The sequence below is a fragment of the Molossus molossus genome, unplaced genomic scaffold (assembly GCF_014108415.1).
Source record: "Molossus molossus isolate mMolMol1 unplaced genomic scaffold, mMolMol1.p scaffold_m16_p_8, whole genome shotgun sequence".
Lineage (NCBI taxonomy): Eukaryota > Metazoa > Chordata > Mammalia > Chiroptera > Molossidae > Molossus > Molossus molossus.
Window position 1 is genome coordinate 29,709,812 of NW_023425402.1, and position 62,600 is coordinate 29,772,411.

Here is a 62,600-nt window from a genome sequence, read left to right on the forward strand (position 1 = left end):
CATAGGAAGTAGAGTAAATAATGTACTTCTGTATTGGGGAATGTTTGGAATATTGGATTTTCCAGGGTTAGATTTTATAAAAATGATTTATCAAAATTCTTACCTTACCAGAGCTCCGGTGCTTGTTGCCCTAGCATTAATAGAAGGTGGAATGAAATATGAAGATGCAGTACAGTTCATAAGACAGTGAGTATTTAATGAATTTTTAATTTTTTCATTGTATGTCAGTGAGTTTAAGTATATTACTATGAAAGCATTTTTTTTTCTAACAGCCAATCTCACCATTTAAAAATAGTATTAAAACCACAAAATAAAGATCTTCCTCTTTTTTGCATTCCATTTACACATGTATGCCTGCCCGCATTTCTGCATTAAGTCATGGTGTTATGATCAAAAAATAAAGTGCCACAAGAGTGGTCATAATTGTCTGTGGCACAGTGAATGTTATGGAGAGATTTTGCTTTAATGACTTCCATCATTTGTTTTTTCTTCCAGAAAGCGGCGTGGAGCTTTCAACAGCAAGCAACTTCTGTATTTGGAGAAGTATCGTCCTAAAATGCGGCTGCGCTTCAAAGACTCCAATGGTCATAGAAACAACTGTTGCATTCAATAAAACGGGTGCCTGATGCCATTGCCTTGGAAGTGGAACTTGAGATAGGACCTAATTTGTCATACATGTTAGCCAACATGTTGGCTTGGTGAATAAGTCTAATGAACTTCCACAGGAGTATTGTAAAGCAGTTTTACCAGGCCACAAGCTTGACAGAATTGCAACCTCTAGGTTTGGGTTATGATCAGCCTGTTTTGACAGTTAGCTAAAGATCTGTTCAGCATTTGAAATGTGCTTATCATTTGTACCAATTTATTTCTGAAATCATGCAGTATTGAGTTGTCTTTAAATCTGTTCCCATGCCAGAATCTTATCAATATGAGATTTAGAAAGATTAGGTGCCAAAATACCCAGCACAATACTTGTATATTTTTAGTATCATATAGAACTAAAATCCCAGGAACTATGAACACTCTGGACCTTATGTGGTTTATCCCTTCAGTCATTTCAAACATAGAAAGTAGGGCCTATATGGTTATTTGCCTGCTCACTTTATGTTTACATCTCCCACATTCATACAAGTACACATCAGGTTTGCTCAACTTTTTGATTTTTATACCAAGTCTTAGTTATTTAATGTCTTAATAAATCTCATTTTGTGCTGTTATGGAAAGCCTCCATTTTGAAAATCTACATTGTACAGAAGCACATGTCTTTAATGTCTCCAGACAAAAAGCCTTACAGTTAATTTTAATGTTTGCACTTGGTGTGCAAATTATAGGGAGGGCCTGAGAAAAGAATGGGAGGGGGCTATTAATTATTTTTAGTAAAATGTTGCCTTTGTCTTGTGTGGAACATGTAGAATATGCTCTTTAGTAAATATTTTTTTAAAGGTAGACATGCTTTGTTGTAGCTAAAATTCTTAATCATAAAAATTCTGAAATTGTATTTTTTTCATACATTCTGAAGTTGTTTACCAACTTATTTTTGTTTGAAGTGTGATTTTTTTTTTCCTTCCCACCCTCTCTTGCAAAAAAAAGAAGTTAGTTTCTGCTGATGAACTGAGCAGACATCTAATATTTTATATGCCTTTTGAGCTGTGTAACTTAATATTTGGATACTTGATAATTTGTTTTATTATGTAATTGATAAAATGGTAATGTGTGTTGATGTTAGTTCAGCCATATATTTATACTGTCTGGGAATGTGTGGTTATAGTTCTGTGGGAGAAATAATTTGTCAGTGTTCACCAGCTTGTAAAAATCTAGTGCGAGAGCTTAAACATCTAAATAAATGAGATGCATTTATCATCACTGACATTGTTTTGCTTATAGTTAACTTTAGTAAATGTTAAGACTCAATTGCGTTTCACTTAGTACCTAGTACCATTTGAAATCAAGTGTCTTTTTTTTTTTTTTTTTTTTAACAAATGAAGGATTAAATGAATAGGCACAATTTGTAAGGGTCATGAAAACTGTTTATTATTAAAAGTGCTTTCCATTATAAATTTTGCTTTTTAAAGTTTTAAATAATTTTGAACCATTGTGCACTATTCTGTACTGAGGAGAGGTCCTTGATTTGAAACTTGACTCCACTGAATAATAACTGGTTTGGGTCAACTTCTGAGCCTCAGTTTTCTCGTTTACAAATTAATTGTGTAACTTTATAGGTTTTTAAAATTAATTTGAGCATAAGTATTTGGCACAAGAGGGTTTAATAAATGTTTGTTTCAGTAATCTGAAACATTGTCCTTTGCATACATAGCTCATATTAATCAAAAGGGACTTAAATCAGATGTCCTGGTCTGATTCATTTTTAAACAGCAATTACAACTGAATAAAAGACTCAAGATTTGAGTGAAAAACACACTCTACTTTGTGTTTTAAAGAATTTGTTTCCATCTGTTCATGACAGTTGAGCATTAAATTACTTTGTTCCTGAAACTTAGAGTGGGGCAATAGGATAAGAGGAACCTCTAGGGATCCTTGGTTCTTTAAATCTTAGATATTTTGTGATTGGGACTAAGTTATTTAACTTGGCTGGTGTTTTGTTTTGTTTTTAAATATAGCCTATTCTTGATCATTTTGTGTAGACACAGTGATAGTTACTATATCACTTAGCCCATAAAACAGCATTCGTGTTTACTGAGAGGAGATGCCATCATGGTTAATGAAACATACTGAGTTTGAAACAGCACTGTTGGATTATATATATGGTGCTAAAAATCAATTTACTTCATAAACCTCATCTGTGTAGTATACGATATGATTAATTATAGGAGTACTCACATCCTGGGAGATTCCTTATATCTAATAAGAATTAAATTAGAAATATAAGTTGAGACCTTATATATAGAAAGTTATGTTCTAAAATTTGGTTAATTGATTTTGGATAATTTCCCTTAATAGGATAAATAGTGAGTAGTTGACAAGGTTTATCTATAGGAACCACAATGTTGCTGGCATGTAAGGTGATTACTAAAGCAAAACAAAAATGCAGTCTTTAGTTGAAAGAATAACTTGCGAACAAGTGCCATTGGCCATTTTACAGCACACTGTAACCTTTGTTTATTATTCTTCCTAATGGCCACTTTTTATTCCCACACCTTCACACAGCTCCATGTCTAGAAGCATCCCCTTCCAGTCAGAGCACTTCAAAAGGATATTGTCCCCATCTTGGCTTCAGAATCTCAATTTCTGGGGTCTGTTTTGGCAGAGAATATAGAAGAAGGTGTCTCCAGATTTTGGTCACCAGCTACTAGTACCCCAGCCCTTTTCATAATTAAGAGAGAATGTTTTCTGCTCAAGTTTCAAGGTGAAGTGGAAGGATAAGTAACAAAATGTTCTTACATATAAACAATGAAGTTCTTCTAGTTTTGAAAAATACATGAAGTCATGTTTGCTGTACATGTTTATACTATACATTCCCTGATTCCTTGAATAAATTTTATTTGTATATATAAATAAACATGTACAGCATGTACATTTATATATATGTGTGTGTGTATATATATATATACACACACACACACATATAAATATATATGCTTTCTTACACCTGAATGAAAATGAAAGACTGATTTAAAAGTGACATGTTTTTGCATTATGTTTGGAGTAACTAGCCTAAGCAGAATCTTGGAAGGGAAGATAAATAAAATATATATTTGACTGCAACGAATTAAACCAGTTGTATGCATTAAGTTTTGAATGGCAAAATTAACAATAATTTTATAATTTGATATATATATATTGCCAGAGTAACCAACCAGATAATTAATATAGTATTATCATTGGAGTAGTATTGTCAGGTGATTTTTATAATTTGCCTAGGAATCCTATATTACCCCAATTTTGTACATAAGGGGTTTGAGCCTCACGGTAGATGACTAGCCGGTAAGTGGTAGAACTCAGGGATTTAAACCTGTGTGACTATCCACTATACCACACAGCTGTGACTATATGTGCCTGACCATTTTTTATGAAATCAATAAAACTTTCATGAGTTAACTGCTTTTGTAACTCATACTCATTTTCTGTAACTGTTCATAAAAACCATGTGATGTTATCAATTTCATTTAGATTGAGCCTTTTTCTATTTTTGCAGAAAAACCTTTTTGGAGTAAATCAGGATAGGTTAAGATATGCTACAGAAACACCCAACCTGAAAGTAACTTAGATTTATTTATCATGTCCACTTCATATACATTACAGGGACCCATACTGATGGAACATCTACTCTCAGGAACAGTGTAGTTGTGACCAAAAAAAGGGGGCGGGGACCTTGGAGTTTCTCACAGTTAAGTTCTTGACTTAGAAATCATAACATGTCTATTCAACTCATTGGACAGAACTGGTCACATAACCACCCAGCTCAAGAAGTGCAATCCTATCACCTGCTGGTAACCCAGAAAGACTAATAAGCCATTAATAGCTATCACATCAGAGTTTTTAAAGAGTATCCACAGCAACATCATGTAACTGAAATACCAAGCATAAGGGGACAAAGTTTCCAAGCAATAGGTAAGTTTAAACACTAAATTGTGCTTATTAGGGAATCAGTTGCTTATTTAAGCATATTTAATCTTATTTCCTATATAACTTTAGCTAGCTTTGGTGATTTGGTTTCCTGCCAGACTAGAGGTGGTAAATAAGGCACAGAGCACAGGGGAGAGAAGCACATGGGTAAGATATTGAGAGACCTGGATTATAAAACTAAGCTGAATTCAAAAGGCACAGCTTTTTGGTACATGTCAATGCTATGACTATAGCCTTCGGCTTAGATACATCAATAGACATTCGGCCATCAATGTTTCACACAGCACAGAACAATTACAGGTATTTCTAATGACTACCCTTCAGCAATGATTACCCTTTGCCTATGAACAATTATATTTGGCTTTGCTTATTTTAAGGCAAGGAATATTATAATCTAATGTGTTCAAGGGATGTTTTTGGATATAGTGTGGGAAAAATGGTGCCATGAATAATTAAGTTTGGCAAACACTAGGTTAAACTTGGACATTATTTACTGCTGTTATTTAGAGCCTTTAATATGCTAATGTGAATTTTTAATCTTTCCAAGAAGGAAATATTTAACCATTGTATAAGTCAGCATCCCATAAGGAAATAGATGGTACACTCCGTGAATAATTGAGAAATATTTAATAGAGGGAATGCAGTACTGTTACCATCTCTAGACCTAAAGATGCAAGGGAGACAGCTAAATGGAGAGGACAGTCTCACTGAAGCTGTGATCTTAGTAAGACAGCCAATGAGCTAGTGGCAATCCAGCAAGAAACCAATAAATAAATAAGGTCATTTCCCATCCCCTTTAATGCTTTGCTAGTCTCTTTCTCCCCCCTCAGCCATCCTCCCTTGAGCCAAATCCAAGAGGAAAGCACAGGTCAAAGGAACCTGAGTATATACAAATAGCCCATTGGGCACAGAGCAGAGGGAGACTACTGAAAGAAACAAACTGTCCTGTACAACTGTGAATCCCTTGTTTTAACAAATGACCGGGACTATAGTGTTCTGCAGAACTCCCTTTGGGAAAATTTGACAGTATCCATTTATAAAGATACCCAAACAAAAATAGACCCAGAGACATAGAAAGGAGTATGGTTCAGACTGACAAACCTCAGAGGAAGGGGTGGAGGGGATAGATGAGATAAACCACAGAACTTATGCGTGTATGTGTAACCAGTGGACATAGACAGCAATGCTGCGGGGCGGAGGGATGAGATGGGGAGGAGTGTGTGTAGGAAGGAAAAAGGAGAAACATCTGTAACATAACAATTGAAAAGAAAAAAGATCCAAACTTGAAAAAAAAGAATTCCTACTTAAAAATCCCCATTTCCACCCCAAAACCACTCAAAAGCACTTTGCCCATGTTTCCTGATCATATAGGGAGCAGATCTGCAGCCGCCTTTGCTTACCTTCCCAGGCATGCCATCATGCTGCTTACCTCTGCCCATGTCCTGCAGAGTTAGGGATTCCCATGACTTTTAGCATTGAAAATACATGGAATTAACCAGGAAAATAAAAAATCCAAACAGATACAAACACATTTTTATAAAAGTGACCATGAAAGAATCTACACTAATATGAAATTCCTCATACAATTTCAATTTAATGAATTGTGTTGATTTGGGGTGGGGGGGGCAATGAAGTATAGATTTACCAGCAAAATGGTAAGATAAACAACATAATGTTCATTTCACTTTTGACTTATGCACTATGATCACACAGTTGGTCATTTTTGCACAAATATTCCAAATTCATTTATTAAACAGTTATTCAGATAATTTTGTCTTAAAGCTTATACTATGGCATCCATATAAGTTTTCTTTTTTAAATTGATTTAACTATCAGGTACCTATAATACTTTTGTTGTGATTTAAGCAGTTCTCCAACATCACTTTCACTGACTTCATACAACTCTGAAACTTAAATTTTAGTTGCATATGTTTGCATTGTTTTTTGTTTTAATTGATGAGAAAGAGAAACATCTCTTGGTTGCCTCCCACATGCGCCCCAACCAGGAATTGAACCTGCATCCTGGGTGTGTACCCTAACCAGAGATTGAACCCGCCACCTTTTGGTGTATGGGACAATGCTTTAACCAACTGAGCCATACTAGCCAGGGCTGTTTGCATTGTTTTATCGGCTATGTTGATTGGCAAGAAAACTACTCACAAATGGGTTTGGATATAATACACACCACTAATGTTAATTGAGGGGAAAAACTTATAGACTTATTTTTCTAAGTGGGTGTTCATTAATGAAAATACTATATTTTTGCTTGGCCGGTGTGGCTCAGTGGTTAAGCGTCAACCCATGTACCGGGAGGTCGCTGGTTCGATTCCCGGGGTACACGCCCAGGTTGTGGGCCCGATTCCCAGTGGGGAACATGCAGGAGGTGACCAATCAATGTTCTCTGTCATCGATGTTTCTATCTCGATCTCACCCTTCCTCTCTCTCTAAAATCAATAAAGAAAAACAATTAAAAAAGAAAACACTATACTTTTGTTTCCCTAGCACTTAATTTACATAGGGACTCTTGAGTCTGCAGAAATAAGGAACAGAATTCAGCTCCCATTTAGTTTAATGGGAGCTGGATAGGTGTGGCTCACTAATTATTCCATTCAGTTGTCTGTGTTCATTAAAAACCTGTTCATGATACAAGCCCACCAATACTGTTAATAAGATGACCCCACAGAACTTCACCAACAACTTCCATTTCTTGTCAACCAAGAATCTAGCCTGAGGGTAACAACTCATAATGCAAACTCTGTAACATGATAATACCTGTAACTAGGCTTGCTTCCAGTTTAAACACATAAATACCTGTTTCCTTTGCAAGGAACAGTGTTCTAGGGAAATCTCCGCTAGAGTATTTCCCTAATTTGAATTCAATCAAAAGGAAACCAGACAGCATACTAACAAAATAAACCTGTAAGACCGTCTGTTCTATTTTTACAACTTAACTTAATGTTATCATGTTTTCTAGGATTTATTCAAGTATTAGATGCCGAATTTGATTAATAGATGCTTTTTGTCAATTTAACGTACACATATTCTTCTAGGAAAGAATGACTTTTTTTTTTCTTGGAGATAGTAGAGAGTTTCTGATTTGTTGGTGGGGCTGGGAGCAAAAAGAAAGGCAAAATTCTAGCCCTGACTGAACTATTGAATATTGCAACTGACTAGAATCAGGAAATGTGCATTAATTCCATAGCTGTTCATGGAGTGAACACTATGTACCATGTACTTGGCACTGAACACAAAGTGATAAGGACACACTTGGTCCCTGCCTTCATGAAATTTAGGCCAGCTGATAAAAATTTAAACTTGAACTGCTGGGTATAGCATAACCAAAAAAAAAAAAGTGTATCTAAACATACACAACCTCTCCCTAAAGATTTTGATTGCAAAAGAAGTATATTTAAATGCCTCTGCTGCAAAAGCATATTCAGATCATTTTCATGGGTCACTATAAGCTGAATGCCATTTAAAAACAGATCCAAAGAAAGCAAATATTTGGACATTCATTAAATGATGGTTGTAGTTATGCCTGATACAAATGCTATGCATGGAAATTAGTGCTGCTGGGTTTGACAGGGATCATTGGTGCATCTCAAACAGCAAACACTTGACAGGGTGAACTTCCTAGGATAAGACTTGGCATTGAGTTGCTTGACTGGTTGCAAGCAAATCAGGTTGTTCCTCATGGAGGATCTAAAATTACCAACAATTTCTTCTTGGAAAATGATTCTGCCCACTAATTATAATACTACCTGATGGATTTTTAAAAAGGCAATTATGACATCTCTAACTACCCAGAGAGTATAATCAATATAGGCTGCTTCTCTGACTTCTTTTTTCTTTCTGTGAAAATTTCATCTTTACAATATAGGCAAAACTATTATCAGTAAATTTTCATTTGTTGACAAAATGTAGTCTCATTAATTTCAAGTATTTGTGATGTATTGGTTTCAAATATTGCTTATAAATTTATCACAAGAGCAAATAATTCTTTTTAAAAGATTTTTTTTCTTTTTTTTTTTTTTTAGAGAGAGAATAAGGGAGAAGGAAAGAGAGATAGAAACATTGATGAGAGAGAAACATCAGTTGGCTGCCTCCAGCATGTCCCCTACTGGGGATCGAGCCTGCAACCTGGGTGTGTGCCCTGACCAGGAATAGAACCTGTGACCTCTTGGTGCATTGGATGATGCTCAACCAAGAGCCACATTGGCCAGGAAAGATAATAATTCTTTACTTAGTGACTGACTTGGTTGAAGCTCTCACTACTCTCACTTTTAAATATATATATATTTAAAACATATATATATATATATATGTTTTTATTGATTTCAGAGAGAAGAGAAAGGGAGATAGAGATAGAAACATCGCTGCCTTGCCCTGACTGGTTTGGCTCAGTGATAGAGCTATGGCCCGCGGACCAGTGAGTCGAAGGTTTGATTCTGGCCAAGGGCACGTGCCCCAGCTGTGGTTCGTCCCTGGTCCTGATTGGGTTGTGCCAGTCGATGGGTCTCTCTCTGGTCGATGTTTCTCTCTCTCCCTTTCTCTCTCTCCCTCTCCTTCCCTCTATCTGAAGATAAATAGAAAAATATTCTTGGGTGAGGATTTAAAAAAAGAAACATCACTACCTCCTGCATGTCCCATCCTGGGGATCCAGTCCACAACCCGGGCAAGTGCCCTGACAAGGAATTGAACTAGCACATGGGATGACACTTAACCAACTGAGCCACACCAGCCAGGGCCCACTACTCTCACTTTTGACATTACTTACTTCTCAGTACTTTTCAGCTATTGGGATGTTAAAGAGAGGCCACTTGCTTCACTTACTGCTTTTCACCAATCTAAAGCGAACTCATTTCCCCCATGATGTGGAAGGCACAGGAACACTAACTAACCCAAAACTAAAAACGACCCGGTTCTTTTGAAACCAAACCTTCACAGAGTGGTCTTTTTATTCTATTTGAACTATCCAAAAATAAATTCCCAAACCCAATAATGTATTTTTCGAGCCCTTCCAACATCTTCTTTCTTTTACTTCTTTCCACTGGTTTTTTATGCTTTTAGGTTATGCTCCAAAGAAATGTGATTCCTTTCTGACATCACTTATTTTTATTTTTGAAAGTAAACAATATGAAAAATTTTAAGACATATTGAGACTATAATAGTCAAATGGTTATTCTATCCTACCCTGAGACGTGGATTCTCAATTTTAAGCCTGCATCAAAATCACTGGAGGACTTGTTAAAACACAGAGTGCTGGGCAACTAGCCCCAGAATTTCAGATTTAGTAGGTCTGGAATAAGGCCTGAGAATTTTAATTTCCAGCAAGTTCTCAGGTGCTGCTGCTGATCCTAGGAAAACTCTATCCTAACCACTGCTTTCTTTTCTTTTAAACTCATCTTTATTGTAGAATGTATTACAGATGTTCCTCCTTTTTTCCCCCTTTGACGCCTCCTCCTCATTCCGACCCACTTCTTGCTTTCCCCACACTATTGTCTATGTCTGTTGGTTATGCATATATGCATATAAGTTCTTTAGTTTCTCTCTTCCCACCCCGCCTCTCCCCTTCCCTTTGAGGTTCATCAATCTAACAAATAATTTGTACTTCTTAATCCCTTTAGCTTTTTCACCCAACCCCCCATCCCATCTGGCAACCAACAAAAACTTCTCTGTATCTATGAGTCTGTTTCTGTTCTGCTTATTCATTTTATTTGTAGATTCAATTGTTGATAGGTATGTATTTATTGTCATTTTATTGTTCATATATTTTTTTATCTTCTCTTCAAGAAGACCTATCAACATTTCATATAATACTGGCTTGGTGGTGATGAACTCCTTGAGCTTTTTCTTGTCCGGGAAACTGTTTATATGGCCATCAATTCTTTTTTTTTTTTTTTTTTTATCCTCACCCGAGGACATTTTTCCATTTTTTGTTCAGGTAGAGTGGGAGGGAGAGAGAGGAACAGAGAGAGAGAGAAACATCGATGTGAAAGTAACACATCGAGTGGCTGCCACCCACACAACCGACCAGGGCCGGGGACAAACTGCAACCGAGGTACGCGCCCCTAGCGGGAACCGAACCTGGGTCCCTCAGGACCGCAGGCCGACGCTCTAACCGCTGAGCCAAACCGGCCAGGGCTGGCCATCAATTCTTAATGATAGCTTTGCAGGATAAAGTAATCTTGACTGTAGGTCCTTGCTTTTCATCACTTTCAATATTTCTTGCCATTCCATCCTGGCCTGCAAAGTTTCTTTTGAGAAATCAGCTGACAGTCTTATGGGGAGCTCTGTTGTAGGTAACTATCTGCTTTTCTCTTGCTTTTTTTTTTTTTTTTTTTTTTTTTTTATCCTCAGCCGAGGACATTTTTCCATTTTTTTGTTCAGATAGAGTGGGAGAGAGACAGAGAAATATGGATGTGAAAGGGATACATCGAGTGGTTGCCACCCGCATGACCCAACAAGGGCTGGGGACAAACTGCAACCGAGGAAGGCGCCCTTAGCGGGAACCGAACTCTCTGGACCACAGGCCGACGCTCTAACTGCTGAGCCAAACCAGCCCGGGCTCTTTTGCTGCTTTTAAGATTCTCTCTTTGTCTTTAACCTTTTACATTTTGATGATGATGTGTCTTGGAGTGGACTTCTTTGGGTTCATCTTGTTTTGTTCTTTCTGGACTTGTATGTCTGTTTCCTTCACCAAGTCAGGGACATTTTCTGTCATTATTTTTTCAAGTAGGTTTTCAATTTCTTGCCCTCTCTCTTCTTCTGGCATCCCAATGATGCGAATGTTGGTACACTTGAAGTTGTCCCAGAGGCTTCTTACACTACCCTCATTTATTTTTAATATTTTATTTTTATTTTATTTTATTTCCATTTTTTTGTTCAAATAGAGTGGAAGGGAGAGAGAGGAAGAGAGAGAGAGAAACATCGATGTGAAGGGAACACATCGAGTGGTTGCCAGCCGCACAACCCAACCAGGGCCAGGGACAAACTGCAACCGAGGTATGTGCCCTTAGCGGGAACCGGGAACTGAACATGGATCTTGGGAACCGCAGGTCAACGCTTAACCGCTGAGCCAAACTGGCCAGGGCTACCCTCATTTTTTGGATTCTTTTTTCTTTTTGCTGTTCTGATTCGATGTTTTATGCTTCCTTATATTCCAAGTTGATGGTTTGCTTCTTGGCTTCACCTACTCTACTACTTTTTTTTTTTTTTTTTTTGGTACATGGCCCTAGCCGCTAGGGCCTAGTGGGAACTGAACCCAGGACTCTGTGGTCCACAGGCCGATGCTCCAACCCGACTCTCCAATTGCTGGGCCAAACCGGCCAGGGCACTCTACTATGATTCCCGCTATATTATTCTTTATTTTAGTTAGTGCATCCTTCATTTCTGACTGGTCCTTTATTATGCTCTTGAGATCCTCACAAAGTTCCTTGACGTTCTCATGAAGTTCCTTGAAATTCTCACTAAATTCATTGAGCATCCTTATAACCAGTGTTTTGAACTCTGCATCTGTTAGGTTGCTTATCTCCATTTCATTTAGTTCTTTTCCTGGAGTTTTGTTCTGTTCTTTCATTTGGAACATGTTTCTTTGTCTGCCTCCCTGTGTTTGTTTCTATGTATTAGGTAGAGTTTCTAAGTCTCCTAGGTTTCCTAGGGTGGCATGTTATAGTAGGTGTCCTGTAGGGTCAAGTGGCACAGCCTCCCTGATCACCCAGCTGTTGGGCCTTGAGATGCACCCCTCATGTGGACTTGACACCCTTCTATTGTAATTTAATCTTGATTGCTATTGGCATATTAATGGGAGGGTTTTACTCAGGCTGATCAGCTGCAAGGACTGGTTGTGCCCAGTGACCACTGACCTCTGACTACCTTGGAGGACCAGCTGTGCAGGGGCCCACCACACAGAGCAAGACTTACTTCAGCAGGGCTCTGGTACCCCCTGAGTCCATTCCTTGAGTGTGTCACTTGTGGAGGTCATTCGGTGGTGGTGCTTCAATGTAATCTGAAGCTGTCCACTGGGTGTGCTGGCTCTGGGGCAATCAGAACCACTGCTTTAGAGAAAGATATTTGAATGCTAAAGGAAATGGAATGTCAACATGAATCTGTTATGTATCATCTGAATCATTACCTCTGCAAGGTAATGATCTACAAAGGCATTAAATAGATTGAGGATGATGACACCAATATCCATGATGAGGCTGGCAGTGGTGTCTTCTGATACAAGAAATAATATTGCAGACATCCGGTCAAGGTGGCACATAGGTAACCATGGTCTCTCCTCCTCCTACAATCACATCAAAATTACAGCCAAACTACAGAACAACCATCACTCAGAACCACCTGCAATTGAGTGCATGGAAGTCCTACAACTACAAAATTAAAGAAGAAGCCACATGGAGACCTGTAGGAGGGGTGGAGGCATGGATGGGCTGATCCCACACCCATGTGTGATGGATAAGAATCAAGAGGAATACCTCAGCTGTGAAGGTTTTACCTGAGGAGTTAGGGGTCCCTGTCTCACACTTGGCCCTCATCTCAGGGTTTCAGTGCCAGGAAGAGAAGTCTCCAAACTCCTGGCTGTAAAAACCAGAGGAGCTGAAGCTGAGGGAGGCTGAGGCTACTGGAGCCCCAGGCAGGTACTTACTTGGACTTGTACCTTCAGGCTCCAGCATGGGGGAGGCAGCTTGAAAGGCACCAGAGACATGAGGGGAAGAACTGAGTTGTCTGGCATTGGGGCAAGAGCTGGAGAGGCAGCTTTCTCTGGGACAGACATGATGGTGGAGGCGATTGTTTCTTTGGTGAGCCCTTCCCCCACAGGGTTGGCAGACAGGCACCATATCTGGGACTCCAGTACCTGGCTCACATTGTTTGCCCCCTCCCCCCCTGGTTATTCCCTGAGGCCCTGGCCCACCCAAGCTGTTTCCAGTGGCTTTACCATAGGATAGGCCTGTCCAGGCTCATGCTTCGAATTTTTAAAAAATCTCTCAAACAAGCATCATCTGGCCTCAGTGAGCCTCATACCTCTCACTAAGTGGCCCCAGGCCTAGCACTAGCAGCACCTGGCCTTGGTTCACAGTTTGGTCTTGCCTGGGTACCTCCAAGCTCAGCACAAGAAGCAGCAGCAATCTGCAGATAACTTTTTAGCTCATGCCTGGTGGCCCTGGGCAGAACACAGGCAGTGGGTGACCTTGGCCTGCACCTCCTAGAAGGCCCCAGAACCAACACACCCAGTGGACAGCTTTAGACTATTTTGAAGCACCATGACCCAACCACCTCCACAAGCAACACACTCAAGGGGTAGACTCAATGGGTACCAGAGCCCTGCTAAAGTAAGTCTTGCTCTGTGTGGTGGGCCCCTTGCACTGCTGATCCTCCCACTGGTCGGAGGTCAGTGGTCAGTGGACACAGCCAGTCCTTGCAGCTGATCAGCCTGAATAAATCCCTCCTATTGATGTGACAACAGCAATCAAGACTCAATTGCAACTGAAAGGTGTACAGTCCATCTGGGGGGTGCAACTTGAGGGACCAGCTGGGGTGATCAGAGAGGCTGTGCCACCAAACCTGACAGGATACCTACTAGAGTAGGCCAACCTACCAAGCCTAGGAGACACAGCAGCTCTACCTAATACATAGAAACAAACACAGCCCGACCAGTGTGGCTCAGTGGTTGAGCATCGACCCATGCACCAAGAGGTCACTAGTTTGATTCCCAGCCAGGGCACATGCCTAGGTTGTGGGCCAAACCCCCAATGGGGGGCATGCAGGAGGCAGCCAATCGATGTTCTCTCTCATCGATGGTTCTATCTCTTTCTCCCTCTCCCTTCCTCTCTCTCTAAAAATAAATAAAGAAGAAAATAATAAATAATAAAAAGAAACAAACAGAGGGAGGCAACCAAAATGAGGAAACAAAGAAACATGTCCCAAATAAAAAAAAATAAAAAATAAAAAAAAACAGAACAAAACCCCAGGAAAATAACTAAATAAAATAGAGATAAGCAATCTAACAGATGGAGAGTTCAAAATACTAGTTATAAGGATGCTCAAGGAACTTAGTGAGGACCTAAAGAGCAAAAAAAAGAACCAGTCAAAAATGAAGGATGCACTAACTAAATAAAGAGTAATTTACAGGGAAGCAATAGTAGAGTAGGTGAAGCTGAGAAGCAAACCACCAATTTGGAATATAAAGAAGAAAAAAAAAAAAACCACCTAATCAGAACAGCAAAAAGAAAAAAGATTCCAAAAAAATGAGGATAATGTAAGGAGCCTCTGGGACAACTTCAAGCATACCAACATTTGCATCATTGGAGTGCTGGAAGGAGAAGAGAGAGAACAGATATTAAAAGCTTATTTGAAAAAATAATGACAGAAAACTTCCCTACTCTGGTGAAGGAAGCATACATACACGTCCAAGAAGCACAGAGAGTTCCAGACAAGATGAACCCAAAGAGGTCCACACCAAGACACATTATAATTAAAATGCAAAAGGTTAAAGACAAAGAGAGAATCTTAAAAGCAGCAAGAGAAAAGCAGATAGTTACCTACTAGGGAGCTCCCATAAGACTGTCAGCTGATTTCTCAAAAGAAACTTTGTAGACCAGAGGTGAGTGGCAAGAAATACTGAAAGTGATGAAAAGCAAGGACCCACAACCAAGATTACTCTATCCTGCAAAGCTATCATTTAAAATCGATAGACAGCCCTGGCCAGTTTGGCTCAGCGGTTAGAGCAGCAGCCTGTGGTCCAGAGAGACCCGGGTTTGGTTCCCGCTAAGGGCACGTACTTCGGTTGCAGTTTGTCCCCGGCCCTGGTTGATCGTGCGGGTGGCAGCCACTCGATGTGTCCCTTCACGTCGATGTTTCTCTCTCTCTCTCCCTTCCTCTCTCTCCCTCCCACTCTATCTGTACAAAAAATGGAAAAATATCCTCGGGTGAGGATAAAAAATAAAATAAAATAAATAAATAAAATAAAATCGATAGACAGCCCTGATCGTTTTGGCTCAGCGGTTAGAGCATCAGCCCGCAGACCAGAGAGTCCAGATTTGGTTCCCGCTAAGGGCACGTTTGTCCCTGGCCCAGGTTGGGGTTGTGTGGGTCGCAACCACTCAATATGTCTCTCTTACATTGATGTTTCTCTCTCTCTCTCTCTTCCTCCCTCTCTCCCTCCTGCTCTATATAAAGATAAATGCAAAAATGTGAGGATAAAGATAAATGCAAAAAAATGAGGATAAAAAAATTAAATAAAATCGATAGACACATAAAGAGCTTCCCACTCAAAAAAAAAAAACCTAAAGGAGTTCATCGCCTTTATATGAAATTTTGAAGGGTCTTCTTGAAGAAGAAAAAGGAGGAGGAGGAGGAGGAGGAGGAGGAGGAGGAGGAGGAGGAGGAGGAGGAGAAGGAGAAATAGGAGAAGAAATAGGAGAAGAAGAAAAAATATGAACAATAAAATGGCAATAAATACATATCTATCAACAATTGAATCCACAAACAAAATGAACAAGCAGAACAGAAGCAGATTCATAGATATAGAGAACTTTTTGTTGGTTGCTGGATGGGAGGGGGGTTTGAGGGGATGGGTGAAAAAGGTGAAGAGATTAAGAAGTACAAATTGTTTGTTAAAATGAGGAACCTCAGAAGGAAGTGAGGAGGGGGTGGGAAGAGATAAACCAAAGAACTTATATGCATATGTGCATAACCAATAGACACAAACAATAGTGTGGGGAAGGCAGGGGGGTTGGGAGTGGGAAGGAAGGGGGACAATGGGGGAAAAAGTGGGGACACCTGGAATACTTTCAACAATAAAGATAAATTTTTAAAAAATAAATAATATTGCGGAATATCGCAAAGGAATTAGGTTGCCCAACTCCAGGGTAATAATGAGATCTGTGTTAGAGGTCAGCTGACCGTGCTGGACTGTCAGAGGTAAAATAGATGAAATGACTGCAATAAGCCACAGGGATGCAGTGGTAATTAGAGCACTTTGTACCTGAGATCTGTGATGATGGCTAATTCATCGTGAGATCCCTAGGAATTAAATAGATGGGCAGCTTACTGAGCTGCCATTTGACATACACAGGTGGAGATAATAGGTCTTCTGGTCAGAAAACATTCAAATCGCTGTAGTGGGATTCATGATCTTTTCCAATTCCCAAATCTAAGCTAGGTCAGAGTCTAAGGCAGACGGGCTAGTCTCTTTAAGAAAGGAATCTGCAACTCTTCCACCAGTTTTACACTGAATTTTCCTTCAGTCCATCCCTAGGGTCTTTTTTAATGGTTGACTCTGCTCTGAGGAAAGGAAAGTACCCAGAACTTCTGGAATTAGACTAGTGATTTTCAACCATTTTCATCTCATGGCACATGTAAACTAATTACAAAAAATCTGTGGCACAACAAAAAATATATTTTTGGCCAATCTGACCAAAAAAAAAGTATAATTGTGATTCATTCACACCAGACGACTATTGTTGTGTTGACTGTTGTCATATTTTTAATTTGACACTCTGAGAGAAAGAGGTCAGTGCACCCTGACTAAATAATCAGGTATTGCATGTTTTAAAAATTCTTGCATTGCCCTGGCTGGTGATCCCAGTGGTTAGAGCACCACTGAAGGGTCTTGGGTTGGATTCCTAATCAAGGGCATGAACCTGAAAGGTGTGTTCAGGAAGCAACAAACCGATTTGTCTCTCTCACATTGATGCTCATCTCTCTCTCTCTCTCTCTCTCTCTCTCTCTCTCTCTCTCCCCGCCTCCCTCCCTCCCTCCCTTTCACTCTCTCTAAAATCAATGAAAAAAATCTGCAGGTGAAGATTAACAAAAAAATAACAATAAAAAGTAAAACAAAAAATAAAAATTTTTGTGGCACATGGTTTGAAACTCGCTGTATTACACAGTCACTCTGAACTTGCATTGTAACCAGAGACCAGAAAAACCACCATCATCCACCAATCAGGGTTTGAATTTATGATGATGAGGATAAATGAAAGCTTGACCTAAGCCCATAAAACATTGGGTCAATGCACCTGGCCAGTGTGGCTCAATGGTTGAGTGTCGACCTATGCATCAAGAGGTCACTGGTTTGATTCCCAGTTAGAGCACATGCCCAGGTGTTAGGCCAAATCCCTAGTGGGGGACATGCAGGAGACGGCCAATAGATGTTCTCTATGATCAATGTTTCTAGCTCTCTCTCCCTCTCCCTCTCTCTCTACAACCAATAAAGAAAATAATAATAATAATAATAATAAAATCATTGGGTCAATGTGTCTTAGTTTCTAAGTTGACCCTAATGATCCTCGCCTCTCAGTATTTATACCCATCAGTGATCCCTTTCTATATTGTACCAGGATTGGTGTGCATGACCAACAGAATATGGCAGAAGTCATGGTATGTCACCTGTGAATTAGGTTATAAAGTATTGCAGTTTCCATCTTGGGCTCCGCTCTGGGCGAAGTTGGCTGCCACATCTTGAGGTCACCCAGGCAGCCTATAGAAAGAAAGTGAAGTGAGTAGCTGCAACCAGAGGAATTGAAGTCAGCCAACAACTACAGAGCAAACTTGGAAGCAGATCCTCTAGCCTTCAGAAGACCAGAGACCGAGCAAGAGTCACTCAGATAAGCTACTTCTGTATTTCTGATCCAGGGAACCTGAGATAATTATCTGTTGTTTTAAGTTGCTAAATTTTGGGATAATTTGTTATGCAGCAATAAATACCTAACACAACAATTCCCCCACCATACTGGGTGACTTGAAACAACTGCAAGATATAATATTTCATCAGAATCTACTTTGGTGTAAAAGATAATTTATCTTTCCTAAACACATCACAATATCATTGTCACACCTAAAAATTACCAATAATTACTTAATATCAATAAGTATCCAATGTATCAAATCACTGTCCAGATTTCTTAATTATCTTGTGAATTTGTTTTTAAAATTGTTTGATTTAGGATTCACGTAAATTTCATACATTGCAATTGGTGGGCACATGGGCACATTTATAGATTCTCTCTCAATTACTTTTTTTTTCTTTGTAATTCATTTGTTGTAGAACTTGTTATTTGTGTTACAGAATTTTTTATATTCTGTATGTTGCTGATTGCATTCACAAGGTATCATGTATCATGCTTCTCAGTTTTTTTTTTTGTTTATTTGTTTTTGCACTTTCTATAAATTGGTAGCTAGTGATAGAGACTTGTTCAGACTAAGGTTTGATTTGGGTAGTGTAAGATAACATCATAGGCGTTGTTCCTTTTAAATTTGAATCATGTAAACATAGTGACTGATTAAAATAAACCTAAAATTTACCCTGGCTGGTTTGGCTCAGCAGTTACAGGGATGGCCCACGGACCAAAGAATCACAGATTCAATTCTAGTCAAGGGCACGTTCCTAAGTTGTGGTTCGAGCCCCGGCCCTGACTGTGGTCATGTGAGAGGCAACCAATTAGAATGTCTCTCTCACATTGATGTTTCTCTCTCTCTCTCTCCCTCCCACCCTATCTGAAAATCAATGGGAAAATATCCTCAGGTGAGGAAATAAATAAATAAATAAATAAATAAATAAATAAATAAATAAATAAATTTAAAACCAATTATTCTTTCTGTAAGATAAAACCAAAGTTGTTGCTCAAGTAAGGTATAGCTTACAGCTATAACTCCATGTTTCAAACACTGATGAAACACAGTTTCCTTTTAAAAAGGTGAACTTGTTAATTTTTGGAGAACTGGTCTATCAGACATTCTGATGCTAATATTTCAAATTTAATAGATTCGTGAAGTGTGCCTCCCAGTGACAAATATTCTCAATAGTTAGATTTGATCCTAAAACTAAGACTTTGGTGTGTTTCCTTTTTTCCAGTAACCTGCATACTGGAACACACAGTTTCTTACTTTCAAAGTTGTACTTTTTTCTTTCTGCAACTCTTAGCAAAAACTTATTTCTCAAAAGCATAGCTGGACTGGGATAATTCAACCTCAGAACTCCATTAGCATACTGTGGTTCATTTAACTGGAACATCTTTCATCAAATCATTGACAAAACCAGGTGAAATATTTAGAAATCACTTAAGCTTTCTCCTGATAAGGATTTGTATGTTTATTTAGCTTCTTAAAATGTTATGGTCCTCACCAAGGAATAGGTATTTCTTGAGCCCTGTGCAGTGTGGTTTTGTAGCACATTCACGAAGGCTTCACCTCAAATGACCAAGGAAAGAGAGAACTGTCCCCCATCATTCCTGGAGATAATCAAAATGGAACACATGCATCAAATAACATATAGAAAAAGGTAGTGCTTCGTGATGTTATACGATGCAAACTAGATGGGTATTTTAGTAATATTTCTATTGTTCAGATATCCTTAGATGAGATAATCTAGATAGATAAAAACAAATATCCTAAGACACTCTCAATTCCTATCCCACAGCCATGTCTACCTGCTTCCTTGTAGAGCACTCTGATTTTTACTGTTGTTCAACAGCTCCAAAGAATAAATTATGTTTGATCCAAGCCATGGTTCACAATTGTGACTGCATATTAAATCCCTGTGAGAGAATTTTATAAATATTAATGCCAGGACACCACCCCAGAGCAATTAAATCAGAATCTCTGCAAGGTGGGTGCAGATGAAAATATGTTATAAAAGCTTCCCAGGTTATCCTGGTATACAGCCAGGAGGCAAGACCACAAGTCTAAGCCAATTATGTCCCTTTGTTAGTGAAGGTAACATGACCCTGTTCTGACTGATGAGACTTAAAAAGAATTCAGAAGAATTCAGCAAGGGGCTTCTGGAAAGAAAGAAAGAAAGAAAGAAAGAAGAAAGAAAGAAAGAAAGAAAGAAAGAAAGAAAGAAAGAAAGAAAGAAAGAAAGAAAGAAAGAAAGAAAGAAAGAAAGAGAAGAGAGAAGAGAAGAAAGAAGAAAGAGAGAGAGGAAGAGAGAGAGAGAGGAAGAAAGAGAGAGAGGAAGAAAGAAAGAAAGAAACAGAAAAAAAAAAAAAAAACCTCCCCAAAATAGAAGAAAAAATGTAAAGAAAGATTATTTCGTGCCAATACTCCTGCTTCTTGCTTGGGGAAATGCCATGTGAGGGCATAATGCTTGGTTGTTGTGACCATTTTGCAGCCGGGAGGAAAGCCATTGCAGATACAAAGATGGCAGAGCAGGAAGATCAAAAGATTCCGAGTGCATCAGTAGGAAAACTGAGCCACTGTTTACATAATGAGGATAAGGTATTTGTTATAAGAATATTAGACCTCACACATTATAAGAATTGTTGAGAAAGTGAAGGTCTGGTAGGGAGTCAGAGCATCAGAGAAATAAGAACTAAGCATTCCACCTGAAGCACTGATGTGAGTGGACAAATTGGAGCTGGCAGAGAAACCAAGTGCTACTTCTTCCCAAAGTGGAACTGCAAAGGGAGTACTCAAGGAGAGGGCTCGTCAAATTGTCACCTCTGGGAAAACAGTTGCCTTTGTGTATCTGTTTTTCTGAGTCCGGAGCTAAGTGACCATTTAGGTCAGGGGCTGCTATTACTTGGGAGAACCAGTAGGTGGCAACAGAGGCAAGACGCAGAATGGAGCGAGGAAAGACAACGGGGGACCCTCCAGGCATCTCTGCCTCTACTGTCACCCAGACTGACAGCAACGACTTTCTGAGCAAAGCGGCTTTGATTTCACGTACTTTGCAATCTCATACAAATCTTTCTTTTATCCAATTCCAACCTGGAACCACATGGGAAAGGGACTTCTGGGAAATGTAGTTCCCAACTTTAGCCAAGAAATAGGATAAACAAGCAAGGTGTAATCCTTCTGGAAAGTCTAAATCTGGTGGTCGACATCATCAATAAAGACAAATTTGTAACTGATAACCAGTTAACTATCCCTTACAACATTGCCTTTTTCTGTTGTTATACATGAAAACCAATTTCCTTAAACTTGTAGATCAACACCTTTTATGAACTGAGTTCTGATATTTCTTACCTGTATAGATGAATCAATAAGCACAGATTATAAACAATAATGGAATAAGGACAATTCCAAGGCTAAAAAAGAATTTTTATTTAAATCCTCACCGGAGGGCCCTGGCCGGTTTATCTCAGTGGATAGAGACTAGACCTGCTGACCAATGAGCTGCGGGTTCGATTCTCATCAAGGGCACATTCCTTGGTAGCGGTTTGTCCCTGGCCCTGGTCAGGGTTATGCAGGCGTCAACCAGTTGATGTGTCACTCTCACATCGATCTTTCTCTCTCTTGTTCTTCCTCCCTCCCACTCTATCTGAAGATAAACAAAAAAATAACCTTGGGTGAGGATAAATAAATAAATAAATCCTCACTAGAGGATATGTTTTTATTGACTTCTTTTTTAGGAAGAGAGAGAGTGAAACATTAATGTGAGAAAGAAACATTGATCAGTTGCCTGCCATACACTCCCCAACCGGGGATCAAACCCACAATATTTTGGTTTACAGGGATGATGCTCCAACCAATTGAGCCGGCTAAACAAGAATTTTTTAAATGAAATACATTTAAATTGCAAGAAGCAAATTGATATTAAAAATTAAAATAGGTGCCCTGGCCAGTTTGGCTCAGCCGTTAGTGTGTTAGCCTGAGGACCAAAGGGTTGTGGGTTCAATTCCCAGTCAAGGGCATGTACCTGTGTTGCAAGTTCAAGACTTGGCCCCACTGGGGGTCGTGCAGGAGGCAACTAATTAATGTGTCATTCACATCGATGTTTCTCTCTCTCTCTTTCCCCGCCCTTCCTCTCTATCTTAAAAAAAAAATTCAATGGAAAAATATCCTTGGGTGAGAAATAACAAAAAAATAAATAAATACAATTGATAAGAATGAAAAACACTCACTAGATAGGAAAAATGAAATGAGATGGGAAATAAAAACAGGAGACTTTTTTTAAAGTTAGATAAGCTAGTAAAGTAGAAGAATATAAAAGAGGAAACAAAAACAGCATAAATTTGAACAAGAATATTAATTAAAACAGTGTGAGGGTAACTTGAGCAGAAATAAGTCATCATTGGAATAAATTATAATTAATTCAGGTTTCCAGAGGCAACTAACACTGAGGAAAAGTTAAATTGACCGCACTCCAACCAATGTAGGCAACAATTCTACTGGAGGTTTGAAGAAGTCTTCATGTGCCAACATATCTTCGTGGAGTATTTTTGCAAAACCCAAATGCAATGTGTCTATCATGGTTCTCACAAATGTGTCTGGTTTGAAAAACTCATAAAAGAAAAATGGAGAAATAAAACCGCAAAACTTATAGAATATATTTTACCAATTTTTTAGAACATTGACTAGTGGATGGAAGTAAATAAGTGGATTGGCGTTTATGATATTTATTCAAAAATTAGTTGCCCCTCGATCATATCAGGCCATATATGAAAGACCTACAGCCAACATCATACTTAATGTGCAAAAACTAAAAGCATTTTCCTTAAGAACAGGAACAAGGCAAGGATGCCCACTTTCACCACTCTTATTTAACATAGTACTGGAAGTCTTAGCCACAGCAATCAGACAGGAAGAAAAAATAAAGGGATCCAAATTGGAAAGAAGAAAGTGAAACTGTTATTATTCGCAGATGACATGATACTATACGTAGAAAGCCCCAAAGACTGCATCAAAAATTTACTTGACTTAATAAATGAATTTGGAAAAGTAGCAGGATACAAAATTAACGTCAAGAAATCGATGGCATTCTTATACACCAATGATGAACTCACAGAAAGAGAAACTAAGAAAACAATCCCATTTACCATTGCGGCCAAAAAATTAAGAAAGCTAGGAATAAACTTAACCAAAGAAATAAATGACCTATTCCCAGAAAACTACAGGTCATTAAAAAAAGAAATAGAGAAAGATAAAAAAAAAAAAAGTGGAAGCACATACCCTGTTCATGGATTAAAAGAATTAACATCATTAAAATGTCCATACTACCAAAAGCAATCTATAGATTCAATGCAATCCCCATCAAAATACCAATGGCATACTTCACAGAATTAGAACAAGTACTTCAAAAGTTCATATAGAACCAGAAAGACCTCGAATAGCCACAGCAACCTTGAAAAAGAAGAATAAAGTTGGAGGGATCACATTACCAGATTTCAGGTTATACTACAAAGCCACTGTAATCAAAACAGCCTGGTACTGGCACAAGAACAGGCATATAGACCAGTGGAACAGAACAGAGAACCCAGAAACAGACCCAAGGCAAAATGCTCAATTAATATTTGACAAAGGTGGCAAGAGCATACTGTGGAGTAAGGACAGCCTCTTTAATAAATGGTGTTGGAAAAATTGGACAGCTACATGCAGAAAAATGAAACTAGACCATCAACTTACACCCTACACAAAAATAAACTCAAAATGTATAAAACACTTAAACGTGACTCATGAATCCATAAACATCCTAGAAGAAATTGTAGGCAACAAAATTTCAGACATCATATGCAGCAGAGTTTTCACTGATACATCACCTAAGGCAATAGAAACAAAGGAGAAAATGAACACATGGGACTACATCAAACTCAAAAGTTTCTGCACAGTGAAAGATACAATCATCAAAACAGAAAGGCTACCCACTGTATGGGAGAGCATAATTGCCAATGATATATCAGATAAGGAGTTAATCACCAATATATAGAGAGTGTTCATACAACTCCACAAAAGCAAGACAAAGAACCCAATTAAAAAATGGGCAGAGGAACTAAATAGACACCTCTCCAAACAGGACATACAAGTGGCTAAGAGACTTATGAAGAAATGCTCAACATTACTAATCATCAGAAAGATGCAAATTAAAACAACAATGAGGTATCATCTCACACCTGTCAGAATGGCCGCCATCAACAAATCATCAAACAACAAGTGTTGGCGAGGGTGTGGAGAATTGGGGACTCTAGTACACTGCTGATGGGAATGCAGACTGGTGCAGCCACTATGGCAAACAATATGGTGTGACCTCAAAAAATTAAAAATTGAACTTCCATTTGACCCAGTGATCCCACTTCTAGGAATATACCCTAAGAAGCCTGAAACACCAATCAGAAAGAATATATGTACCCCCATGTTTGTAGCAGCACTATTTACAATAGCTAAGATCTGGAAACATCCCAAGTGTCCATCAGTAGACAAATGGATAAAAAAGCAGTGGTATATATACACAATGGAGTACTATGCAGCTGTAAGAAAGAAAGATCTCTTATCCTTTGAGACTACAAGGAGGGACCTGGAAAGTACCATTCTAAGTGAAACAAGCCAAACAGAGAAAGACAAGTATCATATGATCTCACTTATTTGTGGAATATAATGAACATAACAGTCTGAGGAATGGGGTAGTCCCAGACACGTGGAAGTGGAGTACAGACTGACAATCCCCAGAAGAGGGGATGGTGGAGGAGAGATGAACCACAGAACTTATATGCATGTATGCATGAACAATGGACATGGACAACAAAGCTGGGGACAGGGTTGGGAGGGAGGGGGAGGGCGGAATCAGTGGGGGGAAAAAGGAGAAACATCTGTAACAAAAATTAATTAATAAAAAAATTAGTTTCTCCTCAGTATATCTGTGACAAATATTTAAAAATATATTTAAATATTAAAAATATTTTTACATATTTGTTGAAAGGGGCTAAACTAAGCAATAGCTTTGAGTGGTAAACTGGAGTCAAACAGGCTGTGATGGATCTGTCGTGCCACTTCTGAAAATATATCAAGCATATATCACTTTGCACTATAAGAATCGTCTCCTTTTCATAAACACAAGGACACACAAGAAAGTGACAACATGGGTTGCCTCCCGGAAAGGGAAATAGTACCTGGAGAACAGGAATCAGAAGGAAACTTTCACTATCCTTCTCGCCCTATCCACTTCAAATGTTGTACCTTACCTCCCCATTCAAGAATGATTTGAAAGTGAAGCTTTTCAGGTTATCAGCTTCTGCTTCTGAAATTGACAACCACCTTAAGGAGGAAAGCAGTTTCAAATGACCAAGGCTCACCTTTGTTGGCTTCACTGTCCTGGATCTCGGTCCACAAATTCACACTTCTTTAATTGTTCTCCAGTGCCTTCAAACTGATTTAAAATTGTTTTTAGTGGGAAGGATAGAGCAAAATGATCTAGTTTACCATTATGTGAAAGCAGAACTTCTATGATCATCTTGTTTTTGGTGTGCTTGAAATGGAAATATTGTTGCAGTTTCAAAGTAAATGCACCATGTTAATCAACAGGTGTTTAAATTTATTGTCTCCAAAAAATACTATGAGAACAAGGACAAATAAAACATATTCAGTTATATAGACATTTATTTGTAGTCAGCATTCACTTTGTCTATTGTAAGACAGGCCCTATATCAAATGCTATTAATACACTATTTATTTAATCTTGAAAACAAACCACCTGATATTTATCATCAGTGCTATTTTACATATAAAGAACCACATCTCAGAGACATAAAATACTTTTTTCTGGGTTACATGGACAATGATTAGTAGAACTTATTTCAAATTCAGCTTTCATCACTGAAGTGGACATTGTGCTGCACGTTTTACCAGGCTCTGCAAGGCACTGTGTTAGATCCTGAATTTAAAAAAAGCAGTAAGAGCATTAAACAAATCAACAAATGAAAACCTGCCAATAGTGTTACTTAGTTTAACATTTTCTGTTCAAAATTTGTCAATATAGTGGAGATATAATTTTTGCAAGATGGAGTTTGTGATTGGGAGAGAAAATTATCCTGAAGAATAAAAACATGTCAAAGTTGAATTATTATTTGTTCGCCTTTCATTTCACCATACGTGGCATTTCCACACTCATTGCAAAGGGCGAAATTCGGAAGGCGTACAGAGGGGAATGGGAGGTGTCCTCTGTTTCCCCCATTTGTTTCTCAAACCTGCTTCTGGGTATCGCCTCTGCACTCTTTTTATGGGGCCCAAGTTGGTTTCTGTTTTGTCCACACAGCTGAAGTCCCTGGGTCCCCCACTTCCCAGGACCACGAATCACTATATTTAAGCATTGCCAGCTCTAATTTCTATGAATTACAATCAAATTCCCTTCAACACTGCTCTGCTATTGTGACTGTCTTGCCACTTTATGCCAGGGTCCCAGTTTGAATCATTTTTGGTCAACTCTTGGGCACCCTCATTCTTTTTTCGGGCATTTATTCTTGTCTGTCCCCTCCAAAGGTCTGGATTTATGCCCCTGAGTCTCAATGACTGCCAAATGCCTGACTGCCTGAACCTCTTTGTATCACTCACCATAGACCCTCGCTGCTTTTGCCCTGCTAATTACCTGCATCCCTCCTCCCCAACACTGATCCCCACATAGTGATCAATAGTTATTTCCCTTTACTCTCCCTGCAGTGAGATACCCACCAGGTTGTATGTACCTTTATACTCTGAACAAAGTTGCTTAACAAAACTATGTAGAATGTTTTATCTCCTGGATGAATGGATTGAACAATGAATATTAGTTTAGAAATAAACATTCATTAAAAATATTCTTGCCCTGCCATGGCCCGTTGCTCAGTGGTTAGAGTGTCAGCCCATGGACCAGAGAGTCCTGGGTTCTGTTCCCGCTAAGGGCACGTACCCTGGTTGCAGTTTGTCCCTAGCCCCAGTTGGGGTCATGTGGGTGGCAACCACTCCATGTGTCTCTCTCACGTCAATGTTTCTCTCTTTCTTTCTTTCTCTCTCCCTCCCAGTCTATCTGAAGATAAATACAAAAATGTCCTCTGGAGAGCATAAAAATTTTTTTAAAAAAAATATATACATATATATTCATTCTTGCCCTGCTGGTGTGGCTTATTTGGTTGAGCACTCCAAGCACCAACAGGTCACAGGTTCAATTCCCAGTCAGAGCACATGCCAGGGTTTCAGACTTGATCCCCCACAGTGGGCGTACAGGAGGCAGCAAATCAATGTTTCTTTCTCACTGATGTTTCTATCTTTCTCTCCCTCTCCCTTTTTTTCTCTCAAAAAAAAAAAAAAAAAGATCAATAAAAACATTATATATATATATATGATACACACACACACACACACACACATATATATATATTCTTAAGCCTCTTACTACTACTAATGCTACAGGTTATAATACTCAGAAAAAATTTACAATGAATACCTAATTATTATTACCACCTTAATAGAATCTACAGTCCAGTTAGAGTGATAAGCTTCCTAAGGAGGCAAGAGAGGACAGAATGGAAAAGTACCTCAGGAGAATAAAGGGAAAAAAAATTTGCCACTCTGAAGCTGCTTTTTGGGATATTGATTTAAACCTGTTTATTAAGAAATAAGACTCAGCCCTGGCCAGTGTGGCTCAGTTGGTTGGGCATCATCCCATGCACTGAAAAGTTGCCAGTTTGATTCCTGGTCAAAGCACATGCCCAGGTTTCGGGCTCAGTCCTGAGGTAGGGGATGTGCAGGAGGCAGCTGATCGATATTTCACTCATACATTGGTGTTTCTCTCTCCCTCTCCCCTTCTATTCTTACTTAAAAAAAAAAAAAAATCAATAAAAAATATTTTTAAATAATTAATTAATTTAAAAGAAACAAGACTCAGAAAGAATCTTTGCCCCTCCCCGTTTTCCTGCCCAAAAGATTCAGCCAGAAACCTGCTTTAGGAAGGGAACCTTGGCTTAATCACCTTAAGAATTTTAACCCTAACAGTGGTTAGGAATTCTCCAAACCTGTTCCATTGTCTCCGAGTCCCCTACCAAGAATTTTCCTGCTATGTTCCACTCTTTCTCAACTACCTGAAAATCACCCATTCTCATTTTTGAAATCTAATATCCCATCACTCTGCCCCCTTCTTCCTTCGTCCAAAATGTCTTATATACCCAATGGTGCCTCACTGTCTTTCAAATTTTCATGCCTCTGTGGACTCCCCATGCACAAACATTAAATTTTTATTTTCTCTTTTTAATCTGTCACTGTTAATTCGAGGATTAGCCCAGCCAGAAGAACTTGGAAAGTGGAAAGAAAAGTATTAATATTTTTGTAGCGCCCCCAAAAAAGAACAACGTACTACGGAAGGAAAGAGAAGAAAAAATATTTCTTCCAAAAGGAAGAATTGGGTTTGACTTAAGGAGAGAAAAACAATTGCTGTAATTGGAGGTAACAGAAAAGAATCCCTTCCTTTTGTTATCATCATAATTAGCTAGTTGATTAATATTAATAATAGGAAGAGAGCAAAAGGGAGGCCAGACGCTATAAGCATGGTCATCTGTGCAGCTTCACGCTCCCCAGGAAACCACCGGTCCATTCTCTGGAGATCGGCGGGGGAAGGGATCAAACAAAGGGGGCGATGGGCACCTAAGCAGTCTAGTCAGGATGACATAGGGAAGGTGACTGCCTATCAGTCTAGCCTGGGAAACAATGGATTGGCTAGGAGGGTAGAGCCACTGCAAGTGTGCAAAGTCTTGAAAGGGTAAAATTCTCAGAGTTCCCTTGCGCACCGCCTGTGTGGCTCAGTGGTTGAGCATCGACCCAGCCACCAAGAGGTTGCTGGTTCAATTCCCAGTCAGGACACAAGCCCAGGTTGTGGGCCCGATCCTCAATGGGGGCATGCAGGAGGCGGCCAATCAATGTTCTCGCTCATCGATGTTTCTCTCTCTTTCTCCCTCTCCCTCGCTCTCTCTAAAATCAATAAAGGGGAAAACATTTTTTAAAAAAAACAACAGCAAAGAGCTCCCTTGCTTTCTTGCACTTGTTCCCTCTTGCTCTCTTGTTCTGTGACCCACACTCACTCATGTGCTCGATTATTCTCTCTCCAGAGCCATGTGGCCTTACGCAGTCACGTGGCCCATGGCTGTGCAGTCCCCCCATGCAATGGACTACAGCTGGGAATGCAAGCTAAGCTAGCCAGATGCTGGACTGGATTGGACGTTAGTATGGAGCAGAGACTTTGGGCAGTGGCCTTAATTCTGGTCCTGCTGAAGACAAGATTGGACTTTTTCCATGGTGAGACAGACAGAGATGGGACCTTGAAGGGAAACCTTAATTTTACATTATCAATAAAGCTTTTTACAACATCCCATCCTCCCATTGAGGCCTCGGGAAATTATTTTTCCTGTGGCACCCCAAAAACTCCATTTCCACTGATAACACTTCTGGTAAGGATGTGAGCCTGGTAGCTACTAATAGCTATTTTCCCAGTCTTAATGGAAAAGTCAATATTGGGAGTGGTGTGGAGATCAAAAAAGCAAAAGAAACAAACCAAGAATGAGGGAGAAAAAAAGAAGAAAACATAGAGGGTGAGAGGTAGAGAGAACTTAATGACATTCAGTCCCTGGTTCCACATACTTCTAATGCTAGTTGTACTGCTGATCTTAATAGGGTTTGTTTACACAAGCAAACAAATTCCTAAATTAGTTCCCTAAGCTGTAATTTCTTTTTTGTTGTTGTTGTTGTTTTTTTGTTTTTGTTTTTTTTTTATCCTCACCCGAGGACATTTTTCCATTTTTTACTCAGATAGAGCGGGAAGGAGAGAGAGGAAGAGAGCGAAACATCGATGTGAAAGGGACACATCGAGTGGCCGCCACCCACACGACCCAACCAGGGCCGGGGACAAACTGCAGCCAAGGTACATGCCCTTAGCGGGAACCGAACCCAGGTCTCTGTGGACCGCAGGCTAACGCTCTAACCGCTGAGCCAAACCGGCCAGGGCTAAGCTGTAATTTCTTGATTCACAAATAAGTCATAATGAATCTTATTAGACAAATCTCTTTGGAAATTTACCCAGTTACTAATTACAGTTGACCCTTCAACAATGTGGCACCAATCCCCAGCACAGTAAAAAATCTTTGTATAATTTTTGACACCCCAAAAAATTCACTACTAATAGCCTACTGCTGATGGGAAGCCTTACCAGTAACATAATCAGTTGATTTTTTTTTTTTATCCTCACCTGAGGACACTTTTGCATTTATCTTCAGATAGAGAGGGAGGGAGAGAGGGAGGAAGAAAGAGAGAGAAACATCGACATGAGAGACACATGTCGACTGGTTGCCACCCACACAACCCCAACCTGGGCTGGGGACAAACTGCAACTGAGGTACATGCCCTTAGCGGGAACCGAACCCAGGTCTCTCTGGTCCATGGGCTGACACTCTAACCACTGAGCCAAACCGGTCAGGGCCATAATTAGTTGATTAACACATATTGTGCATGTTATATTTATTATATACTGTATCCTTATAATAAAGTAATCTAGAGAAAATAAAATGTCATTTAAAAAATCATAAGGAAAAGAAAATAGATTTACATTATTTATTGGAAAAAATCTATATATAGGTGGACCCACACAGTCCAAACCTATGTTGTTCAAGAGTCAACTGTTGTGTTACTGTGGAAAGATGGTGGAGCAGGTGCCTAAGTCCATTATGTTTGTGTGTCTGGACAACATCTGTCGATCACCCATTGCATTGCAGAGGCAGTTTTCAGAAAACCTGTAACTGATCAAAACATTCCAGATAAACTGGAGAACAGACAGTGCAGCTGCTGTAGGTAAGAATTTGAATCTTCCATAGGATCACGAGAAAAGCATTTCCAGGATCCACACACGGGAGATTGTGATGTAGCATGGCTTATTTGTGATGCAATATCAAAAGAGTTCTTCTGGCCTTCCAATGTCTCATCTCCCTCTGTCCCACCATGAAAAAGGTTCAACCATGTCTTCAGCAGGGCCAAGGCAAAGGCCAAAGCCTAGAGACACGTGTGTGTGTGTGTGTGTGTAATTTTTAACTTTTCAAACAAATATATTTTTATTGATTTCAGAGAGAGAGAGGGAGAGGGAGAAAGAGATAGAAGCATCAATGGGCTGCCTCCTGCATGCCCCCTACTGGGGATCCAGCCCTGACCGGGAATCTAAGCCCAGACCTCTCAGTGCATGGGACAATGCTCAATCAACTGAGCCAGGGCCCAATGTTCAGAGTGACTTCACCATTTTGGGGAGTTCTGCTCTCTGCCATCGACCCCAAGTGGCGATTAGACTCGAATGGTTGTGTGCTCCGGTGGGGGAGAACACGAACAAATGGAGCTAATGCAGGTCACAAGCAAGAGAGAGCCTTTCTCTGTTTACCTGACATGATATATTCTCAGGCTTGGGAGGAACCAGAAACTTTTTTCAAAATAGCTAATCAGCTTCTCAAACTTTCCCTGACTTCTGATGGGGTCCACCCTACAGGCAATGATTTTTCCCCCCAGGTTAGACTGACGGGCCTCTATGGCAGGTACCTTCCCCTGCACCATGTTACTTTATTGCACACATCCTAAGCTCCTCCTGCTGCCCTGAAAATCCAGTACCAGACAGGGGAAGGGAAGGGTGTTAATTCCCTTGAAGGGACAATGCTTCAATTCCTGGATTCCTCCAGGTGTGAAACTGTAGCTTCCTGGTAAATAGCCAGGCCTCTCATTCCCAGCTAACCATGCCCAACAATTTTTGACTTCCCCTTGTTCTCTTCCTTTTAATAACTAGCTAAGGATGGTGACACAGCAAAATCCACATATGAAATGGGAAATCCTCCTGAATATCGAGGGCAGGATTCTGTGAAGAAGTATGAAGATCCCATGAATCACATTGCCCAGCAGGTTATTAAAGAGGACTTTGCCATATTTGATCATATACTTTGTATGGATAAAAGTAATCTGAGAGATTTGACTATAAAAAGTAATCAAGTTACAAACAGCAAAGCTAAAATAAAACTACTTGGGAGGTATGATCCACACAAACAACGTATTATTGAAAATCTCGATTATGGGAGTGCGTCCACTTTGAGACCCTGGACTAGCAGTGTGTGAGGCACTGCAGAGCATTCTTGGAGAAGGCCCAGTAGCTATGTCTGGCCTTGTCCTTACTATGACCCAGCCAGTGCCTGCAGTTCTGCGTGTCTCAGCCGAGTGTCCTTGGAACAGCATCTGCAAAGCCACTGCTCTTACTTCAGTTGACCTACCCTTTTGTATCTTAAAAAATAATTGTAGCCCTGGATGGTTTCTCAGTGGTTAGAGCATTGGCCCTTGGAACCTAGGGCTGTGGGTTCAATTCCCAATCCAAGGGCAGTACCTGGGTTGCAGGTTTGGCCACTGGCCCCAGTCAGGGTCGTGAGGGAGGCAACTTATCAATGTGTCTCACATGGATGTCTCTCTCTCTCTCTCTCCCCCTCTCTCTCTTCCAGTCTCTCTAAAAATCAATAAAAAAATATCCTCGGGTGAGGGTAAACAGAAAAAAAATAAAAATAAAAAATAATAACAGTTGCAGATGGAAATCACCTATTGTGTTTGACAAAAGAATAAATAAGTATCTTCAATTCAGACCAAAAAAAAAAAAAAGAATTAATTGTACCCTGGATGGGTAGCTCAGTTAGAGCTCTCCCAAGGTTGCTGATGGGTTCATTCCCAGTCATGGCATGTACAAGAACCAACCAATGAATGCATAAATAAGTGCAATAACAAATTGATATTTCTCTCTCTCTCTCTGTCCCCCCTTCATCTCTCTCTAAAATCAATAAATAAAATTTTTTTTAAAGAATCAATTATGCATCTTAGTTAATTAATGTTAATCTCAATTAATCAAAGTCAATCTTAGTTAAACCAATGTTTTCATTTTTAAAAAATGTTTGATTTGGTCATTTTAAAATTAACTTTTAATCCTCCATTGGGAATCCTGCTTCCTACCCTTTCTTTGAGGGTAATTATTCCACAATTTGAAGGATAAGAAATCACACATAGGAAGGATTCCCAGGACCACAAAGATATGCAATATCTCAAAGCTCAGCATATTTTGTTCTTCAAGAATACAATGGTTACAAAAAAAAAAAGAATACAATGGTTACAACATCCAGATAAATAGCCTAGCATTTTGGAGACAGTGCATTAATGTTTATTCCAAAAAGAAAACACAAGACTCAGAAAAAAAAGTTAGCTAAACTTTGAAGCAAAACTCTAGGGGAGGGTAGTTTTCTGGATCACTTCACAAAATAGGTGTATTTCCTATTTGTGAGAATAACGATGACTAGAATGCAATATTGGTTCGTTTCCCCTAAGTGCTGTTTTGATGGTGGCATGAGAGTGATCAGCTGCTTCAGACTATTCATTTATTCAACAAACATTGATTGTTCCTTCTTGATGGACAAAGCACTGCCAGGGACGTGGCCCAGGGACTGTGCAAGTGGAAAGTGGAAGCTTTCAACTGGTACTAATACATTCTGAGAATTCAGGGGCTGACAACTGCTCCTGCCCTTACTTCTACATGTTCTGCTTATTTATTGTGGTGTAAAAAATTTACCCCAAAACTTAATGACTTAAAACAACAATCATGGTTTCTGTGGATCAGACATTGAGGAAGGGATTGGTTAGGTGGTTCTCACCCAGGTCTCTAGTGCAACTGCAGTCAGTGAGTGGCTAGAAGGGCTGGACCAGCTGGGGGTGGCTCAGATGTTTCTCTCTCCACACAGTCTCAGGGTTTCTCCATTTCTTTCTTTCTTTCTTTCTTTCTTTCTTTCTTTCTTTCTTTCTTTCTTTCTTTCTTTCTTTCTTTCTTTCTTTCTTTCTTTCTTTCTTTCATTTATTTTTGTTAATCCTCACCAGAGGATATTTTTACATTGACTTGTTTTTTAGAGAGTGGAAGGGAGGGAGGAAAGGGGAGAGAAACAGAGGGACACATGTATTTGTTGCCTTCTGCGTGACCCAGACTGGGACTAGGGATCAAACCTGCAACCAGGTACGTGCCCTTGACCAGGAATCAAACCCGAGACCCTTTGTTCCCTGAGCCAAACCAGTCAGGGCTCTCCAGGTCTTTTGATGTGGGTTAGTTTAGGTTTCCAAACAGCATGGCAGCCTCGGAGTGGTTGGATTGTTTACGGGGGCATCCCCAGCATGAACATCCCAAGGGATCCAGATGAACGTGTGAGGCATGTTTATGACTTATCCTAGGAAGTCACACAGTCTCTCTGCCATACAGTCTGTCAAGGCAGTCACAGGGGCCTCCCCTCAGGCTGGAGGAGAGGTCATAGCCTAGACCCCATCTGTCAATGGAAGGTGAGAAGTCATAAAGTAAGAAGAGCAGGTGGGATGAGGGATACTGTTGTGACTGTCTTTGGAAAATATAACCTGCCACATTGAGCCTCCCCTTCATATGCTCTTGGTTTTTTGTGCTTCTGGATTGACTTTAATACTGTTTAAACCGGATTTCATTTTTATTCTTATTAATACTAGCAGGCAAGTAATAAGGCAAATGAAAGATACAATGTGTTTTGTCTTAGGCGGCACATCCCACCAGCAATATCCATGCCCATAGTAAAGCATCTGTAAACTCCCACCAACACCCTGTAGGGGCTAAGAAAACCACTTTTTCTCCCGATGTCTAAGTTCTTCTAGCTGGACTAGTAATCAAATTAACAGAAACAGATTAACAGGAGAAAATCAAATTTTAACACACGCACATGGGGAATTCATATTAGCATGAAAAGTTCAGAGACAATGAGGCAACATTGGGTGTACAAGACATTTTGGACAAAGGAGAAGGGGGAGAATGGAGTATTAGATTTCAGAAATGAGGAGCCACGATTTGCAGGTAGTTGAGAAAGAGAAGAACGCACATGGTAGGCAAATCCTTGACGGCAGCTCAGAAGCAATGGGCCAGGGGGACCTAGTTGGCAGGCCCTGCCCGAAGCCCTCCTGTTCACCATGCTTAATCCATCAGGCCAAGGGGACATCCTAAAATCTCCTTCCTTAGGACTGGGGGAGGGTCAGAGGCTTTTTCTGAATCTTGTTTCATAATAAGCAGTTTAAAATCAATATCCCAAAAAGGCAGCTTCAGGGTGACAAAAGGTTGGTTCCCTTCACCCATCCTTACTGCTATTTGAAAATAGCTGGAAGTAATGAGTTCTATCTTAGTAGAGTAGAGATCCCTACAAACCACAGCAATCATTTTGTAGCCTGAGTATCTGATATTCCTATTTTATGGCACATATACTATAGATAAACCACAATATATGCATAGAATTTCACAGTCAGCAAACAAACATAAAATTGTCACTGAATTTACTATATTTTTATTAGAAATTTTATTTTGTTCATTGGCTTATGGATATTTATATATTTTCAGAAATACTTTATGGTGAGAAATGATGAGAATAGCTCTTGGGACCTTCTCTAGTTACCTTTTTGGTTTTTATTTTAAATTATAGAACACTTCATACATATAAAAAAGCATGAAAATACATAGGCATCTACCAATGAACCGCAACACTGAACAACAGTTAACATCTGACCACATCAGCTCCCTTCCTCCCCCGATTCTCTCTCTAAATTACAGATACAATGAAAAAAATTATCCCCAGTCCTGCTGGTGTGGCTCAGTGGTTGAGCATCGACCCATGCACTAAGAGGTTGCTGGTTCGATTCCCAGTCAGGACACATGCCCAGGTTGTGGGCACGATCCCCAGTGGGGGCCATGCAGGAGGTGGCCAAACCTCACTCATTGATGTTTCTCTCTCTCTCTCTCTTTTTTTTTTTTTTTTTATCCTTACCCGAGGACACTTTTTTTGAAATTCAAATAGAGCAGGAGGGAGAGAGAGGAAGAGAGAGAGAGAGAGAAACATCGATGTGAAAGGGACACATTGATTGGCTGCCACCTGCATGACCCAACCAGGGCCGGGGACAAACCACAACTAAAGTACATGCCTTTAGCGGGAACCGAACCCAGGTCTCCCTGGACCGCAGGCTGATGCTCTAACTGCTGAGCCAAACTGGCCAGGGCTCATCAATGTTTCTCTCTCTCTCCCTCTCACTTCCTCTCTCTCTAAATTCAATAAAGGGGAAAATTTTTTTTTAAATCATTCCCGTATTTCTTTCTACCTTCCCTTTTCTAGCTCTGCCATACAAGACTGCTGATAGTAAACATCGTAGTTTATATGAATGGTACCCCAGAGAGCCATGCAATGCAGAACACAGTTATGCATGGCAGCCCCAGTATTACTGTACTGAAATTAGTAATTTTCATTATAATTCTCATTTTTATACTTTGACTACAAATGAGGATTATATATAAATGTTCTTTGCATGCTGCTCTTTACATTTTTACATAGATGGTATAATTATTTTGCAATTTGATTTTTACTTTATCAATGTTAATAAATGTGTGTCTAAATAATTAATTAGTACTTCTCTGTAGTATTCCACTTTATTTGTCCCCCTGTGTGCTTCTGAGTTGCTTGTTACGGAGTTTACTGCCATGTATGTTCTGCTCTTCCTCAACTACCTGTAAATCTCTTCTGAAATCGAATAGTGCATCACCCCCCACCCAATGTTGCCTCACCATCTTTGGAATTTCAGGCTTATGTGGATTTTCCATGTGCATATATTAAAATCTTATTTTCTCCTATTAATCTGTCCCTATTAATTTGATTATTAGCCTAGTTAGAAAAACTTAGAAGGTGGTAGAAAAGGTATTGTAACCATTCAGAAAATGTATTTTCTTTAACCTGGACTTTTATTTTGATTTTATTTTTCTTTGACTCAAACTGGCCTTGCCTGGTGCTCTGACTCACCAACCTCCCTCTCCCTTGTTTAATCATTACATCCTCAGGACATTGAGGTTCTGGTCAGCATCCAGTAGTCTTAGAAAAGACATCCTGGGTCTATTGACTATTAAGACAGAGTTTTCAATCAAACTAAATAATATTTCAGCCTCATTTGTGTTTTATCTCTGGACCCAGAAAAGCGGAAAGAGCCCACAGAACAAATCCTTGCTGAATTGGACAGAACAACTTTATGGCTGACATCAGGACCAAATGCAATGATCAATCACCCTTACCCTAGCACCAATGATTAATTATTTTTCCCCTATGTAATCCATCTCCTAAAAGCCACTGGGGAGCCAGGTCACTGAGCATGAGCTACCTGTGACTCCAGGCATGGCGCCATGTTCTTAACAAATCCTTACTCTCTTGGCCGCAAACTTCTGTTCATGTCTTATTGGGCTTGATGCACACAGGCAAACAGAACCCTTCAGTCCAGTAACAGTATTAATTATTTTAGTCCCCACATTGTTCCAGGATGTTCATTGCAGCACTGATGGTAATAGAGGGGAATAAAGTAACTACTCTCTTACAAGAATGAATAAATTGTGGTTCTTTCTGAGTTTTTTGTTTCTTAATAAACAGCTTAAAGTCAATATCCCAAAAAGCAACTTCAAGGTGGAAATTTTTGGTTCCCTTTATCAGATATCCCTGTTAACATAACTGTGTTTCTTTAGGGAGGAAATATACCCAGAAAGAGAACTGATGGCAATTATCCTATGTAGATATTATATATTGCCAAATGCATCTCTAGGGTAGGTGAGGCAACAGTAATTAATAGACCCCAAAATATCCTGCTTTGGTTCTATATTCACCTGACTTCTCATTCACCTGAAAGCAAGCCTAGAACAGCATGTGCTCAGACCTTCATAGTCCCTTTTTTTGTTTTTGTTTTTGTTCTATCCTCTCCCAAGGACATTTTTCCATTTTTGTTCAGGCAGAGTGGGAGAGAGAGAGAGGAAGAGAGAAAGAGAGAAACATTGATGTGAAAGGGACACATTGAGTGGCTGTCTCCCGCATGACCCCAACCAGGGCCAGGGGGAAAACCGTAACAGAGGTACGTGCCCTTCGGGGGAACCGAACCCAGGTCTCTCTGGACCGCAGGCCGACACTCTAACCGCTGAGCCAAACCGGCCAGGGCTATAGTCTCTTATAACTTGCAGAGTGGATTGGACGAGGGGAACTCTGCTCCACACAGCTATTCAGGAAATCATGCTGTCAGGAATTCTTCTATTTTAAACATGTGATTTCCAAATTTTCCTATGCATTGCCATCTCAAGCTGTTGAAAAGGGATAAGTACGTGGAGAAGCACATCATTTAAAAAAATTTTTACTGAATTTATTGGGGTGACATTTGTTAATAAAATTGTATGGGTTTCAGGTGTATAACTCTATAATATATCATCTCTATATTGTATTGTGGTTTCACCACCCCAAATTAAGTCTCCTTCCATCACCATTTATCCCCCCTTTACCCTCTTTTTCCTTCCCCCAGGCCCCTTTCCCTCTGGTAGTCACCCTACTTTGAGAAGCACATCACTGTTAATCCCAATCCATTGGTAACACTAAATTACAGGACCACATCTAACTGCAAGGGAAGCTGGGAAAGGCAGTCTAGCTGTATGTCCAGGAAGAAGAAGGGAATGAATTTGATGAAGACTTAGTAATCTCTGCTTTCTTTATTTTCCAAAGTAATGGAAGTAATCATATTTTCCTCCAAAAGTGTAAAGGAATTTCTATTCCTCCACACCTGTACTAATACATGAAATTATAAACCTTTTCATTTTCTCAAGATAATGGGTATGCAATAGGTTAACATTGTGCTTTTAATTTGCATTTTATTGATTAATAGTAAGATCAACATCTTTACATATGTTTCATTTACCATAGATTATTTTCCTCCTTTATTTAAATTATTTGCTCAATTCCTGCCATGTTCTCCCCCTGCCCCCAGCTTTTCCTTATTGGTCTAGTAAGAGTTCTTCATAAATGCTATCGACCTATTACACCTATTCTGGCTATATAGATTGTAAAATTTTAGATTGTGCATGTCCTTAATGTGTTCATTGTGCATTTTGTCATATAAAGTGTCAAATTTTATTGTGATCCAGTTTATCAGTTTTCCTTTAGAGATTGTGCTAGTTATCTTATTTAAGATATCCTTCCTTGCCCTGGCCGGTTTGGCTCAGCGGTTAGAGCGTCGGCCTGCGGTCCGGAGAGACCCGGGTTCGGTTCCCGCTAAGGGCATGTACCTTGGTTGCAGTTTGTCCCCAGCCCTGGTTGGGTCGTGTGGGTGGCAACCACTCGATGTGTCGCTTTCACATCGATGTTTCTCTCTCTCTCTCTCCCTCTCACTCTATCTGAACCAAATATCAAAAAAAAAAAAAATGTCCTCGGGTGAGGATAAAAAAAAAAAAAAAATTAAAAAAAAAAAAAAAAAAAGATATCCTTCCTTGCCCAGATGTAATGAAAACATTTTACTATGTTTATTTCTGAAAGGTTTTTTTTAAATATTTTTTTTATCGATTTTTTAGAAAGAGATAGAAACACCAATGTGAGAAACATTGATAGGCTGCCTCCTGCACGCCCTTAGTGGGCATCGAGCCCACAACCTAGGCACGTGCCCTGACCAGGACCTCTCAACCCACAGGGCGATGCTTAATCCACTGAGCCACACAGGCCAGGCCTGAAAGTTTTTACAATTTATTTTTCACAATCATTATGTAGTCCATAAGAATTTGGCGTGGGGAACTGGCAAAATTTTCTTTTCTTATCCCCATTTGGATACTCAGTTGTCCCAGCACCATTTATGGAATAGTCTACCCGTTCCTTAGTGATTTGCAATACCACCTCTGTCACAAATAAAAAGCCATGTGTGCATGGGTCTGTTTCCAGATTCTTCCAACTGATCTATTTGATTATCTATTAGCATTTTTTAATAATTTTTTAAATTCATTAATCTATTTTTGTTACAGATGTTTCTCCTTTTCCCCCCACTAATTCCCCTCACACTCCCTCCTGCCCTGTCCCCAGCTTTGTTGTCCATGTCCATTGTTCATGCACACATACAAATAAGTTCTGTGGTTTATCTCTCCCCCACCACCCCCTCTTCTGAGGATTGTCAGTTTGTACCCCACTTCCATGTCTCTGGGACTACCCCATTACTCAGACTGTTATGTTCATTATATTCCACAAATAAGTGAGATCATATGATACTTGACTTTCTCTGTTTGGCTTGTTTCGCTTAGAATAATACTTTCCAGGTCCCTCCATGAAGTCTCAAAGGATAAGAGATCTTTCTTTCTTACAGCTGTATAGTACTCCATTGAGTATATATACCACAGCTTTTTCATCCATTCGTCTTCTGATGGACATTTGGACTGTTTCCAGAGCTTAGCTATTGTAAACAGTGCTGCTACAAACATGGGGTACATATATTCTTTCTGATTGGTGTTTCAAGCTTCTTAGGGTATATTCCTAGAAGTGGGATCACTGGGTCAAATGGCAGTTCAATTTTTAATTTTTTGAGGTAACACCATATTGTTTTCCACAGTGGCTGCACCAGTCTGCATTCCCACCAGCAGTGTACTAGAGTCCCCTTATCTCCACACAATTGCCAACACTTGTTATTTGATAATTTGTTGATGGTAGCCACTCTGACAGGTGTGAGGTGATACCTCATTGTTGTTTTAATTTGCATCTCTCTGATGATTAGTGATGTTGAGCATTTCTTTATATGTCTCTTAGCCATTTGTATGTCTTGTTTGGAGAGGTGTCTAGTTCCTCTGCCCATTTTTTAATTGGGTTCTTGGTCTTGCTTTTGTGGAGTTGTATGAGCACTCTATATATATTGGAAATTAACCCCTTATCTGATATATCATTGGCAATTATGCTCTCCCATACAGTGAGTAACCTTTCCATTTTCATGATTGTATCTTTTGCTGTGCAGAAGCTTTGGAGTTTGATGGAGTCCCATGTATTCATTTTCTCCTTTGTTTCTATTGCCTTAGGTGATGTATCAGTGAAAATTCTGCTGTGTATGATGTCTGAAATTTTGTTGCCTACAGTTTCTTCTAGGATTTTTATGGATTCATGAGTCACGTTTAAGTCTTTTATACATTTTGAGTTTATTCTTGTGTAGGGTGTAAGTTGATGGTCTAGTTTCATTTTTCTGCATGTAGCTGTCCAATTTTCCCAACACCATTTATTAAAGAGGCTCTCCTTATTCCACTGTATGCTCTTGCCACCTTTGTCAAATATTAATTGAGCATTTTGCCTTGGGTCCATTTCTGGGTTCTGGGTTCTATTCCACTGGTCTATATGCCTGTTCTTGTACCAGTACCAGGCTGTTTTGATTACAGTAGCTTTGTAGTATAACCTGAAATCTGGTAATGTGATCCCTCCAACTTTGTTCTTCTTTTTCAAGATTGCTGTGGCTACTTGAAGTCTTTTTTGGTTCCATATGAACTTTTGAAGTACTTGTTCTAATTCTGTGAAGTATGCCATTGGTATTTTGATGAGGATTGCATTGAATCTATAGATTGCTTTGGGTAGTATGGACATTTTAATATTAATTTTTTCAATCCATGATCAAGGTATGTGCTTCCACTTTTTTTATATCTTCTCTATTTCTTTTTTCAATGACCTGTAGTTTTCTGTGAATAGGTCCTTTATTTGTTTGGTTAGGTTTATTCCTAGGCATCTTAATTTTTTTGCCACAATAGTGAAAGGGATTGTTTTCTTAGTTTCTCTTTTTGTGAATTCATCATTGGTGTATAAAATGCCATCAATTTCTTGACGTTAATTTTGTATCCTGCTATTATGCCAAATTCATTTATTAAGTCAAGTAAATTTTTGATGCAGTCTTTGGGGTTTTCTATGTATAGTATCATGTCATCTACAAATAATGACAGTTTCACTTCCTCCTTTCCAATTTGGATCCCTTTTATTTTTACTTCCTGTCTGATTACTGTGGCTAAGACTTCCAGTACTATCTTAAATAAGAGTGATGAAAGTGGGCATCCTTGTTTTGTTCCTGTTCTTAAGAGAAATGCTTTTAGTTTTTGCCCATTGGGTATGATGTTGACTGTAGGTCTTTCATATATGGCCTTTATTATGTCGAGATATGATCCCTCTATTCCCAGATTGCTGAGCATTTTTATCAGAAATTGGTGCTGGATTTTGTCGAAGGCTTTTTCGGCATCTATTGATATGATCATATGATTTTTACCTTTCACTTTGTTTACGTGGTGTATCACATTTATTGATTTGCAAATATTCTACCAGCCTTGCATCCCTGGGATGAATCCCACTTGGTCATGGTGAATAATTTTTTTTGATGTATTGCTGGATTCGATTTGCTAGTATTTTGTTCAGGATTTTGGCATCTATGTTCATCAGGGATATTGTCTGTAGTTTTCTTTCTTTGTAGTGTCTTTTTCTGGTTTTGGAATTAGAAACATGCTGGCCTCATAAAACGAGTTTGAAAGTCTTTCTTCTTCTTAAATATTTTGAGCTAGTTTGAGGAGAATGGGTATTAGTTCTTCTTTGAATGTTTGGTAAAATTCCCCCATGATGCCGTCTGGGCCTGGGCTTTTGTTTGCTGGGAGAGTCTTGATTACATCTTTAATTTCTTTTGTTGTTACTGGTATGTTCAAGTTTTCTGTCTCTTCCCAGTACAGTTTTGGGAGACGACGTGTTCCTAGAAATTTGTCCATTTTGTTTAGATTGTCGAATTTGTTGCCGTATAATTTTTCATAATATTTATTAAAGATCCTTTGTATTTCTGTGCTGTCATTTATTATTTCTCCTCTTTCGTTTCTGATTTTGTGTATTTGGGGTGTCTCTGTTTCTTGGTGAGTCTAGCTAACGGTCCATCAATCTTGTTTATCTTTTCAAAGAACCAGCTCTTTTTTTCATTGATCCTTTGAATTGTTTTTTTGGTCTCCATGTCATTTATTTCTGCTCTGATCTTAACTATTTCCTTTCTTCTACTTGCTATGAGGTTTTCTTTTTGTTTGCTTTCTAGTTCTTTAAGTTGTAAGGTTCAATAGTCTGTTAGAAATTATTCTTGCTTCTTGAGGTAGGCATGTAGTGCTATGAACTTCCCTCTTAGAACTGCTTTCGCTGCTTCCATAGATTTTGTGTTGTTGTGTGTTCATTTTCATCGGTTTTCAGGAAGTTTTTGATTTCTTCCTTGATCACCATGGTAACCCATTCATTGTTCAATAACATGCTATTTAGCCTCCATGTGTTGAAATGTATTTGCATGTTCTTGTTGCAATTGATTTCTAGTTTCATGCCATTGTGATCTGAAATGATGCTTGATATGATTTCAATCTTCTTGAATTTGTAGAGACGTAATTTGTGCCCTAACATGTGGTCTACTTTTGAGAATGTGCCATGTGCACGTGAGAAGAATGTGAATTCTGAAGTTTTGGGGTATAATTCTCTGTAGATATCTACTAAATCAATTTGATCTAGCACTTCATTTAGAGTCTGTGTTTCCTTGTTAATTTTTTGTCTAGAAGATCTATCCAGTGATGTCAGCGAGGTATTCAAGTACCCTGCTATGATTGTATTGCTGTTGATTTCTCCTTTGAAGTACTCCAAAAGATTTTTAATATATGTTGGTGCTCCTAAATTGGGTGCATATATGTTTACCAAGGTTATATCTTCCTGTTGGATAGATCCTTTCAATATTATGTAGTGGCCTTCTTTGTCTCTAGTTACAGCCTTCATTTTGAAATCTACTTTATCAGATATGAGTATTGCTACTCCAGCTTTTTTTGCTTTCCGTTTGCTTGAAAGATTTTTTTCCCTCCCTTCACTTTCAACCTATGTGAGTCTTTTGTCGTGAGGTGGGTCTCTTTAAATAACATATATGTGAGTCATGCTTTCTTATCCAGTCAGCTACTCTGTGTCTTTTCATTGGAGCATTCAAACCATTCACATTTAAGATGATAATTGATATGTACTTTTTATTGCCATTTGTTTAGCATGGTTCTATTTTTCTTCCTATTTCTTCTACTAATTACAGCAGTTTTTTTTAGCATATCTTGCAGTGCTGGTTTGGTGTTAATATATTCCCTTAACCTCTTTTGTCTGGAAAGGTCTTTATTTGACCTTCTATTTTGAATGATAGCCTTGCTGGATAGAGTAGTCTTGAATTCAGATCCTTGTTTTTCATGACCCTGATTACTTATATTAGTACTTTGCTGAAATGCTTACTTTAAGGATCATATGGTATATGTAGAGTACTTTACACAGTGGCTGGAAAATTAAAAGAGCTCAATCGTGATAACTACAATTATGACTTAGACTCAATCACTTACTCCTCTCTTCTAATAGATTAACATCCCAGCTTTAGATTTACTTCTGACTTAGTTCTTGGTTGCTTAATTTGTTCATTCATTGGAAAACTATTTATTCTGACTGTAGGTACTATAAATACAAAGACATGTTTTCTGCCCTCAAATAACTTATAACCTAGTGGAGGAGAAAGAGAAGGGTAAACAGATAATTATGATATGGTGTCATAATGCCATGAAAAGCAATGACTGATATTTTTTCCATGTTTAATTTATAGGATTTTCTTAACCTCTGTATCTGCCTGGGACCCAACCTTCCTTGGTTTGGTGAACCGAGCCTCTGACTGAACATAGATTCAGAAAAAAACAATGAGTTTCACAAAGTTTCAGGCTCAGAAACTCTACCTTGACCCATTACCATGGGTAGTTAGTGTTCTTGGTTGATCAACTGCTTCCTTAGCAAGATAAATATACCTTCAGTAGAAGCACTCTAAGAAATTAACATGTGAAAGAAACCTTGAAGATGGCGGATAGGTAAACGCAGTATCACGTCCTCCCACAACCACATCAAAGTAAAACTAAACTACAGAAAAACCATCATTCAAAACCTCCTGAAATCAAGCTGAATGGAAGTCTTACAACTACGAAATTAAAGAAGCAGCCACATCGAGACTGGTAGGAGGAGCGGAGGCGCGATGGGCTGGTCCCACACCCACATTTGGCAGATAAAAATCAGGAGGATACCTCGGCTGGGAAGGTCCTCCCTGAGGACTGAGGAGTCCCTGTCCCACACCAGATGCCCCACTCAGGGTTCCAGAGCCAGGAAGAGAATCCCCATAACTTCTGGCTGGAAAAACCAGCGGAAACTGAGGCTCAGGGAAGCTGAAGCAGCTGGAGCCCCAGGCAGTTCCTTAAAGGGCCCGCGCATGGACTTATCGGACTCTCTCCCTCTAAGCTTGGAGGGGAGGCAGCTCAAGGGGCACCAGAGACATACAGGGAAGAACTGAGCTGTTTGGCACTGGAGCAAGGGCTGGAGAGGGGGCTTTCTCCAGGACAAATGTGCTGCCAGAGGCCTTTGTTCCTTTGGTGAGCCCTTCCCTGGGGCGGCAGACAGTCGCCATATCTGGGACACCAGCAACCTGGCTCACACTGGTAGCCCAGCCCTGGTGATTCCCCAGGGCCCCGCCCCACTCAACTTTCAGGCCCACCCAAGCTGTTGCCAGTTGCTAACCATAGGAATGGCTTGTCTTGGATCCTGCTTCAGGTTTTTCTAAATTTTTTCAAACAAGCAGCATCTTGTCTCAGATAGCCCCATACCTCTCATTAAGTAATACACAGAAACAAACACAGGGAGGCAGCCAAAATGAGGAGACAAAAAAAACAAGTCCCAAATGAAAAAAAAAAAACAACAGAACAAAACCCCAAGAAAAGAACTAAGTGAAATGGAGATAAGCAACCTAACAGATGCTGAGTTCAAAATACTGCTTTTAAGGATGCTCAATGAACTTAGTGAGAACCTCAGTGATCTTAGTGAGGGCCTCAAGAGCATAAAAAAGGACCAGTCAGAAATGATGGATGCACAATCAGAAATGAAGAAGGCATTAACTGAAATAAAGAATAATTTACACTGATTCAATAGTAGAGTACGTAAATCCAAGAAGCAAACCTTCGACTTGGAATATAAAGAAGCAAAAAACGCCAATCAGAACAGCAAAAAGATAAAAGTATCCAAAAAAATGTGGATAGTGTAAGGAGCCTCTGGGACAACTTCAAGCGTGCCAACATTCGTATCTTGGGGTTGCCAGAAGAAGAGAGAGAACAAGAAATTGAAAACCTGTTTGAAACAATAATGGCAGAAAACTTTCCTAACTTGGTTAAGGAAACAGACATACAAGTCCAAAAAGCACAGAAAGTCATGAACAAGATGAACCCCAACAGGCCCACACCAAGACACATTATCATCAAAATGCAAAAGGTTCAAGACAAAGAGAGAATCTTAAAAGCAGCAAGAGAAAAACAGTTAGTTACCTACAAAGGAGTTCTCATAAGGCTGTCAGCTGATTTCTCAAAAGAAACTTTGCAGGCCAGAAGGGAGTGGCAAGAAATAATCAGAGTGATGAAAAGCAAGAACCTACAACCAAGATTACTCTATCCTGCAAAGATGTTATTTAGAATTAATGGCCATATAAAAACTTTCCTAGACAAGAAAAAGTTAAAGGAGTTCATACCACCAAACCGTTATTATATGAAATGATGAAGGGTCTTTTTGAAGAAAAAAATAAAATATATGAACAATCAAAATGGCAATGAATACATATCTACCAACAATGGAATCTGCAAACAAAATGAACAGGCAGAACAGAAACATTCTCATAGATACAGAGAACATTTTGTTGGTTGCCAAATGGGAGGGGGGTTGGGGGAGTGGGTGAAAAAGGTGAAGGGATTCAGAAGTACAAATTCTTTGCTAGACTGACAAACCTCAAAGGGAAAGGGGTTGGAGGGTGGGAAGAAATAAACCAAAGAACTGATATGCATAACCAATGGACACAGACAACAGTGTGGGAAAAGGCGGGAGAGGGGTGGGAGGGGGGCGGGAGTGGGGAGGAGGGGGTAAATGGGGAAAAATGAGGAACATCTGTAATACATTCAACAATAAAGATTTTTTTTAAAAAAGGAAAAAGAAACCTTGAAAGTTAAAAAAAAAAAAAAGAAAGAAAGAAAAGAAATTAACATGTGCCTGGCTGCTGTGGCTCAGTGGTTGAGTGTTGACCCATGCACTAAGAGGTCGCAGGTTCAATTCGCAGTCAGGGCACATGCCCAGGTTGTGGGCCAAAACCCCAGCGGGGGACATGCAGAAGGCGACCAATCGATGTTCTCTCTCATCTATGTTTCTATCTCTCTCTCCCTCTCCCTTCCTCTCTCTCTAAAAATCAAAAAAGGAAACAAAAAATTTAAAAAGAAATTGACATCTTCTTCAGTGACTCTTAGAAGACAAAGCTTGCCAACCACACTGTTTCTATCTCCCTAACCAGGACACTCATTTCACACAAATATTTTACCACCAAACACCAAGCAATATTGTCCAGAAGAGCAAGTTCCCCATTTTTCAGAGTCACCCAAATCCTTTGTGTCAGCTCCTATGGAATCCCCACAGCTCCCCTTGTCAGTCCCTGCTGTTTCCTGAGCTTCATGAGCTGAAGGCTCTGAAAATGTCTTCCAAACACAGCCACTACTGATCAAAATATGGCCAAGAATTTGTGATATCTGCTAAAAGATCTCTGGTTCTAGTGGTCCTCTGGAAAGTTTTGCTTTGTGACTTTCATTCCCTTGCAGTATTATACCATACCATGAATTCTTGCTTATGAAGGAAACACATTTTCCATTCTGACCATATTTGAGTAGAAATTAAATTGGTTAGTGCTGTAATGACTGTTTATCCATAGTCAGGCTCTCTGTCTTTTTCTAAACTAAGCTTGTTTCCAAATTTAAACCATGGCTTGAAGAGTTTCTCCCTACAATAATCTTATAGCTCTATAATTACCAGATAATGTTTATACCAGAAATGTGGAAAACTCAGTAGATGACAAGTTTCTTAAAAGAAGCAATTTTGTTTCATTCCTCTTTTTACCTTTAGTGATATTCATAACCTCACACATAGTTCACCCACAGAAATGTCTGTTGAATTAATTTGAGAATTTTTTTCTAGTGATCCCTCAGAATTACAAGGAGCCTCTCTTTTATGTCAAAGATTGTGTTCTTTGGAACCAGGTAGACATGTTTTTTCTAATGATAATGAGCTTAGGAAAAGCCTTTATCTTGCTGCCTCAAAAATAGGCTATGTGCTGCCTGGCTGGTGTAATAGACTGAGCTAGTTCCACACACCAAAAGGTCACCAGTTCCTTTTCAGACCAGGGCCCTGGCTGGGGGCTCAATCCCCAGTAAAGGGCATGCAGGAGGCAGTCTATCGATATTTCTCTCACATCAATGTTTCTATCTCTCTCCCTTTCTCCTTTCCTCTCTCTAAAAATCAATGAAAACATATTTTAAAAAATAGACTATGTGCACTAACTTATTAATTAACTAATTAATTAATCAATTTGACATGTGTGCCACTATAGGGTTTCTACACACCATGTATAGGGAATACATGGTATTTTCTATCAGCATTTCAGAATCTGAATTTAATTCCTAAGTTTGAGAAACTTCCCACTTCAGGAGTCTTGGTGGAGAGCAGAGCCATATCCCTCTAGAAAAGTTGAAGAGGCCAGTCAGGTTCATCCTCAGCCTCCACTTCAGCAGGTCCTGAGCTCTCCTTTTAGATGCACCTTTCCTGACTGACATGGAAGCTAGTCACACAAGAAACAGGGAATAAAGTGTTCTCTTTGGCTGAAGGGACAGGTGCAACAAATATCTGGCATCTCTTCTTCCCTGTGCCCAAATTTTGGACCTTGCCCTGGAAAATCTTCGCCTTCAGAGTTATAAGGAAGTCTCTGTTTGGTCCTCTTGTGTCTGGTATACACCCTTGAATAATTTGATGTAATGAAAACAGTTGTCTCTTCATCTGTAGAGGTTAGAAAAATTATTAGAAACTTACAATTTTGCCCGGCTGGTATGGCTCAGTGGTTGAGCATCAACCCATGCACCAAGAGGCCACTGGTTTGATTCCTGGTCAGGGTACATGCCCAGGTTGTGGGCCAAGTCCCCACTGGGGGGCATGCAGGAGGTGGCCAATCAATATTCTCTCTCATTGATGTTTCTATCTCCCTCTCCCTTCCTCTTTCTCTAAAATCAATAAACAAAATTTTTTTTTTTTAAAAGAAAGAAACTTACAATTTCACCCTTTTTCCAGGAATACCTAAAAATTAGCTCAACACTTTTAAAATTTTGGGTCAAGTATTACGTAAATTTCCCCCAAAACCTCCTTTAGCTGAGTTCTTGTTTGTGATACCTACATGTGGTGCCAAAACTGGCAGCTGTTTAAAATGCCATCACTTATTTTTATGGTCTTGGTAGAAAAAGACCATTAAAAAGGTTCTAATTCCAGTTTTCTGTTATTATGTAAAGAAAATATGAGATGAAAATAATTCAAAGAAGTAGCTAAAGAAAAGGATAATTGAAGTAAAGGAGATGGGATGTAATCTTAAGGCCAATGCCTACAAAGGTATCCTAACAATACTGAAAAGAAACTGAATGACAAGCATAAATAAAATACATTGGATAGTTTTGTTTTAATGTTAATAGCCATAATGTACTAAGTTCTCCTGACCTAATATGTAAATTTTTATACTGCGATAAAATTTTACATTTAAAAATTGATCAAGACTTCCGGTCAAGATGGCGGCGTAGGTAAACGGGTATCGCGTCCTCCCACAACCACATCAAAGTTACAACTAAACTACATAAAAACCGTCATTCAAAACCGCCTGAAATCAAGCTGAATGGAAGTCCTACAACTACGGAATTTAAAAAAGCAGCTACATCCAGACTGGTAGGAGGGGTGGCATCGCGAGAGGTGGCGGCGGCGGCGCAGCGGCGAGACGGGCTGGTCCCACACCCAAGCATGGCGGATAAAAATCAGGAGGCTCCCGCGGCTGGGAAGGTCCTTCCTGAGGACTGAGGGGTCCCCGTCCCACACCAGGTGCCCCGCTCAGGGTTCCAGTGCCAGGAAGAGATGTCCCCATAACTTCTGGCTGGAAAAACCAGCGGAAACTGAGGCTCAGGGAGGCTGAGGCCGCTGGAGCCCCAGGCAGCTCCCTAAAGGGCCCGCGCACGGACTTATCGACTCTCTCCAAGCTCGGAGGGGAGGAAGCTCGAGGGGCACCAGAGACATACAGGGAAGAACTGAGCTGTTTGGCACTGGAGCGAGGGCTGGAGAGGGGGCTTTCTCGGGGACAAACGTGCTGTCAGAGGCCTTTGTTACTTTGGTGAGTCCTTCCCGGGGGCAGCAGACAGAAGCCATATCTGGGACTGCAGCAACCTGGCTCACACTGGTAGCCCCGCCCTGCTGACTCCCTGAGGCCCCGCCCCACCCCACACAACTTTCAAGCCCACCCAAGCTGTTGCCACTTGCTTAACTATAGGATTGGCCAGTCTTGGATCCTGCTTCAGGTTTTCCCTAAATTCTTTCAAATGAGCAACATCGGGTCTCAGCGAGCCCCATACCTCTCATTAAGTAATACACTGAAACAAACACAGGGAGGCAGCCAAAATGAGGATACAAAGAAACAGGTCCAAAATGAAAGAACAGAACAAAACCCCAATAAAAGAACTAAGCGAAAGGGAGATAAGCAACCTAACAGATACTTAGTTCAAAATACTGCTTATAAGGATGCTCAATGAACTTAGTGAGAACCTCAGTGAACTTAAGGAGGGCCTCAAGAGCATAAAAATGGACCAGTTAGAAATCATGGATACACAGTTAGAATTGAAGGAGGCATTAACTGAAATAAAGAATAATTTACACAGCTTCAATAATAGAGTATGTAAATCCAAGGAGCAAACCATCGATTTGGAATATAAGGAAGCAAAAAACACCCAATCAGAACAGCAAAAAGAAAAAAAGAATCCAAAAAAATGAGGATAGTGTAAGGAGCCTCTGGGACAACTTCAAGCGTGCCAACATTCACATCTTGGGGGTGCCGGAAGGAGAAGAGAGAGAACAAGAAATCGAAAACCTGTTTGAAACAATAATGGCAGAAAACTTTCCTAACTTGGTGAAGAAAACAGACATACAAGTTCAGAGAGTCCCAAACAAGATGAACCCCAAGAGGCCCACACCAAGACACATTATCATCAAAATGCAAAAGGTTCAAGACAAAGAGAGAATCTTAAAAGCAGCAAGAGAAAGGCAGCTAGTTACCTACAAGGGAGTTCCCATTAGGCTATCAGCTGATTTCTCAAAAGAAACTTTGCAGGCCAGAAGGGAGTGACAAGAAATAATCAGAGTGATGAAAAGCAAGAACCTACAACCAAAATTACTCTATCCTGCAAAGCTGTCATTTAGAATCGATGGACATATAAAAACTTTCCCAGACAAGAAAAAGTTAAAGGAGTTCATCACTACCAAACCATTATTATATGAAATGATGAAGGGTCTTTTTGAAGAAAAAGATAAAATGTATGAACAAACAAAATGGCAATGAATACATATCTACCAACAATGGAATCTGCAAACAAAATGAACAGGCAGAACAGAAACATTCTCATAGATACAGAGAACATTTTGTTGGTTGCCAGTTGGGAAGGGGGTTGGGGGAATGGGTGAAAAAGGTGAAGGGATTAAGAAGCACAAATTCATTGCTAGACTGACAAACCTCAAAGGGAAAGGGGTTGGGGGGGTGGGAAGAAATAAACCAAAGAACTTATATGCATAACCAATGGACACAGACAATAGTGTGGGAAAAGGTGGGAGGGGGGCGGGAATGGGGAGGAGGGGGTCAATGGGGGAAAAATGTGGAACATCTGTAATACATTTTACATCCAACAATAAAGATTTGGAAAAAAAAAAAAAAAATTGATCAGCCTGCCCGGCTGGTGTGGCTCGGTGGTTGAGCGTTTACCCATGCACCAAGAGGTCGCTGGTTCAATTCCCAGTCAGGGTACATTCCCAGGTTTTAGGCCAAATCCTCAGTGCAGGGGGCATGCAGGAGGTGGCCAATCATTGTTCTCTCTCATCGATGTTTCTATCTCTCTCTTCCATTCCCTTCTTCTCTCTCTAAAATCAATAAAGAAAAAATTTTTTTAAACAACTGATCAGCCCAGCTGGTGTGGCTTAGTGGATTGAGCATTGTCCCATGAACAGAAAAGTCCTGGTTCGATTCCCAGTCAGGGCACATGCCCGAGCTGGAGGCTCAATCCCCAGTGCAGGAGGCAGCCAATTGATATTTCTCCTCACATTGATGTTTCTATCTCTCCCTCTCCCTTCCTCTCTATCTAAAAATCAATAAAAACTTATTTTTAAAAAAGCTGATGAAGTAATAACACATGAAAATTTGTTATGAATTTTAACTTGATTTATCTCAATCAAATAAAATACAAGCATTATGAGGAGAAAATGTGAGCCCCAATCCTAGAACCGATCTCTTTTGTACCAAGGTAATGCCAGAGTTACTTAGATTGTTTAGTTCATGACAGCAGGCAGCACGATAGTTCATTTGCACATTTAATTATTTTTAAACCTGACATTTGGTTTATTGTAATGTTATGACTGGAAAACATTGTTAATTACTCTAGAGCACATTATAACTTCTGAATGTTTTTTTTTTTTCTATAAAAAGTGTCCAGTCGTGTTTCCTGCTTCTTCTGTTTCACTGGGTTTCAGTATCACCCACAATGCTCCTTAAAATACACCTTGGTTTCTTTAGAAGTTAACGGGAAGTAATCGATAACAATTATGGTCAAGGGCCACTTACCGAGGGGATACATTCTAAAAACTGTGTCTTCAGGTGATTTTGTTCTTGTGTGAGCATCACAGAGTGCACCTACACATGCCTAGGTGGTATATAGCCCACTACACACCTAAGCTATATGGTATAGCTTTTTACTTCTAGGCTACAGATAGGTATAGTAGTTACTGTACCGAATACTGCTGGCAGTTGTAACACAATGTATTTGTGTATCTAAATAAAAGGTACAGTAAAAATGTGGTATAGTCTGACCAGTGTGGCTCAGTGGTTGAGCGTTGACCCATGCGCCAAGAGGTCGCCAGTTTGATTCCTGGTCAGGGCACATGCCCAGGTTGTGGGCCTGATCCCCATTTGGGGCCATGCAGGAGGCAGCCAATTGATGTTCTCTCTCATTGATGTTTCTGTCTCTCTCTCCCTCTCATTTCCTCTTTCTCTAAAATCAACCAAGGAAAAAAAATCTCTTCTAAAAAAAAAAGATACTGTATAAAAAAGTTTTTTTAATGGTGCACCTGTGTAGGGCACTGACTAAGAACGGAGCTTGCAGGGCTGGAAGTTGCTCTGGGTGAGTCAGTGAGTGAGTGTGAGGAAGCGTGAAGGCCTAGGACATCTCTGTACACTACTATCGATGTTATAAACACTATACACTCAGGATACCCTAAATTTATAAAATAACGAGATTAATCGCGCACAAGAGAAAAGGACGCGACCAAAAGTCACGGTTAATGGGAGATCTATGAGCCTGCTGCCAGTGTAACATAGCAAACTGTTTTACAGCAAACCTTTTTATATGTAGAAAGCATACACTCTAAAATAACAGTAAATAATATAGTATAGTAAACACATAAAACAGTAACACAGTTGTTTACTATCATTATAAATATTATATGTCCAGTACATAATTGTATGTGCTATACTTTTATATGACTGTGAGCACAGTGGTTTGTTTACACTAGAATTACCACACACACTAAATAATGCATTGTGCTATGGCATTACAAGGGCTATGACATCAATGTGCATTAGGACTTTATTAGCACCATTATAATCTTATGGGACCACCCCGTATATGCCTGTAATTGTTGACTGGAAGGTCGTTATGGGGCACATGACTGTATGCACATATACTAAAGAAATAAATCTGATCCTAAATAAGGCTGATATTTGCCTCTGTTTCCACTAATAAGAAATTATTGGAAGCCTACTGTAGAATTTTAAAATACAATAAAATTTCTCTTTAGTAATTGCATGTTTTTATTTTTTTATTTAATCAAAAGTATATATTTTTTTTGCCCAGCTGGCGTGGCTCAGTGGATTGAGTGTCATCCCATGCATGGACTGAGAGGTCCCGGTTCAATTCCCCGTCATAGCACATGCCCGGGTTGGAGGCTCAATCCCCAGTAGGGAGCGTGCAGGAGGCACTCGGACATTGATGTTTCCATTCTCTCTCCCATCTCTCTCTCTAAACTATCAATTAAAAATATATTCAAAAAATATATATATTTTATACATTTAATATTATTTTAAGTTTCAGTCATTGCATGCTTTTAAGAGACCAAAGCAAACATTTTATGAGGTTTATGCTTTCTATACGTGTGTGTGTGTGTGTGTATGTAAATCTATTTAGGAAGAATATATACTATACTCTTGCATTGCAATCAGCCAGGTGATTCAGATATTTGCTTGTTTGTTTGTTTTCAGAAATAAACAAACAAAAAACTCCAACACATGAACATGAGTTTGCTGTCCTAACATTTCTGGAAATGTTGCTTAAAGATTTCTACTTTCCTGATACACTGTTTTGAAATATAGTTTTCTAAAGTTTGTAAGAATGCTTATTTATTTATTTAATCCTCACCCAGGGACATTTTTGCATTTATCTTCAGACAGAGCAGGAGGGAGAGAGGGAGGAAGAGAGAAAGAGAAATATCGATGTGAGAGAGACACATCGAGTGATTGCCACCCACACGACCCCAACCAGGGCTGGGGACAAACTGCAACTGAGGTATGTGCCCTTAGCGGAAACCGAACCCGGGACTCTCCAGTCCACGGGCCAACGCTCTAACTGCTGAGCCAAACCGAACAGGGCTGCTTATTTATTTTTAATTTATAAAAGTTATCTTCCTAAAATACTGGTGGTAAATGCCTAAAGCATAAAATGACTTTGATTTAGTAAATGTATTCTCTTATTGCCTATCTTATGCATTACTTTTAAAAATTGTAAATATTTCTTTGTGCTATCACTAGATTGAAATTCTAGAGAGATAAATGTAAGGGGAATTAAGTTTTAAAAATCCCCTTGTTGACATTTTAGCAACTATTAGCTGTTATACTATTTTATTATTATTATTATTATTGTCTTTATTGATTTTAGAGAGAGAGGAAAAGATAGGGAGAGAGAGACAGAAGCATCAATGAAAGAGAATATTGATTGGCTGCCTCCTGCATGCCCCCCACTGGGGATCAGGCCCACAACCTGGGCATATGCCCTGACCAGGAATCGAACCAGTGACCTCTTTGTGCATGGGTCGATGCTCAATCACTGAGCCACTCCAGCCGGGCACATATACTATATTATTTATTAGCCATCCTACATTAATTTATAAAATTTTTATCTTATAGCTTTCTAGTTAGAATTCAGTTGGCATCACAGAAAATGAAAACGATGATCTAATGAATACAAAATGAAGGCTTGTATTTAATTAAGAATTCTTCTCATTGTACTCTTTGGCATTTGGGGAACATTTTACTACATCCTTTATTAAAAAGAAAGCAGGAAGAAGAGGGTAAAAAAGGAGATAGGAAAGGGGGAAAAAATCTAGTATAGGACAAAGTAATAATATTAGAAAAATGAGTAAGACCTGCATTTAACCCCGTTGGAATTCATTGTCTACTGAGAGAGTTAGATGGCTAAACTTCACATTAAAAAATGATGAATGTGTGTTTCCACTGCCCTGTGTACAACTTCCAAAGAAAGTTCCAGAGAACACCCTTAACTTCTGATGCCAAATTTGGAATCGTTTTACCAAGTGAGTAAAGGCAGTGCACATTGATAAGTCTCCACTATATTTTCAGTTTCTAAGATATAATGTTTTTGAACATTTATGTTCCACTCAATATTTTTCAGTTATACACACACTTTCTGAAATCTTTCATGTCCACTCAAACAGGTACCAGATCTGAGTATAAGGAATATTTATGTGTCTTAAAACAATAAAGACAAATTGTTGTTGTTTTTAAATAGAAGATTCTTGAACTGTTCACTCTTTTGGTGTAATTTTCTCAAACTGACATTGCAAAATAATTTCTATAACTTATCAAATCTCAAATAGGACATTGATGCAGTTACTTTGCAATATCATTTCCAGATTTTCTAAATACATGGCATGCACCTGAATTTTAGTCACGAAGACTTGCATTTGAAACCTTGCTCCATCACTAGCAAACTATTTGACCTGTGAGTCTTAGTTTTCTCATCTGTAAAATAGAGATAATAGTTGCCCTGGCCGGTGTGGCTCAGTTGGTTAAGTGTGGTCCCATGCACCAAAGGGAAACCCTTTGATATTGCAGCTGGACACCTAATAGGGGGCATGTAGAAGGCAGCCTATGGATGTTCTCACACGATATTTCTCTCTCTTTCCCTCTCCCTTCCTCTCTCTAAAAAATCAATAAAAACATATTTTAAAAATAGAGAGAATAGTAATTGCTCCAGCACATGAGACATAGAAATCAATGAATAAATCATTACAGCTTTGTGGTCTTTTTTTTTTTTTTTAAATGAATTTTTATTTATTTTTTTGTTACAGATATTTTACCTTTTTACCCCATTGGCACCCCCCCCACCCTGTCCCCGGCTTAGTTGTCCATGTTGTGGTCTTTTCTTTAAGACATATTCATATCGAGTACTCAAAGCAATGGTGTCTGTGGTTTGAGGACCTGGAAAGTGATTGGCAAAATAGATATTTCTCACAGCACAGTCAGCAACAGGAGCTTCAGGTGGATGCTATGCATGCAGTGGGTTTGAACTGAGGCTGGGGAATACTGAGTTTCAGGAATTCACCACTTATAATAAGCAGTAAGCAAACCTACTCTTTGGGGAAGACATTACCTCATCCCTCTAGGTTGCTCACTGCAAGCGCAACCCTGAGAAATGTCCCAGGTAAGAAGCAATTAAGAGCCTTGCATTTTTGGTATATTCAGCAAAAATGCTCAAGTCCCAGTGACAACTCCTGGAATTAGTATAATGCCTGATACTGTCAGTGTTTAATGCATAAATTAATGAGTAAATGAGAAATATGCTCACAAACAATAAAACTAGTCTATTTATTTAATTTATTTATTTTTGTTACACGTTTCCCCTTTTTCACTCACTGATTCCGCCCACCCCCACCCTCCTCACCCTGTCCCCACCTTTGTTGTCCTTGTCCATTGTTCATACATACATGCATATAAGTTCTGTGGTTTATCTCTCCCCTCACCCCCTCTTCAGGGAATTGTCAGTCTGTACCCCACTTCCACATCTCTGAGACTACCCCATTCCTCAGACTGTTATGTTTGTTATATTCCACAAATAAGTGAGATCATGTGATATTTGTCTTTCTCTGCTTGGCTTGTTTTGCTTAGAATAATACTTTCCAGGTCCCTCCATGTTGTCTCAAAGGATAAGAGATCTTTCTTTCTTACACCTGCATAGTACTCCATTGTGTATATGTACCATGGTTTTTTTTATCCATTCGTCTACTGATGGACACTTGGGCTGTTTCCAGATCTTAGTGATTGGAAATAGTGCTGCTACAAACATGGGGGTACATATATTCTTTCTGATTGGTGTTTGAGGCTTCTTAGGGTATATTTCTAGAAGTGGGATCACTGGGTCAAATGGAAGTTCAATTTTTAATTTTTTGAGGTAACACCATATTGTTTTCCATAGTGGCTGCACCAGTCTGCATTCCCACCAGCAGTGTACTAGAGTCCCCTTTTCTCCACACCCTCGCCAACACTTGTTGTTTGATGATTTGTTGATGGTGGCCATTCTGACAGGTGTGAGGTGATACCTCATTGTTGTTTTAATTTGCATCTCTCTGATGATTAGTGATGTTGAGCATTGCTTCATATGTCTCTTAGCCATTTGTATGTCCTGTTTGGAGAGGTGTCTATTTAGTTCCTCTGCCCATTTTTTAATTGGGTTCTTTGTCTTCCTTTTTTTGAGTTGTATGAGCACTCTATTTATTGAAATTAACCCCTTATCTGATATATCATTGGCAATTATGCTCTCCCATACAGTGGGTAGCCTTTCCATTTTCATGATTGTATCTTTTGCTGTGCAGAAGCTTTGGAGTTTGATGTAGTCCCATTTGTTCATTTTCTCCTTTGTTTCTGTTGCCATAGGTGATGTATCAGTGAAAATTCTGCTGCATATGATGTCTGAAATTTTGTTGTCTACATTTTCTTCTAGGATTTTTATGGATTCATGAGTCACAGAAACTAGTCTATTTATTAAGTTGTTTTTTGTTGTAACTTTATTTTAAAATACCAATAAATATTAAAAGGATAATAATTTGTTGATTAAAATAAAACCATTTATTGTGATTATTATTGTATCTTATAAAACCGAGAGATAACCTGAGTCCCTCATAGGAAGTATAAAGACCTATCTGGAAGAGATAATAATAGAAATGAAAGAGAAAGTTGAGAGGAGCCTACCTTTTCACTTCACAGACCTTTTACTAGCCCTGGAAGGTGTGGCTCAGTTAGTTGAAGTTGTCCCATGCACCAAAAGGTCCCCAGACTGATGCTGTGGCTGGATCCCCAGTAGAGGACATGCAGGAGTCAGCTAGGGATGTTTCTGACAGATATTTCTCTCCCTCTCACTTCCTCTCTCTCTAAAATCAATAAAAACATATTTTTAAAAAGAGGAAGAGACCTTTTATTAAATGTGACCAAGTGGGAAGTTTGGGAGGAAGTACTGAGTTTTAATTTTTTTTTTTTTTTTTTTTTTTGTGGTATGTGCTCCTAGCGGGAACCAAACCCGGGACTCTCTGGTCCACAGGCCAACGCTCAACCACTGAGCCAAACTAGCCAGGGCTAAATATTTTAAAATATATTATGCACATATTAAGTAAATTATAGAATGGTTTAAAATGAAAGTAAATACTGCCCTGCTTCTGGTTCTTCTATTAATTAACTTCAAAGTCCCGTAGCTCAAAATAGCTTATCATTTCTACATTTATCAACTTTATTTAATTGGTATTACATATTGACTCCTAATACAAATTATTTTTTATACTGCCTAGTTTTCTCACCCACACCTACTACCAAATTAAATAGTTGTTTTGTTTCCATCTTGATCCACCATTACTAAGTATGTAAACTTGGGCAAGTTGCTTAACCCTCTGTGACTCAGTTTTACTCTCTCTTAAATGGAGAAAATCTGAGTACTTCATAGGATTGTTGTGAATATCAAATAACAATATATGTAAAGAACTGTGCCTATCATATAGTAAACTTTATACAAATAATGACTAACTAGTCTTGTTCTTCTTAAAATTGTTATAAATTATCATCATTAAATATTAATTTCTCATTTTATCAGTTTAGAAAATATATACTGGCTCCCTACTCTGTAAGCTACTCTTATATTTTTATCTGTTCTTCAATCTTGCACCTCCTAATTTATGGAAATTAAATAATTAAGTAATTAAATGGATCTATTTAATTCAATAATTAATTCTCTTTTGTAACCAAAATTAAAGTTTAAGTGTTTTGCATAAAATGATCTTCGAAATCAACTCTGCCAAATGGTAGCAATTGCATTATTCTTATGATAATATACTGTTTACTATACAGTGAAGTAGATGATATGATTATACTTCATTATAAGTCCAACATCATTACCATGTACCAATCAAAAAAGAGTGTCCCCAACATCAATAAAGTATTTTCTCTTACATTCAATCAACTATACAAGTCATTCCAAATTTTAGTTTACTATATTTAAACCATTATTTCTCATAAAGCTTTTATTTTATTTTTTTGATATTTCTAATTGTTTTTCTTTTGCTTTGCTGATAAAGGAAGCAAGAAGAAGCCCCCGAATCAGACCAAGAAGTGGACCAAGGAGATGGACGAGGAAAGTTAGGCTTTCCAGTAGAAACAAAAGGAGAAGAAACTAAAGAACTAAAAGTGCAGGCCTTGAGGGGGCCTGCTGGCCACGGGTGGGATTAAGAAATCTGGCAAAAAGTGAGCTATTCCTTGTTCCTAGGGCAATGATGACCCATAATTCCATTCCTGTTTTAACATCTGGATTCCCTGCCATCACATCTGTTGTCACCTAGAGCTAGAACAAATTGTTTTATTGGAGCCCGTTGTACATTTAAGAATAAACTTTCGTAAAAAAAAAAAAAAAATCATCATGCAGTGGCTCATCTTCTCTTTAGTTCTTCCCACTCATAATATCTACCTTAGCTGTGGGTTTAGAGTAAATCCAGCACAGAATCCTGCCAGAGTGCATTCTGTTCTTCAGTCTTTGTTCTATCCCAAATTCGGTACCGCCCAAAATTAAACCAACTCATTTGAAAAAAATAAATAAAAGGATGGATGCTAGTTGCACTTTCATTACTATGCAAGTGAACCTGGATTTTCTTTATGAAAGCTTTTAGAATTTTACTCTTATCCTTGGTAGTGTGAAATATAGTGAGGAAAAATATGTATGTAATATTTTATTTATTTTTATAAAGCTTACCTGATTCTTCACAGGTAGTTTTGGTTAAAAACTTCGTTTTCAGTTCCCCCCAAATTTCTTTTCTTTTCTAACTTTCTGCCCACTATTTCTTCAATTCTCTATTTCTGAAATACATATTAGTGAAATGTTGGAGTTTCTGGATTGATCTATATACCATATTTCCATCTCCATCTTTTTCCTCTCCATTCTGGGAGACTTCCTTGTAGTCCTTCTATTGTTATTTTTTAACAATTTTTTCCCAAAAACTATTTTTGTTCTGATTATTTTTCATAGTTCCTAACATTGTATCTAGCATAGTTTTATGGATAAAAATATCATTTTGAACTTTTCAGATGGTACTAATTCAGTTTTACTAGTATTATTAGTTCTCTTCTCATCCCAAATTGGCCCTATTACCACCAATCTTTTTGATTGTTTGTTCATTGTGGCCTTTTACATTCTGATTGTCAATTGTCTTCATAGTTTGAGGATATGTACTTGTCCATTTATACAGTATTTACAAAATAAAAGGCCAGGTTAATTAGTCTAGATGCTGACATGGGTTCCTACCGCTGTGTGTTGTTCCTCCAATAGGCCTCCTGGACTAATAGTAATATATATGTATATGAGTGAAGAATATCAGTCAGCCAACTTTATGTAAGCTTTCCAGGTAGAGAGAAAGAGGGCAGTTGGGAGAACCACCAAAAAGTTAGAATGGGGGTGGGGAAACTGGTCTGGGATAGAACTTTCATAGTGGAAGCCTTAAACCGCCTTAGGAAGTTTTTAAAATTTTCTTTGGAAAACAGCCTCCACTCTTAGCTCTTCTGGGAAATTCAGGGCTTCTAGTTGCTCTGCCCTTGCACAAAGAGGGATACCAGAAGGACAAACAGTGGTTGTTTCAGGAATAGACTTACTTACTACCATGTTAGAACATACCAATTTCACAACTAGAGCCTCTATAGGTACTTCCACTGGAAAGTTTGGATCTCATTTATAGCTTTCCTCTGCTTGTATTTTAAGCTGAAGCTTCTGATTTATGTTATATGTCAACAAACTACCATCCAGTTTCCTCTTCCAGAAATTCATTGAAAACTCTGATTAACTGATCAACTACTTTCCCATTTTATATACTGCTACGGTTTTATTCCCATTTGTTTTGCTTTACTGTCATTTTGATGATATTTAGGAAGAGAGGAGCAGTAAATTAGTGCACTCAAGCTATTAATTTATTTGTTTCACCAACATTTACTGAGTGAATATCAGGTGTCAATATTAACATGAGATTGGTTTCTTGGTCTATAAATTTCCCACTCTTCTTTTTTTTTTTTAATTTGTGGAATATTTTTATTATGACTGCAATACATATTATTTGTCCCCAAATTTCTTTTTTTAATCATTGAAAGTATTATAGATGTCCCTCATTTTCCCCCCATTGACTCCCTTCTCTCCATTCCCACCCCCTTCCTGCTTTCCCCAAACTAATATCTGTGTCTATTGCTTATGCATACATGTAAAGTTTCCCATTTCTTGGAAGGCCATTTTTTTTTCTAATTTCATATGTGTGAGACATAAAGGGCCTGCCTGGTGTGGCTCAGTTGGTTGAGTGCTGTCCTGTGCACCAAAGGGGTGCCAGTTCCATTCCTGGTCAGGGCACGTGCCCAGGTTTGAGTTCAATCCCCTGACGGGGTGCGTGCAAGGGGAACCGATTTAATTTTCTCTCTCATCTCGATGTTTCTCTCTCTCTTTCCTCTCTCAAAAGTCAATAAAAAACATTTTTTAAAAAAGACATAAAGGACCTTAATATTTACCCCGTAACTACAATGACACTTAAGAAAAACTAGATAACCCAGCCAGTGTGGTTCAGTGAATGGAGCGTTGTCCCATGGACTGAGAGGTCCCAGTTTGATTCCCAGTCAAGGCACATGCCTGGGTTGTGGGCTCCATCCTCAGTGGTGGGGTGGCGGTACAGGAGGCAGCCGATCAATGTCTC

The 62,600-nt window shown here is 39.2% G+C and overlaps 1 protein-coding gene and 2 pseudogenes across 4 annotated transcripts in view; all 3 read left to right on the plus strand.

The window, feature by feature from the left end:
* Positions 1 to 1,887, plus strand: part of PTP4A1 (protein tyrosine phosphatase 4A1) — a 25,831-nt gene extending 23,944 nt beyond the window's left edge. For 3 of the 4 annotated variants that reach the window (XM_036248811.1, XM_036248809.1, XM_036248810.1), the window contains exons 5-6: positions 112 to 186; positions 496 to 1,885. In XM_036248811.1, the coding sequence (XP_036104704.1) occupies positions 112 to 186; positions 496 to 613 (193 nt within the window). In that variant the 3' untranslated portion in view covers positions 614 to 1,885. Of the gene's footprint in view, positions 1 to 111; positions 187 to 495 lie in introns of all 4 variants that reach the window. The other variant, XM_036248812.1, reaches the window with a different exon arrangement.
* A 29,066-nt stretch (positions 1,888 to 30,953) lies between these two features.
* On the plus strand, positions 30,954 to 32,432 carry LOC118621878 (annotated as a pseudogene).
* A 2,641-nt stretch (positions 32,433 to 35,073) lies between these two features.
* Positions 35,074 to 60,133, plus strand: LOC118621437 (annotated as a pseudogene).
* Positions 60,134 to 62,600: the final 2,467 nt, after the last annotated feature.